At 51.9% G+C, this 68,829-nt stretch overlaps 4 protein-coding genes and 1 pseudogene across 11 annotated transcripts in view; 3 read left to right on the forward strand and 2 right to left on the reverse strand.

Moving 5' to 3' along the window:
- Positions 1–1,012: 1,012 nt before the first annotated feature.
- On the reverse strand, positions 1,013–1,662 carry LOC136121280 (small nuclear ribonucleoprotein E-like; annotated as a pseudogene).
- A 7,289-nt stretch (positions 1,663–8,951) lies between these two features.
- On the forward strand, positions 8,952–29,988 carry TPM4 (tropomyosin 4). 6 transcript variants are annotated; one of them, XM_065875686.1, is made up of 9 exons: positions 8,952–9,216; positions 14,221–14,346; positions 18,652–18,785; positions 21,377–21,494; positions 22,062–22,132; positions 23,279–23,354; positions 25,133–25,195; positions 25,285–25,354; positions 29,452–29,988. In XM_065875686.1, exons 1-9 carry the CDS (start codon positions 9,103–9,105, stop codon positions 29,532–29,534), a joined length of 855 nt encoding a protein of 284 aa, XP_065731758.1. In that variant the 5' UTR covers positions 8,952–9,102; the 3' UTR covers positions 29,535–29,988. The 6 variants fall into 6 exon arrangements, with proteins under 6 accessions (XP_065731758.1, XP_065731757.1, XP_065731759.1 ...); XM_065875685.1 differs by lacking the exon at positions 29,452–29,988 and adding an exon at positions 26,370–26,452 and having other exon boundaries at positions 9,103–9,216; XM_065875687.1 differs by lacking the exons at positions 8,952–9,216; positions 14,221–14,346 and adding an exon at positions 14,475–14,880.
- A 4,592-nt stretch (positions 29,989–34,580) lies between these two features.
- On the forward strand, positions 34,581–52,725 carry RAB8A (RAB8A, member RAS oncogene family). Its single transcript, XM_065873392.1, has 8 exons — positions 34,581–34,723; positions 39,370–39,430; positions 41,314–41,374; positions 45,425–45,502; positions 46,974–47,063; positions 47,642–47,707; positions 49,228–49,278; positions 51,744–52,725. Exons 1-8 carry the CDS (start codon positions 34,600–34,602, stop codon positions 51,834–51,836), a joined length of 624 nt encoding a protein of 207 aa, XP_065729464.1. The 5' UTR covers positions 34,581–34,599; the 3' UTR covers positions 51,837–52,725.
- Positions 52,726–58,693: 5,968 nt separating this feature from the next.
- HSH2D (hematopoietic SH2 domain containing) lies at positions 58,694–65,138 on the forward strand. 2 transcript variants are annotated; one of them, XM_065875150.1, is made up of 5 exons: positions 58,694–58,818; positions 60,557–60,646; positions 61,650–61,815; positions 62,347–62,481; positions 64,614–65,138. In XM_065875150.1, the coding sequence occupies exons 1-5, from the start codon at positions 58,694–58,696 to the stop codon at positions 65,136–65,138; spliced, it is 1,041 nt and encodes a 346-aa protein (XP_065731222.1). The 2 variants fall into 2 exon arrangements, with proteins under 2 accessions (XP_065731222.1, XP_065731224.1); XM_065875152.1 differs by having other exon boundaries at positions 58,694–58,743.
- A 1,983-nt stretch (positions 65,139–67,121) lies between these two features.
- The window catches only part of CIB3 (calcium and integrin binding family member 3), a 5,861-nt gene continuing 4,153 nt past the window's right edge, over positions 67,122–68,829 (reverse strand). The window contains exons 5-6 of one of the 2 annotated variants that reach the window (XM_065874347.1): positions 68,465–68,660; positions 67,122–67,245 (exon numbers count right to left, since the gene is read on the reverse strand). In XM_065874347.1, the coding sequence (XP_065730419.1) occupies positions 67,224–67,245; positions 68,465–68,660 (218 nt within the window). In that variant the 3' untranslated portion in view covers positions 67,122–67,223. The remainder of the gene's footprint in view (positions 67,246–68,464; positions 68,661–68,829) is intronic. The other variant, XM_065874348.1, reaches the window with a different exon arrangement.

A 68,829-nucleotide genomic window follows, 5' to 3' on the forward strand; every position in this document is an offset into this window, starting at 1 on the left:
CTCTTGCACTGTTGATGGGAATGTAAATTGATACAACCACTATGGAGAACAGTATGGAGGTTCCTTAAAAAACTAAAAATAAAACTACCATACGACCCAGCAATCCCACTACTGGGTATACACCCTGAGAAAACCATAATTCAAAAAAAGTCATGTACCACAATGTTCATTGCAGCTCTATTTACAATAGCCAGGACATGGAATCAACCTAAGTGTCCATCGACAGATGAATGGATAAAGAAGATGTGGCATATGTATACAATGGAATCTTACTCAGCCATAAAAAGAAATGATATTGAGTTATTTGTAGTGAGGTGGATGGACCTAGAGTCTGTCATACAGAGTGAAGTAAGTCAGAAAGAGGAAAACGAATACCGTATGCTCTCACATATATATGGAATTAAAAAAAAAATGGTTCTGAAGAACCTAGGGGCAGGACGGGAATAGAGACGCAGATGTAGAGAATGGACTTGAGGACATGGGGAGGGGGAAGGGTAAGCTGAGACGAAGTGAGAGAGTGGCATGGACATATACACACTACCAAATGTGAAATAGATAGTTAGTGGGAAGCAGCCGCATAGCACAGGGAGATCAGCTCCGTGCCTTGTGACCTCCTAGAGGGGTGGGATAAGGAGGGTGGGAGGCAGATGCAAGAGGGAGGGGATATGGGGATATATGTATATGTATAGCTGATTCACTTTGTTATAAAGAGAGACTAACACACTATTGTAAAGCAATTATACTCCAATAAAGATGTTTTTTAAAAAAAACCCTCCCAATCTATCCCTCGCCCATCTTCTTCCCCCTTGGCAACCACCAGTCTGTTCTCTACATCTGTGAGTCTGTTTCTGATAAGTTCATTTGTGTCATATTTTAGATTCCACATATAAGTGATATCATATGGTATTTGTCTTTCTCTTTTTGACTTACTTCACTTAGTATGATCATCTCTACGTCCACCCTTGTTGCTGCAAATGGCATTATTTAGCCTCCTTTATGGCTGAGTAATATTCTAGTTGGAGACACTTTGGAGCAGAGTAATATTATCTCCTTTGAGCATGATCCGCCCCAGGATCATGCTTGACTTTGTTTTAGAATGAATCCCTCAGCATCATCTGATATAAGGTTTCTGTACTCATTAAAACCAATGATACAGCACTCTATCTGCATACTGACTTGCTCATAAAGCTACAGTTGAGGGACTTCCCTGGTAGCACAGTTGTTAAGAATCCACCTGTCAATGCAGGTGACATGGGTTCAAGCCCTGGTCCGGGAAGATCCCACATGCCGCAGAGCAAATAAGCCCGTGCACCACAACTACAGAGCTCACACTCTAGAGCCCCCGAGCCACAACTACTGAGCCCACATGCCACAGCTACTGAAACCCGCGTGCCTAGAGCCCGTGCTCCGCAACAAGAGAAGCCACCGCAAAGAGAAGCCCATGCACCGCAATGAAGAGTAGCCCCGGCTCGCCACAACTAGAGAAACCCCATGCGCAGCAACGAAGACCCAATGCAGCCAAAAGTAAATAAATAAATATAAACTTATACTAAAAAATAAATAAAGCCGGACTTGAATCCGAGATCTCTTTTGCAAGTATCTGAAAATGATGGGGTGCACTGTCACCTTCTGCACTTTTTGGTTCTGACCATGGTACCCCATGGTGGATGCTCACAATGACTAACCCACCTGATTTTTTTTTTTTGCGGTACGCGGGCCTCTCACTGTTACGGCCTTTCCTGTTGTGGAGCACAGGCTCCGGACACGCAGGCTCAGCGGCCATGGCTCACAGGCCCAGCCGCTCCGTGGCATGTGGGATCTTCCCGGACCGGGGCACAAACCTGCATCCCCTGCATCGGCAGGCGGACTCAACCACTGCGCCACAAGGGAGGCCCCTGAGATTTTTTTAAATGATAGATTTAAAGAAAAAAAAATCAAGGAAATGATAGAACCTTTGGTACACAGACATGGCTTTAGCAGCCACTGTTGGTGACCTCTCCCCACATTCCTTCAAGACACCCGTAGTTCACCTACAGACAGTTCCCATCACATGCCAACAACTTCTGATACAGAGCGTTCTTGGCCCCGCGTGTGGCAGACCAGAAGCTGCAGGGTGTTAGTGCCCAGGGTGTAGCCATCAATCTCTGAGGGTCAAGAGTTGGTGGGCAAATACCCCCAGCCTCCTGACCTTTCAGTTGGATGACTCTAAGATGACTTCAGAGTAGACGTCAGAAGTGTTCAGAAGATCCCTAGTGGAACCAACCCCTGGTTGCCCGCAGCGGTAGCCACTCATGAACATACCTCCTCTCCCTGTCTCCTTTCCCCACTCTCTCACCAGGCTTCCAGGAACCACCTCCCACAAACTCTTGTTTGGGGGTCTACTTTTGGGGAAACCCAAAGTAAGACATGGTCAAAAGGGTAGAGGTGACATGTGGATAACTGAAGTTTGTAAACTCTGAGATAGTGCATCAAAAACACTCGGTGCCTCGTGCATAGTAAATACTCAACAGGTGCTATTGGTTGTGTTGTTACTTTTTAAAAATTGTGGTAAAATACACATAACATAAAATTTACCATCTTAATCTTTTTTCAGTGTATAGTTAAGTAGCATTTCATCTCGCAAAATGGGGACTCTGTCCCCATTAAACACTTACTCCCCATTTCCACCCCTCAGCCGCTTGCACCCACCTTTCTACTTTCTTCTGTCTCTGTGAATTTGACTACTCTAGGGACCTCATATAAGACGAATCATACAATATTTGTCTTTTTTGTGACTGGTGTATTTCATTTAGCATAATGTCCTCAAGTTTCACCCACATTGCAGCTTGTGTCAGAAGGTCCTTCCTTTTTAAGACTGAATAATATTCCATTGTGTGGATGAACCACATTTTGTTTATCCATTCGTCCACCAAAGGCCATTTGGTTTGCTTCCACCTTTTAGCTATTGTGAATAATGCTGCCATGAACATGGGTGTACGGTGGTGTTGTTACTTTTTATCATTTGCTTGTTAACTCATTCATTGGTCCAAAGTCACAAGACTTCCAATACGCCAGTGTTCATACTGAGAGTAATCTAGGAATCATTTCTATATATTGATAATTTGGGAGTGGAGAAGGATCTCTCTGAAAAATAGACTCCCTAAGACAAAGAAGCCAGCTTTTTTTGTTGCCTAAGCGGTTGGTCCTTCCTAAAAGGAGTGGTTCTCAACAAGGAGGATGATTTAGGCCACACACCAGGGGGCACTGACAATGTATGGAAACATTTTCCGTTGTCATGACTGGGGGTGGGGTGCTAATGGCATCTAGTGAGTAGTGTCCAGGGATGTCGCTCAACATCCTACAGTGCACAGGACAGCCTTATACTATAAAGAATGATCCAGTCCAAAATGTCAACAGTGCCAAGGTTGAGAAATCAACCTGAAAGAATGACATGCTTCACGTCATGTCATGCCTCACGTTCCACTCTGCACCAGGTCAGAAAGGCAGCAGCAGAGGTGTTCGGAACCTAAACAGGTTAAATCCAGGATCCCTGGTGAGACATCTTGGTGACAGGTAGCATCACGGAGCGAGCAAATAGCTATCTAGGACTGTGAAGGGTCTGAGACTTTACCTGTAAGCTGACAATTTAACCTGCCAGTTTCACGGATGCTGGCAGAAGATACGAGACTCCAGGGTCAGAGACAAAGGACTTTAGTACTCACAGCACAGCAGGCAGTATGAACTTCATGTTTTTGCTGGTTCCTCTCAAATGCCACGGGGACAATGCAGGTGCACGTTGGGTTTGCACCACAGCTGAGTAACTCTGAGCTCGGAAACTCCTGTCTTTTCTAGTGGACTGTGAACAAACATTTATCTCAGAGGGAAGCATTAACTTTGTTACATGGACAGCAAACAAACCTGCCCTCTGCCCCAGAGCAAGAAATTCTCTCTATCTTCCGGGGCTGCTTGCTGCACAAACATTCTTGAAAAGACAGCCAGAACGAAAGCTGTTCACATCCCTGCTTGTGAGCTGTATGGAAACACCCGGGACTCACAGAGAATCATCTCTCAGTAGTGGTAGCTCTGACACCCGATGGGAAGCGGCTGTCATCTGCAAAGGTAATTTGGGCTGGAGGTCAAGCAGATGAGGCTGTTCAGGGCATAGTACAGAGGTTCAGGGTGTTAACTCTGGAGTCAGACAGCCTGAGTTCAAATCTTGATTTTGCCATTTTCAGCTGTGTGGCCTTGAGCAAGTTTCTTGACCTCTCTGTGCTCCAGTTTCTCCTGCTGTAAAATGGGAATAATAATAGCCCCATCTCATAGGGTTACTGTGAAAATTAATATATGAGCTTATATATGTGAGGCATTTAGAACAGCGCAGGCAGATTGAGGGAAATGTCAGTGTTAACCATAATTATTATTAATTATTATGATGATGCCATAAAGCTTGTGGTCATGCCTCTTTTTCAGTATTTGTGGGCAAGGTCTGTAATCCACACAGTTCCCTTGGAGTCCGCCTCAGAGAATTTGGGGAGAACACGGGGCCCTTTGCTCCCTCCTCCCCACACTGGCTCCTTCCCTGGTGATACTTAATAAACAGGGCAGCAGGGCTGGAGCAGTGGTGGTTTCAGGGTCGGGGGAAATCAGACAGATTCAGGTTCAAATCTTAGCTTTGGCTAAGTGCCAGCTGTGTGACCTTGATAAGCAACTTTCCTGCTGAGGGTACTCCAAGTACACACTGCACAAGGTTCTCAGTGAAGGGTCGAGTTCCCCATCCCCACCCACCCCTTGCCCACATGCTGCACGTGACCGGCTCAGCACATCTGTTGATGCTCTGGGTCATCTTTAGCCAGTGCCATTTCGGTCATCATCCTTGTCATATTATTATTCAGTGAGTAAGACTCCATAGGATGCAAGCTGAGACCATCTTTGCTCTTTTCCTCCAGTACTCGGTAAATTCACTCTGGCCCCTCGGTCTCTCTGCATGCCTCAAACTCCAGGAGAGATTTGGAGGCGGGGGAGAGGCAACCCCCTTACAGTCCTCCTTCAGCCCTCACCTCAATTGCCACCTCCTCAGGGAAGCCTTCCCTGACTTCCACCCCAAATTAATCAGGTCCCCCTATACCAAGGGCTTTCTTCTTCCAGCACCTATGCATGGTGGGGTGCGGGGGTGTCTTTCTCCAGCTGCTGAAGCTGGTGGTGGCCCTATATCAACACCCCCCAGGATCAGCCTTCAACCGACAAGGATGGGAATTGGTAGATAAATACCACAGCTCCTTCACCCCTCAGGTCCTCAAACTCTGAAGGGCATGCTCTCTGCTGCCCCCCAGAGGTCCCTGGTGGCACTGTGCTCCAGACTTCCAGAGTGGTAACGCTTCTCACTTCCCCACCCGCTACCTGTGTCTCTTTGGGTAGCTTCCCAAATAAATTACCTGCTCTCGAATTTTTGTCTCATGGTCTGCTTCTGGGGGATCCCAACCTAAGACAGCAGTTTGCCTTATCCTAACAAATTCCACAGGGGTTTGCAGGTATTGGTTGTCTCTCCCCACTGGGCTGAGTCATGTCTAGCATCATGTCTCCGAAGCCTGCACAGTGCCTGGCATGTAGTAGGTGCTCAATAAGTGACCCTGAGTCTCAGGGCTGTGAGGTGGCCTGATGGCAACACAGAGCTCTTCCCCCACCCCAGTTCTCAGAAATCCCCAGTTGGAGAATGACGGTGCAGGAGGGCAGCCCACTCCTTCTGAGCTATAAATGGCAGGCTTCATCCACCTCATGCCCCAGGCCACGCAGCCTGGACAGCTGGACCAGAGTCCCCAGGGGCCAGGAACCCCAGATGACCCTTCCAGTCCTGGCCAGGAATTCTGGGGTGTCCCTGGGGCAGATACACAGAGAGAGCATAACTCCAGTGCTAAGGTTACAGGGCAGGGGGCACAGCTGGGCTCTAACACCATTCCTAGCTGCCTTCTCCCCTCCCCGGCATCAGATTCCACCTCTGGGAGCTCCCTGAGCAAGAGGCCATTCCAGGGACAAGGGTCTACCCTACAAGGCCATGGAGCGAGCCAGCATCTCCTAGGGGAGAGATTCCTTTTTGGAGCCGGTGGTGTCAGGCCTGGAATTAGCCACACCACCTGGCGATGAGGCTGGTTCCAGGGTCTCCTGGGGGGACATCAGGAGTGGAGAGAGCTGACCTCTGATGACTCAGCCTGAGATAGTCAGGGGATGGGAGTTGGGGAGCAGGAAAGCATGGTGGGAGGTAGGGTCTTAGGACTTCTCTCCAGCTCTGTTCTAGAGTCAGCTGGGTCGAGTGCCAGCTCTGTCACTCACAAGCTGGATGACCCCGTGCGGGTCACACTGGGCCTCAGGTTCCTTTTCTATAAAATGAGAATAAAAACAGTCCGCTACCTCCTAGGGTTCAGGGAGGCTTAAGTAAGATGCTGCGTGTCCAGTGCTCAGTGTGGTGTCCCTCATGTGGTACTCGATCAATGAACAGTATTCCATGATCTACCTAGTGTCCTTTAATCATCACTGACATTCTTCAAGATGCAATTATGATACCCTACTTTTATCATAAGAGGAAAGAGTCTGCACAGCCAGGACATGGGGCGGGGATGAGATGAGGAAGGCGGACGGAGAACTGAGTTGGGGAGGGGTCTAGTTTGAGCTTTCTTAGCTCCTGAACGTGGGGACAAACCAGTATCCTTGGAGCATGGGGCTGGGGGCGGGGTTGCAAGGGAGTTGTTCTCACCATGACAGAGAAAAGGAAGCTGGCTTAAGGGACAGTGAAGGAATCAGGAGGGGGCAGAGAGGTGCTGGGAACTCTAGATCTCACCCCTCACACTCTCCAGCAGTGCTGCCCACTGCCCAGTCCCTTTATCTCACTCCCTCTGCGGCCTCAGGCAGGAAACACAGAAGCCTCACTACCTGCACTCCATACCACATAGAAGTCTTTTTTTTTAAAATATAGGTCTGGGATTTTTAAATTAATTTTTATTGGCGTATAGTTGCTTTACAATGTTGTGTTAACTTCTACTGCACAGCAAAATGAATCCACCATACCTAAACATATAGCCCCTCCCTTTTGGATATCCCTCCCATTTAGAACACCACAGTGCATTAAGTAGAGTTCCCTGTGCTACACAGTATGTTCCCATCAGTTGTCTAATTTACACATAGTATCAATAATGTATATGTGTCAATCCCAATCTCCCAATTCCTCCCACGCCACCCCTTTCCCCCTTGGTGTCCATATGTTTGTTATCCATGTCTGTGTCTCTATTTCTGCTTTGCAAATAAAGTCATCTGTACCATTTTTCTAGATTCCACATATATGTGTTAATATACGATACTCGTTTTTGTCTTTCTGACTTACTTCACTCTATATGATACTCTCTAGGTCCATCCATGTCTCTACAAATGACCCAATGTCATTCCTTTCTATGGCTGAGTAATATTCCATCGTGTATACCACATAGAAGTCTTGATGCAGGACTAGGTCTGGGGCTCTGTCTAGGAGTCCAAGAGGGTTTCTTGGAGGAGGGAGGCATCTGATCTGAGCTTTGAAGGACGAACAGAAGTTTCCTAGTTAGAGAGATGGGTCTGTATGTGAATGTGTGTGAGAGAGTGTGTGAGTGTATAGAGCGAATTGTTCATTTTAATTAACAAGGACTTTCTGATCCTCTGGGGGGTGGGTGCATTCAGGGCACCACAGATAAGACCCAGGCACAGGCCTGCCCCAAAGCTGCTGACGGTCCAAAACAGATGATCAAATAATAACAATAATAGTAATGGCTCCCACATTCCAAGCCTGTGCTTCTGGGACTCAGCACGTGAGAGGTATTCTGTGTTTCTCAAGTGAGTGAATACATCTTTCTTTTTTTTTTTTTTTTTGCGGTACATGGACCTCTCTCATTGCGGAGCACAGGCTCCGGACGCGCAGGCCCAGAGGCCATGGCTCACGGGTCCAGCCGCTCCGCGGCACGTGGGATCCTCCCAGACAGGGGCATGAACCCGCGTCCCCTGCATCGGCAGGCGGACTCCCAACCACTGCACCACCAGGGAAGCCCTATTTTTTTTTTTTGAATACATCTTTCTGAAGGCAGTGAGTCCCTGCTCCAGTTGCTGGAGGGAAGGCAAAACAGGCAGAGGGGACCGAACATGCAAAGGCCTGGAGGAGGGGAAATGGCAGCCCTGCCTGGGAAGCAGTGGAAGGAGCTGAGCTGAGTGTGGGGAGAGCTGGGGGTGGGGGTGAACAGGAGTCTTGAGTGAGAAGCTAAGCCGCCTCCTGTTCCTGCCGGTGCTGGGGAGCCGTAGCCAGATTCGGAGTGGGAGAGGGAGGGGGCAAGATCTAAGGAAGGCATCAAGACAGGGGCAGGTGAGATGACAGAGAGAGATAGAGACATAGAGGAGGAGATAGAGAGAGAGGGAGAGATACAGAGAAAAGGATACAGAAAAAGTCTGAGAGAAAAAGACCATAAGAGACGGGGAGACAGAGAGGGAAATGGAGACAGACACAAAGAGACAGAGAGATGGAGAGAGACGCAGAAACAAAAAAGAGATGGAGAGAGACACAGAGACAAAAGAGATGGAGAGAGACAGAGACAGTCACTGAAAGAGAGACAGAGGGAGATGATGAGACAGACACTGGTCAGACAGGTGGGAGTAATCCAGGGAGTCCCCCAGGGGTGGTAGCAGATGGGATGGGGTCCTGACCCCCCAATACCTGGAGGGACCCAGAGGGGAGAAGAAGGGAGGACAGGAGCCCCGTCACCCCACCACACCCCTACTCTGTACCCACCCACAAACCCTCTTTAGCCCACGGAAGCACAGGTGGGGAAACAGACCAGCCGGCAGGGAGCTGTGTCACCAGGTTAAAAACGGAAACGGGTCGGGCCTTTTTTTTTTCCTTTGAGAAAATCCTAGACCCAAATAAGGCGAGGGCTGTGGGGAGGCCGGTGAGCTGGCCAAGTCCTCCTGAACAAGCAAGCGAGTGGTGGCTGGCCCAGCCGGCCTCGCCCCGAAGCAGGGCGGCGCACCCTGGGGAGCCTATAAGGGCCTCCCCACCGCCCTCGCCGCTCACTCGATCCCGCAGCCCTTCCTGCGCCTTCGCCCCCCGCCTGCCCAGCCATGGAGGCCATCAAGAAGAAGATGCAGTTGCTGAAGCTGGACAAGGAGAATGCCATCGACCGGGCCGAGCAGGCGGAGTCGGACAAGAAAGCTGCTGAGGAGAAGTGCAAGCAGGTGACGGACGTGCCTCTGCTGGGCTGTGCCGGGCAGCCCAGCACCCTCTCTGAGCTGGCGGGCTTCTGGGGCCGACGGTGGGGGTCTGGGAAATCTTGGTACTCGGAGGTTGGGGGAGACACAGGGGGTGATGCTCCGGCTGAGAAAGAGTGATGCTTCGTCTTCCCTGGAGGGGTCCCTGGGCTGGGAGAGAGGGGGCCAACTGGACCCACTCCCAACAAAGCCAGTGGGAGCAAAGCGAATGAGAGAGAGAGAGAGACTAAGAAAGCGTGTGAGAAAGAGAGGGGTGTTTGTGTGGGCTGGTTGTGTGTGTGCAAATGTGAGGGTGTGCGGATGTGTGTTGGGGTGAAGGCATCAGTGTTGGGGGGTATCCTAGAGGGGGTGGTTTGGGGATGCTGTGTGTGTGAAAGGTATTTGTGTGTGTGTGAGCATTTGTGTGTTCACATGTGTTGCGTGTGTGTTTCAGCTCTCTGGAGGGGTGAAGGTGACTAAGAATGTGTGTGCAGAGGGAAGCCTGCGCGTGCAATTGTTGGAAAGTGGGTGTGGAAGAGTATGGCTATGTTTGTGAGTCTGCGTGTGTTGATGGTGGTATCAGCAGGGGTTTGGGTGTATGGGGGAGAGGCTAGCTGTGTGTGTGCTTGCACAAAAGTTGACATGACATTAATGGAATGTGTGGGTGTCAGGGTGAGTGTGTGTGTGTGTGTGTGTGTGTGTGTGTGAAGGTGACTGTGTGTTTGGGCTGGCGTGCATGCGTGTGTGTCAGGGTATGTGTGTGCCTGTTGGGGTATCTGTGCCAGTGCGGGTGACCCGGTGCCCGTGTCAGAGCACACTCAGGTGTGACCGTGCGTGACAGTGGCCAAGTGTGGGTGCACGGTGGGGCCGGCTGTGACCGACTGCAGGGGCAGCTGAGTGAAGGGCTGGGGGCCAGGGTGGGTAGAGATTTGAGGGTGAACCTGAGAATCTCAATGTGTCTCTGTGTATCTGGGGAGCCCTTGCTGTGAGCCTGGCAGGGGAAGGCGGGGATACCTGTGGAAGACAGAGGCCCCAGACCCAGAGCTTTGGGGACAAGGTTCCCAGGAGGCCCAGGCAGCCGGGACACATCAGAGAGCTAATGGAAGTGTCCTGGGCTGGGCAGTCCCAAGGCCGTGGCTTGGGACAGAGCAGAAGTCAGCTGTCTGTGTCTGGGTGGCCAGAGCCGCCAGTGAGAGGAGGGAAGGGGGTCCTGAGCCCTCCCACAGTGCCCTGCCCCACACGGCTCATCTTCACCCTTGGGGCCAACTGCCAAGCCCTCAGGAGCATCAGGGTCTTGAATCAGCCCCAGGAGGCGCTTAGGACGGTGCCACCAAGTGCCCAGCCCTGCCCATCCCAGGCGTCAGGCCAGCTCAGCAGGTAAAAGTGCAGGCTCTGAACTCAGGCTGGCCTTGCTCATAGCTTAGTCACTGAGCACCCTGGAGCAAACACCTTCACCTCTCTGTGCCTCGGTGGCTACATGTGTGAAATGGGGAAGTGAAAGTGGTGCCTCCCTCACCACCATGGGAGGACGAGGGGTGACTAGGCAGGGGGAGCCCTTGGCCTGGGACCCGGCACAGTGGAAGCGCTCAATAAACTCAGGATTCTTTCCCGCCCTGCCCTACCTCCCCTTTGGGCCTCCCCACCCCCCAGTGTCCCGGGGCTGCCCTAGGCACCTGTGACACACCCGCACAGGACAGCCCCACCCCAGTTCTCCCAGCCACAAACTCTCCTCCTCCCTCCCTGGCAAACACAAACACCCATCCTGGGCTGGCCCTGAGCTGCCGGCTTCCATCCATCATTTAGCCCTTACCAAGAGGGGCTTAGCTAGGAATTCAGAAAAAAAAGCAATTCTAGGGCTCTAATTTTCACTAAGGTGTGAGTGAGTGATAAAGCACACTCTACCAAGGCGCACACAAGTCCGAAAGGGAAGGCTCCTCAAAGCCTCCAGCCAGCTGCACGGCCAAGGAGGCAGGGACAGGTTCTCTGGTCTCCAGCTGGATTTTCATTCTGTTCTCTTTTTTTCCACAAAGCTGCCCACTGGGGTGGACTTGCGCTCAAATCCAGGCCAGATCATCTTCTAGCTCTGTAACTCAGGGCACATTGCTGCCCCTCTCTGAGCCCTCAGTGCTCTCATCTGAGAAATGGGGGCAAACAATGCCTTCTGATGGCAGGGCACCCAAGATTCCAGAGGTCCAAAGCAGAAGCCTGAGTCCCAAAGTGCAGATGGCCAGTTCTGCCTGGGGCAAAGGCGGGAGGTGGTGAAAGACTCAATTTATCTGGACTGCCTTGTGCTTCAGGAGGCCAGAGAGCATGGGTCTTAGGCCAGCCTGACCCTCAGGGAACCTGCAGCAAAGTCCCAATTCCAAGCCCTCTCTCTCCAGTATGGGCATGGGACCAGGAGGCCCAGCCTGCCCACATCCTGCCCGCTCCCCTCCCAGGGCAGTGACATCCGCCCCAACTGGCCTTTGACCCCACATCCTGCCTCAGCCCTGCCCAAAGGCCCCATTTGCCGGGACTATGGTACGCAGCCCGTGACCCTCCTGGCCAAAGATTTACAGGCAGGGAAACTGAGGCCCCAAGAAGGAAGCAACTTGAGGGAGACCTTGCAGAGTCAGTGCAAGGCTCAGCCCCCCGCCGGCAAGGCACCACGCACCCGTACACACTTTGTGTGTGGAATTCGGACAGAGGGAAAGGAACCCGATCTGTGTCCACTTTATTTATTTTTCAGACCCAGCTCCAACCACTGAGGGGTTTGCAGTTGTGTCATTGATTCATTCTGCAAACTTCCCCCGGGGTTCTGTGGCAAACATCAGGCCCAGTCCCATACTGGGTGATGCTGGAGCCCAGACTGACCTCAGCCCCAGGCCTGTCTCGCAAGGAGCCCCAGGCTGGGGGAGACAGAACCAAACACAGAGGGACACCCCCTGCCTCAGGGGTCAGGGTTGGGCGAGAGGGTGGGACAGGGACTGAGGGCCCAGGGCAGCAGTGCAGGCCACCCAGGGGAGGGGGCTGGGTGTGGAGGGTCAGTGGGAGGAGGGCGTGATGGGCAGTGGGCACAGTATAGCCTACCATTTTTGGAATCAGTCTGACAAGGGTTCCAGTGCCCTATCCGTATGGCATTGGGCAGGTCCCTTTCTTGTTTAGGGACTCAGTTTACCCTTCTGTGACACGAGGCTTCAGTGGGACGGTATTTGTAATGTGTCTGGCACATTCTAACTGCTTCATAGGACTCTGCCTCCCTTATCACAGTCCCCACTCCTTGTTGTCCAAACATTGCCAGAAAAAGTTGTCAAAAACAATCTTGACACCCAAATGAGCCCGATGCTGCAGAACCTGCCCTCACTTTTTCATGTTAAAAGAGCATTGTGCCTGGCACACAGTTGGCACCTAGGAAATGCTCTACCACACAGATCTGGAAGGAAGTCAGGTGGATGCTGGGTCGGGCTGACCTGTCTTTAAGGAAACTGGCTCATTTTCTCAGTGAAAGTGGAAGTTCAAAAGCAGCTGCCAGGGCGCTCAGAGACCACCACGTCAAGGCTTCCATTTTGCAGATGAGGAAACTGAGGCCAGAAAAGGGGACGGGGTCATACAGCTGGGATTTGGAGTCAGGCTTCCGGGCTCCTTGCCTAGAGGTCAAGTCAGGGTCGGTGGACCCTGTCTTAGGCCAGAGCTGCAGCCACCCTCCTCCTCCTCTGATCCCCCACCCTCGTTTCCATTCCCCAGCTCAGCGGTAGGACACTCAGTAGCCCTGGAAATGGGAGGCTGGGTGGGAGGTTGGGATAGCAGCCCTTTTAAGAATTTGCACACACGCACGCATGCACGCGCACACACACACACACGCACACAGAGAACCTGGCACATTTTGCACATTGTCTCAGGAGTGAACATGAGCAAGTTAGGGAGGGATGCAGAAAAGCAGGTCTGTTATGAGGGCCTGTTCAGATGTGGGTTCAGATCCTGTTCTGTGTGATCCATGGAAAGGCACTCCACCTCTCTGGGCTTCCTGCTGTGAGGAGGAAGGAGGAGGAGGATGCAGGGCCCATGGGGGCTGCCTGCCCACCTTGGGAGCATGAACAGGACCAGGGGTCAAACCACCTGAGACATAAAGTCAGATCAAAGCCTGATCTGGACTGACCACCCCAGCCTAGAGTTACTGCAGGGGAGGGAGGCGCACAGAGGGAGGGAGGGAGGGTGCTGAGAAAGCTTTCTGAGCTGACCCTTGACTGGTGTGGTGGGGGGTGATGGAGAGGTGAAGGGGTCTGTGGTTTGTATCCCACAGACCTGACCTTCTCAAACTGGGGGTGCCAGGAGGCTGGCAAGACTCTTGGGATAAACAAAAGAGGACTGAAAATGTGGGGAATGCAGGGGACACTTTTATTAAAACGAACACAAGCCAGATTGCAAGAATTTAAAAGATTTAACCTGAGCCTTCCAGGAAAGTGATCTTTAAGGAGTAGCTCTCTTCTAGTAAGCCCTCAAAGTCCAGGAGTGGGGGGGGCGGGGGCGGGGATTGAGCCTGTCAACCCTTCAGGGTATTTTGTGAGAACCACTCTCTTGGGCAATAGGGAACCATGGCAGGTTCTAGACAGAGGGAGGGTAAACATACTTAGGAAGATCCTCTGCTTCCAGTGTTGGGAAGGCTGAGGGTAGAGGGATGGTCCAGGCCCAGAGTATGAGACTCCCCTGAGGAGGCTGCAAAATTGAACGCGTGTTTGTAGGAAACCTGTCGGGACTTGTTTCCCAAAAGCTGTGATCCATTCTGCAAGAGTATTGGGGGACTCCAAAAAAAAGATAAGCACAGCTGGTCCCAGGATAAGGAAAGGATGTGAAAGTCATATTAACAGGTACGAGTGGTGCGTTTATTGAGTGGTGCGTAACATTGTTATCCCTGTTTTACAGATGAGGAAACCTGGACTCCTATGAATGCGGGGGACGCCCCTGCGCCGCGGGGACGTGGCCCCCAGGCTGATGCGTCCCCCTATCTGTCCCCAGGTAGAGGAGGAGCTGACGCACCTCCAGAAGAAGCTGAAGGGGACGGAGGATGAGCTGGACAAATACTCCGAGGACCTGAAGGACGCGCAGGAGAAGCTGGAGCTGACGGAGAAGAAAGCCTCCGACGTACGTGCCCAGTAATGGGGGCGACCGCGGCAGGGCCGGACAGGAGCCCCGGGGCCGGGCGGGCGGGAAGCGCTGGAGGAAGAGGAGGAGGAGGAAGAGGAAGAGGAGAAGGCGGTGCCTCCCGGCGCTTTCTCCAAATAAGTCCCGAAAGAGGGCACTTTCCAGCAGCTGCGGCCAGCGGTGCCGACGTCAGGCCCTCCCCCAGCGGTGCTGACGTCGGCTGCCCGGCCGGGTGACCTCATCGCCCCGACAGCGGCCGGGCCGGGGGCGGGGAGAGGCGGGGGCGGCCCTGGCGCAGGCAAAGGCTCTGGGGCTGGGGCGCGGCTGCTGCAGCTCTCGCCGGAGCCGAGCCGAGACGAGCGCCCGCCGCTGCCCGCCGCCCGCTGCGTGCGCCTCCGCGCCATGGCTGGCCTCAACTCCCTGGAGGCGGTGAAACGCAAGATCCAGGCCCTGCAGCAGCAGGCGGATGAGGCGGAGGACCGCGCGCAGGGCCTGCAGCGGGAGCTGGACGGCGAGCGCGAGCGGCGAGAGAAAGTGAGAGCCTGCGCGCCGGCTCCTGCACCTCCGGCCCCGGCGCGCCCTCCTTTCTTCCCTTATTCCGGCGCCGCCCGCTTCCCGCGCTCCCTGCGCGCCCGCCGCTGTCGCCCCCCATCATCGCCCCCATTATCCCACCTTTGCACCCTCGGGCCCCGGCGCTCCCGATCGCGGACCCGCAACCTGGGACCCTCTGCTGAGACCCGTTCCTCCATCGCCATCCTCCTTCCCTAGCCTGGGACGGGGGAGGGGGCGCCGCATCCGGGTCGGGCGGGGCCGGCCGAGCGGGAAATGGGGGGATGGGGCGGAGCGGGGGGGTGTACGCGATCCTGGAGTAGGGAGAGGGGGTAGGGGGCACCCTGCTGCCTTCCGACTCGCCGCTGGCGCCGGGGTCCGGGCGGGGGAGGGCGGGGAGCTGCTACTCCACCTAGGAGCGGGAAGTGAGAGTGAAAACGTCGAGCTTCCATTGTCTAGGGTTGGACAGGCCGAAACCGGGAGTGGAGCTGGGGGCGTCGCACTTTCTCGCCTCTTCCGAGGCTTCCCGGTTCCTGCCGAACTTTCCCAGCTGTTCCCAGGGGCGCGGCGGCGACGTGTCTGCTCCAGACTGGGGGCGGAAGTTCAGTCCCGAGCCGCGGGCCTTTCCCTCCCAAGCTGGTCCCTGTGGGAACGCGGGCCGCGGAACCCGCCTTCCTCTAGAAGACCCTTGGAATGTTAGCATGGGGCCCCCGACCCAAGATCGTTTTGTGTGCGGCCGCTGCAAGTTGCGGGGCTTGAGGCAGATAATGGGGCTGAATGAGGAGGGGGCCTCACCGCCCTCTCTCCGTCCCCTGATTGCCCCTTGGGACGGGACAGGTGGTGGCCGCCAGTGGGGCTGGAGAGAGATCTGTATTGGTGTACTTAACTGCTAGGAGCGTGTCTCCATCTACAAAGTAGGGATGACAATAATGCTGACCCCAAGGATAGTTGGGAGGGTCTCAGGAGTAAAACCTCCCTACATGGCAACTGGCATATAGTACGAGCTCTATTACTGGACTTTTTTCTCCCCTCGTTCTACCCCTAGAGGAGCTCACAGCCTAGTGGGGGGAGGGGCAAGGGGAGTCAGACAAATAAGGCTGATTAACATTGTGGGCGGGGTGTGTCTGCGTACTGTTATGGGAGCATGACAGAAGTAGAGAACCAGTGGGGTAGGCTTCAAAATGGAGGTTGAACAGTCTTATAGAATAAATAAGAGTTTTCCGGGACAAGAGACTGTGCAAAGACTCAGAGGAAAGAAAGTTGGGGGAGAGGGTGGAAGCCCAGGGTCCCTGAAAGCTGGAGTGCTGGGACTCAGGGTGGGCACCCCAAAAGTGGAAAAAGTGCCCAACCAGATGGAACTACCATGTGTACTGACAGGTCTGGGGAAGAGCCCCCCAGACTGTTTCTCCGCTGGCCAGAGTCAAAGCATTTAATCCTGTAAGGGCTGCTCTGGCGTGAAGAGGCCTCAGAAACCTGGTGTAAGCCTCCAACAGTAGCCAGTTTGGCCTCTTTCGCACACGTAACCGGCATAACCCTCCCTCTGATCTCATCCCAAGTCATCTCTGGAGGACAATTACTTCTGCTTAAAAATGGCCCTCAGCTGTGAGCCAAGACTTAGGAGTGGGACAGTCCAATATGGGAGGAGAGATGTTTTTGGAAAGTTTCGAACTTCTTAAAAAGTTCACTTTTCAAGGCATGCTTCTCTTGATCAGGAAAGGGGAAAAGCCTTAAGAAGGTTCCTGGGCAAAAGGAATTGAGCCCGGGGGGAAGGGGGGGGCACTTTTTCAGTCTCTTGTAGAGAAAGCCAAGAGCCGGCGTGTGGCAGACTTCTGGGTCTGCCTCCCAACAGCTGGTTTCGTTTAGATTTTTGTGTGATTAACCGACATCTTCCTGTTCCTTTGCCACATGTATCTAGCAAGCCTCTTTTACCTTATAAGGGAAATCCTTTGTAGCATGTAGAAACTTTGATTGCAGGAAGGGGTGGAACCGAAAATGACTAGCAGTGACTAGCAGTTTTTCAAAAATACATATGTATGTATGTATGTATGTATGTACATATATGAATGTATCTCAGAACTGTCTCGATTCCAGATAGTTGAAAATGTGCCCAAAGCTTGGTTGTCAGGATTCAGAATCCCCCACGTAAAGAGGCAGTGTTTTTTTTGTTTTTTTTTTAAAGACTACTCGTGAATCAAGCACCTCTGTATGATCTAAAACGTCAGTTCCTTGACTACTAATGGGTATGAGGTTTCTTTTCGGGGTGACAAAACGTTTGGAATTAGATAATGGTGTTGGTTGCACAATTTTGTGAGTGTACTAAAAAACATGGGGTTGGGGGGAAGTCAATTCCTGCCCCAGTTGCTGAAGGAGTTAAGATTCATATGATTTAAAAAGAATAAAAAGCACCCACTCATTGGAATGAGTGGGTGACATTTCTTAAAATAGTTCATCAGTGGTTTAAATGGATTCCCCAAACTGATGTTTCAGAGGAAGTTGCGATCAAAAACACCTGTGGGAGCTTCTGCTCCCCCTGCTGCTAGGACTCCGGAGCTAAGAAAAGTTTCCTGACTCTGCGCTTTTCAGCAACGCTGGCCTTATTCTATTACTCCACTGATTTTTACAGCCTTCCCCAATTCGGAGATTCTTTATTTGTCTTGTTATGAAGAAGTCAGGGTAGCTTTATATTTCTCCCGTCGGTTGAGCTCCATATTACCAATTCTCAATATTCCTAAGTGTGTGGCCTCAAAGCCCCTGCAGGACTCAGAGCACAGGTTCGGCGAGGGAAGAATCCTGGGCTGGGGCTCAAGAAGCCGTTCCCTACCAGCTCTGTGACACTGAACCGATCTACTTCACCTCACTGGATCTCTCAATTTCCCCAGCTGTAAAATGGGTGAGATACGTGAGGATTAAATGAGGTGAAACCATGGCAGTAAGGACTGCACTTTGTGGGACTTCCCACATGCCAGGTGCAATGCCCTACCCTTCCTTTACAGTCCCCACAGAGGCATGAAGCAAGCAGGCCCTGGGATAGGGAGGCTCAGAGCAAGCCGTGAAACGACCTGCCCAATGCCACATGGCTATAAACTGGCAGAGCGGGGATTCTGACCCAGCACACTGTGATCCTGGAGTTCTTGCTTTTATGCACGCCACCATATTACCTTCTTTGTAGGTGAAAACACCTTGAAAAGCCACTAACAACATTCTGACTTCTCTCCCACGCCTGTAACCAAGTTTTCTTTCCTTTCCTTTCTTGTATCTTTTTGTCCCAACATTTCTCAGCCAGGCTTGGTTAAGGACAGCGTTCCAGCTGGGCCGCCCCCAGCCTCCCTCCCAACTGTATGGCCAACATGTAACTGAGGCGTCCAGATTCTTGCATTTGTCTTGCCATTCAGGTGGTTGGGAGCAGACCTTACGTGACAGGGTGAGCCGGTCACTGGTGGCCTTGCTCTCTAGAAATACCATGGAGAGGCCAGCACCGTCCTCTTGGAACATACAGCTTTCTTACCTCTCTCTCCTGTATTGACTTGACAGACTGTCCTATTGTGGATGTCTGCTGACATTTGGGGAAAAGATCATATGGAAAATTCACGTTCTCCAGATGAGACACAGTGTGAATTCCTGATCACCTGGATTCCCGGGTGGGCTTTGGCAGGGGAAGCGGGTTAGCTGGGGGAAAGGGCACTGTGTGAGTGGAGGGCTCCTGCTGCTAGCTGACCCGTTTCCTTCTTAACCTGGCTGCACCTCTGACCTCCCTAGGCTGAAGGTGATGTGGCAGCTCTCAATCGACGCATCCAGCTCGTTGAGGAGGAGTTGGACAGGGCTCAGGAACGACTGGCCACAGCCCTGCAGAAGCTGGAGGAGGCAGAAAAGGCTGCAGATGAGAGCGAGAGGTAAGGACGCTTTGAACCCAGTGGCATTAGCCTTTGCTTCTGGGAAACGGGGATCGTGTTGTAGAGCGGACCTGCCAGAGCTGGGGTGAGAGTAAGTGAGATCACACAGACCTGCACGTGTGCACATACGTACAAATGCGTATGGTTTGTACGTAGGTGCAACGCCTTGTAAACCATCATGCTGTTTGTAGGGGCATTTGATGTGGTGGTTCCAAAGGAAAACTAACAACAGGCAGAAGAAGGCAAAAAATGGACACATATAAGATTGCAACTGCAACTGTCATTGGCAATCAGTTTGCAGAACACTGCTTCTCACGTTCTCCCTGAAAGTCGCTGTGCATCTCGTCATCAGTGTTCTCAAGACATCAGTTTCCAGGGTGATGTGAGAAGGCGGGGGATGAAAATTTGGAATGGGCCATCTACATAGATGTTCGTTGGCAGTGCTTCAGGCTTTGGGCTACTGGACAGCTGTGTGTCAGGGACATGCACAAACCAGTCCCATTAATATATTTGCCACTGACAGAGCTACGCTGCCTCCAGAAGGGTACTGTGTCCTCCAGAGTGGGCAAGTTCTCTGGCACGCCTTGGTGCAGGCTCTGGAGGACTGAGGGCAGATTGTGTAATTCACAGAAGCAGCTGTCTCTGTGTGGTGGTAAATGGGTTCCTTGTGTGGTCATGGTGTGGGCTGGCCCATTGGTCCTCGTGTATCTGCCACATCTTCACAACAGAATTCTCACCGGACCCATCCACCATAGTTTCCTGGTATATACTCCTCCCAAGGGTTCATTCCCGATTGTGCCGTTGTGACCATACACTGGAGAAGCAGAACCAACCGGGGAATCTTGGAGATTGACTTTTCAAGTTGCCCAAGTGGGAAATTTCTTCCCATGCAGTGGAATAGTCCTACCCAGGGCACAGATCCCAGTGCAAGCACAGATCTCTGCTTCAGCCACTTAATAGAGGGAGAGGGTGGCAGCTCAGGGCAGTCACAAGGAAGTGTGAAGGATCCAGTCACAAGTTGCTCATGGCTGTGCCTGGGGCCTAGATTAGCTGCTACCGTTGTTCACAGTCAGACCAGCCTGACCAGATTGTCTCACTTCTGTGACCTCCCCAAGGCAAACCAAGAGAGCCTGGGAAAGCCCGTATCACCTTACCAGAGGCCTTTGATGGCACCCCTGTTAGACACTGCTGTTTAGGTAGAAAGAATCTTATACTTGGGAGATGGAGAATCTAGATTTAAGTTCTTCCAAAAAGCCACTGCCATTTACTATGTGGCCTTGGACAAGTCACTTTGATCTCTCCACTACTGCAGAGGGTTTTCCAAACTTGATGATCTTGAGGACTGGTACAGGCATGGAGAGTGTTTTGATAGTCAGCTGAGAATGGTAGTGATAGTCCGAATGAAAGTATTTATTAGAAGTATATGGTGGGGGTTGGGGTGGTGTGATGAATTGGGAGATTGGGATTGACACATGTACATTAATATGTATTAAATGGATAACCAATAAGAACCTGCTGTATAAAAAAATTAAATGATTCAAAAATTCAAAAATAAAGAAAAGAAGTATATGGTCCTCTGCTGTGGGCAGGCACAACACACATCGATACATTATCCAGCACTAGCCTCTTCTTTGGAAGTATCTGGTCTTACCTTGTCCACCCTAAGCAGTGCAGGCTAGAGTGTGCTCCATCTCATGGTCAAAAGTTGTAGGAGACTTCCAGCCATCCCCAGGACGCTGTCCCTTCCAAAGTGGACTTCAGTTCAGTATCCACTTCAGTTCAGGCCTTCTTCACCCATCACTTTGTGGGTACCTGCCTCTTACCTGGTCTTCCCACTGCAGTCCATCCATCATTCTGGTTTCTACTCACTCCTGCTTTTGAAACCCTCCTGTGGTTCCATGTCCCCTTGGCATAAAACACTTAGTGTGTCATTCAAGCAGCCTATGGTCCAGCCACCCTGACCTCCCTGCCATATTCTTTCATTCCTGTGGGGCTTTCTTGTACAGCTCTGTCTCACTGAAGAATACCTTTCCCCTCCTTGTTCATTTGTGGACTCTCTTCTGGGAAGTGCCTCGTCTCTCTCTCACACACACACACACACACACACACACACACACACCACTTCACTGCAGCAGAATTCATCATTCCAACAGCCAAGCTGGGCCCAGACCTCCGATCACATCATGGTAACTGCTGGCGTACAAGTCCCCCTTGTTACTAGTTAGTGAGAGACTCTATAGGATGGGAGCATGGACTCTGGAGCCACATCACCAGTTTGAATCCCAGCTCTGCCACTTACTGGCTGTGTAACCTTAAGCAAGTTATTTGCTTAACTGAGTCTCTCTATGCCTCAGGTTCTTCCTCCGTGAAATAGGGATAATGTACCTACCCTGGGGGCGGGGGTTGTGAAGTTTGAGGCACTTAGTGCCTGGCATTTGGCAAAGATGAAATGAATGTGAGCAGCTCTACAATTTCCTGTTCGGAGTATGGTTCTTGGTAGATGTCAGAGAAGTGTTTAGATGAGCAGATGCATGGAGGTGTGTGATGAGGCGGTAATGTATGGAAGTAATGACGAGGTTTGCTCCTTGCAGAGGAATGAAGGTGATAGAAAACCGGGCAATGAAAGATGAGGAGAAGATGGAGATTCAGGAGATGCAGCTCAAAGAGGCCAAGCACATTGCTGAGGAGGCTGACCGCAAATACGAGGAGGTGAGTTGGGGTGAGTGGGGCTGGTAGATGGCAGCAGCAGGAAGTGGGGAGGAAATGGATCTGTGATAGGGAGAACCCTGGGGCCGCCTAAAGGAAGTTCTTGGTCAGCTCAGCTGTCCTTCTGTGTCCACATCTGTTTTCCTAAGACAGCCACTTGGCTAGGAAACCGTATCTTCCACGACGCCAAAAGTCCTGGGAAATTCTGTGACACTCAGACAAGTGGGGACTTAGACTTAATGGGGAAACCAAGTGATCAGATCCCTTTTTTGTCCTGCAGCTTGGTGTTAGGCTAAAATGGGGAATTGTGGTCCCCAGTCGTGGGTCTTCAGGCCATGAAAGCTCAGTTGCTCCTTCTGCCTGCCCTCATGGTCCCATCTCTTCCTTCACTTCCCGGGGCCTGAGGGAGAGAACATAGATTTTCTCCGGGACTGTCTGAGTCGGAGAAGCAGGAGAAAGCCCCACGTTGCAGATGGTCTGGGCGTGGCCTTGCTGTCTGAACGGGGGAGGGCATTGAACTAGACGTGGCTCTCAGGGGTCAGTCTTGGTCGATCCTTCCTGTCTCTGCAGGTAGCTCGTAAGTTGGTCATCCTGGAGGGCGAGCTGGAGAGAGCAGAGGAGCGTGCCGAGGTGTCTGAACTGTGAGTGGCAGAGCAAGGCTGAGCGGCGCCCAGCTCAGCTCCGGGGCGGGGGTGGAGCTGGGAGGGAGTTGGTTGTGTTGGGAATGGATACCGACCAGGGCCTCTGGTCAAGTGGACGGGCATCTGAGACCCATTGCTCAGTGCCTCCTCTTTGCCTCCATGGCTGACAAAGAATGATGGGTAACTGTTTGTTCTTACTGCCCTGGGCAGTGCTGCCCACGTGTTGACTGTTCCCACAAAGGTATTGGGAAAGATGAGTGAGACAGGGAGAGCAGAGAAGCCCAGAAGTCCGTTTTCCCAGAGAGGATCACTCAGGAGGCTGTGCCTTCTTTTTTTTTTTTTTTTTTGTGGTACGCGGGCCTCTCACTGCTGTGGCCTCTCCTGTTGCGGAGCACAGGCTCCGGACGCACAGGCTCAGCGGCCATGGCTCACGGGCCCAGCCGCTCCGCGGCATGTGGGATCCTCCCGGACCGGGGCACGAACCCGTGTCCCCTGCATTGGCAGGTGGACTCCCAACCACTGCGCCACCAGGGAAGCCCTGTGCCTTCTTAAGGGAACACTGAGGGCAGGGTGCCATGTCAGTGTTTAAATGCCTTGTTCTTGATGTCATTGTTGGATTGGGACACATTCCTGGAGGGAAAGGTGAGAAGGTTGACCGGAATCCCCACAAGCTCCCCACCAGAAAACCAAAATGCCTCCCCCCTCGGACTTGGGTGAGGAATCCAGCTCCCCGGAGCATTCCTGCTGTGCTGAGAGAGATCTGGTTTCGAAAATCCGCTCCAACCTTGCTTCCTGGAGTGTCCGGTGTAAACTCCGATTGCTCCCAGCCTCCATCTCATTCTTAAACACCTTCCGGAGTCAACCACATCAGTCATAGATTTCACAAGTCCCTGTTGCCTCAGACTTGGCAGGAGCCCAGGAGTGCTTTACAAACCTTCCAAATACTCCTCGGCCTGCCGCGCCTTTGCCTGGCATGATAGGGTTTTGATAAACACACAGCGCTGTGTCTCAGAAAAAGCCATTAACATTTTTCCCCCCGCATTCCTTCTGGGGGCCCCTGGAAGTGCGATTCCTCCTTTTGAAAACTTCTTTTAGGGGAATTGCCTGATGTAAGATAAGACACAAAAATCCCTTGTCTTTGGGCAGAAAATGTGGTGACCTGGAAGAAGAACTCAAGAATGTCACTAACAACCTGAAGTCGCTAGAGGCTGCATCTGAAAAGGTTGGTTGTTGGCTTGAGCTGGAGGGTGATGTGCTGGACTTTCTTCTTTTCTTCCCCCAGCGTACGCAGGAGCGTGCTAGGGTATCAGGGATCTGACCTGTATTTGCTAACAGCAGCTTTGGTGCCCAGCAGCCAGGTTTTTCCCCTATAGAAAGAGGTGTCCAGTGGCTATATTTCCCCCTTTTAAGATGGGGTCTTAGCACCATCTTTTATCTCTACCTCCGGGAAGGTGGAGATGGAATGAGATTGGGACCTGGCCAGGCTCCTCTTAGGTAGATCTGAGCATCATCATATAGATACAGAGCCTACAGAGCCTCACTCTCAACTGAATCCCTGGGTTCCTCCAGAAATGCTTTCTAGAAGGTCGAGCGGCAATCAGAGGTGGAATTGGGCTTTATTAGCTGAAACAGTACCCAGCGCAGTCATTACAGGAGAGAGCATTAGAAGCAACGTACACGCTCTTCCATGGCCTTCTTCCCACCCCCCGCCAACCCCTGCATCCTCATCTCTTCCTCATTCTCCCTCCTCCTACTCCCCTCCAGTTGCATTGAACTTCAGTTTCACAAACATTCCATGTTGGTCACCTTCAATACCTTGAACCTGCTGTCCACTCAGCCTGGGGTGACCTTCCCTTTGCTCTCTGCTTGGCAACCCCCTATGCATCCTTTAGGCCCCTGCATGAGAGGCCCTCCCTGATTGCTCACCTAGGTTAGGTGTTTCTCAGCTGTGTAGCCCCACCTACTTCTTTTCCTATCATGATGGTTGATCACATTTATCATAATCGCATGCCTTCCTTGCTAGATTGTAGGTTTTAAGGACAGGGACTATGTCTCGTTTAGAGCTGTGTCATTAGTCCTAGCGTTGTGCCTGGCGTATATCTCATACTAGGATAGGTGGTGAATAAGTGCAGACCACATATGTATGCCAGATGCTGCCCTGGCCACGGGGAGAGATGCTACAGTGATGGTACGGCTTCTGTTCCTGAAGATCTTGAAGTCTAGCTGAGTAGAGGGGTTGATAAAGTAACAAAGTGCAGTGGGGCTTCAACAGAGGGACTTCACAAAATTGGGAAAGGTGTCACGAGGAGGTGACGTCAGAAAAGACCGTAGAGCGGGATGCTGGCCAGGAGCTCAAATTCCAGAGTCAGGTTCCAGTCACGGCTTGGTCACTTCGTAGCCATGTGACCCTAGACAAATTAGCTAACCTGTCTGTTACTCTTTACTCTTCTGTAAATCGGGATTGATGATATCTAGCAACATAGCAGGCAGTTAATGTAGGTTCGCGACTATTCATCTGAGTCGAGCCCTGAAAGACAAACATAACTTCTGACAGATAGTAATGAGGAATGGAACATTCCATGCTGGGCGGCCCAGTTGTAGTCAAGGGCTGGAGACCAGAGAACACTCAGAATAAGGCTAGGAAGTGGCCAGCACCTTGGGGAAGCTGATGGGAAGTGGGGTTGGAAACATAGGTTAGGCCAGCTGCTGTGGAGGGCCTTGAGTAGCCTATTTCCATGCGGTCATCGGCACCATATTCATCACATGTGTATCCTGAGTTATCAGCTCAGGTCTTGAGATCAATACCATCCCAGAGGGGTCTCTCCCAGATTCTCTGAGTTTTGCACAAATTTCTTCTGCCTGGGAAGGTGCCTGTCTCTACTTCTTAGGCAGGTTCATAGCTTCAAGCACACACTTTTCTCCGAGGAACAGGGAACATGCATTCTTCTGTGCTTTTATTCCTTCCCTTTTTTAAAAGCAGTGTTTTGGTCTCTCCCACAGTATTCTGAAAAGGAGGATAAATATGAAGAAGAAATTAAACTTCTGTCTGACAAACTGAAAGAGGTGCGTGTGATTTCCATCCAACTAGTCCAGGTTTCTCCTGCGGCTGGTCTTAAAGCACTCATAGTGACGACTCCTTTCTTCTGCCCTAGGCTGAGACCCGTGCCGAATTTGCAGAGAGAACAGTTGCAAAACTGGAAAAGACAATTGATGACCTGGAAGGTATGAAATTACCATATAATTATGTTTGTTCTGCCTCCCTCTACACGGCACATCCCCAGACAGTTGGGGGGAATCTGGAAAGGCTGATTTGGGCTTCGTCCACTTTAGGATAGCAAAGTGCAGAGTGATGTCACATGTGGAAGTCTGGAGCCCTGGAATGGAACAGTGCAAATCAAATTCAGACTAGGGTCGCCATTTTTCAAGAACTAAAATATTTCTGCTTAATTAGCTCCACATGTGAGTAAAGAGACCCAAATATGGCTGATTCTTTTCAAGTCTTTAGAATTTCCTTTAATTTGCTCATTTCTGACACGCCTTGCATTTTTTAAATGCCTTGCATTTTTACAGAAGCTCTCTCCCAGAGAGTGCAAAGCTTATCACAGTATGAGAAAATGGAAATTTAGAGACCGTGGAGACCTGAATTAAGACTCCAGTCTGCGAGTCTGCTGCCCACATATCCCAGAATTTCTTGAAGAGTTCCATCTTTAAAAAAATTCTGTCCCATGTTCTTCATGAAATAACCCAGAACTTCCAGAATCTTGGGGCTCAAACGAAATCTCCCAAACTGCCTGTCCCACCCAGAAAGGGTACAGAACTCATTCCTCAGACCATGTGTCCCAATGTTTGATTTAGGAAGTGAGGTTTCCATATAAGGGAAAATGCCCTATTCCAAAGTACAGCCTTTGGACTGGATGACATCATTGAAAGTCAGAAATAACCTGGGGTGGGAGATTGGTGGGGAGAAGCTCTAGCCATTTCTAGTCACCACTCTTTTTAAAGGTTCATTATGGCTAACCCCCTGCAGAACTTCACACCACTTAGAAATCACTCCATAGATCTTTTGTTTTCTCTTTTGTGTTACACAGGACACGACTTTCTCCTAGTTCATGCTTTGTTTTCTCACTTTTTTTTTCTTCCTCTCGTTGCTCATGTGTGACACTCCATTCCGACCCTCGCGTTCTGTACCCTGTACCTCTTCTTCTGAACTCTCTCCCTGGGGACCTCCGCCCTCTAGACGAGCTATATGCTCAGAAGCTCAAGTACAAAGCTATCAGCGAGGAGCTGGACCATGCTCTCAACGACATGACCTCTCTCTAAGAGGCGGCTGGGGTGCTGCTCTCTGTCCTAGCAATACTGAAGTCTGCTTCAATACTGTGGTGCCTATACTCCTGTGGGCTTCTAGAAGCTAGAAGCTCCAGTTTCCTGCCTCCTGGTTTGACCTTTCAAGCCTTCTTCTGCTGTGTCTGTGACTGTGTGACAGAAATAAAGTCAGGCAGTCCTCACCTTCATGCCCTCCCATTTTCATTTTCTCCACTTGCCGCTTTTGAGCCGTAGCTATGAGGCCCTTGACCATGATTGCAACCAAAAGTGAGGGGTTCAAATGAAGAGCTCGTTTCAAAAAGAAAATTATGCCCACATGATTCTTTTCTGACAATGTAAAAACAAAAGCCAACTTGGCCTGAGCTCTCAAATGTATTAGCTAACTGTATCTACATGCCAATAGCAGTTTTTCCTTAAATAGAAATTATGTTGAATGGAGACTCATCCAACCTCCTGAGCAGCTTAATAGAGTCAGCAGAACTTGCAAAAACCAGCAGGCTTATCGCTAAAAAGAGGCTACCTTTGGATGGGGCTTCATCTGTGGATTCAAATAGCGGCAATGGCATTTTGGTCTCCTTAGTCCTCCTTTTCTCATGTTTTCTCTGTGATATACTCGGAGAGTGGTGCCCGGGGTTCCCTATGTCTTCATTGTTCACTGAACACATCTCCAGCTCCCAGTCCTGGGAGGAAGCTCACCTCTATACCCTGCCCTTAGAAAACAACTATACGAGGAATTAAAGGGCATCCCATTAACAGGGCAAGGGAATGGAAGCTGCTGGAATGCCAAACAAAGGAAGTGAGGTGATTCTTTCCTGAGTTCCAAACGAAGTTGCCTGAGATGCTAACGTCTATCTCCCCTCATACTTGAGTTAACTAGAGCCAGGAACCTTGGTTTAGTGACAGCTCATAAAATTTGTGTGTGGGTGTTAAAAGCTCACACCTATGGTGACCAAAAGCTCATCAGTTTTCCCAAGAGAATCCAAATTTTAAATAGTCTGTCTGGCTCTCCCCTGCACCCCACCGCTGCCACCGCCTTAAATTGTCCCAGAAACACTGACATTTTGATGTCCAAGCCGTCTTCCAGACTGCCCCTTGAACCTGAAAATGGCATGAAAAGCTCCAGTGAGATCATTAATTTTTGGTCACTATAGCTTGTTATTCCTCATCCAGTAATTTTTTATTTAGGTGGGAACCTCTGTCACAATTCTTTATATTCAGTCCTCCAAAATACATCTTCCCTAAACTACCCATTCCCTTCCACCTCCAACCTTTCTCTGTTCCTAACTGCTGTCCACCCTGAACTTCTGCATAAACCACTCCCCTCACATATTGCTATACATATGCCCCTGGAAAGATGAAACTGTGTAGGGGTAGGTGTTTTTTTGTTTTCTCTCTCTGCATATTTGTTCCTGGGATTTTTCCAGCCATATGTAGCCTCCACCCTTGGAAATAACTGCAGCCCTGTCTATCTAGTCAGTCTGCATCACTAAGCACCTAGGTGGAACTTCATTTAGCCATTAGGGCTATGGAGATCTACTTCTACCTGTTGACAGCGTGGGGGCCTGTCACATTCTCAAGGGCAATTAACACTTTAGGGGAAAGTTAGTCTCAGACCTCATGATAAAGTAGATGCCAGGGAATCCAAGTGGCAAGGTGTGAAGTGAGGTCGAGGCTTGGAGTTGGGAAACCTGGGTTTACATCCCGGCTCTACCATTTTAGCTGCGCAACCCTGAACAAGCTGCGTAGCTCTTTTGCAGAAACAAAAGTGATAGCTCAGTTGTTGAGGATTAAATGAGGTAATGGAGAAATTGGTTCACACATAGTAGGCCCTCAGTTACTTCTGTTAATGCAGACTGGACAGGCCCAAGTAACTGTCCTCTGCGGGAATCCTCCCAGATCATAGTCACTAGATTAGATTTTTTTAAAGTGCCACATCAAATGAAAGGTTCAGTAGTTTTAGTTGAAAGGCTGCCACCTTTTGCAGTCATTTTTATTCTTTCTGAAAATTTCCAAGCTGATCATATCACACTTTAAGAGGCATTTTGCTTTCCTCTGGTATTTTAATAAGTCTTGGCCTAGTCCTTATCAGCCATCACTCATTGCAAACCAGTTCTCTCTCATGCTCTGTCATGCACAGCCCTAGATGGCATCTTAGATTTTTGGGTTTTGTTGGGTTTTTTTTATTTGTTTCATCAGCTCAATTACTTAATAATGTACCTATAGTCTGTCTTAAATTTCAATCATGTTGCATTTACCTGCAGTTTGACTACACTGCTATGGACACCTAGAAACAATTACACAATTATGCCTGGAATTTAAACAGCCATTCCCAGAAGCTCCAAAGGAAAGATGGGTTACAGGATTATCTTTCCCTACCATAAGCTCAAGGATTAATTAACCAGCACTAGGGAGAAAATGTATTAAGTCATCCATATCTTAGACTAAAATCTGTGTAGCATTTCATAAGTTCTGAAGCATTTCTCATTTGTTCCTCATAATAACCCCCATGCCGCACAATGGTATTATTATCCCCATTTGATAGATGGGGAAACTGAGACCTAGAAAGGTTAAATGGCTTACTTCATTGGCCCAACTGGGGCTTAAATCCAGGTGTTCTGACTCTAGGATTGCCAGATTTATCATATTAAAACATAGAACACCCAGTTAAATTTGAATATCAGATAGGCAATGAATAAATTTTTAGCATAAGTATATCTCAAGCAACATTTGGGATACACTTGTGTTAAAAAATGTATTCATTGTTTATCTGAAATTCAAATTTAACGGAGCACCTGTATTTTATTTTGCAACCCTATCTGGCTCCCAAACTTGGCATTTAGTGTCTACTAGTCCACGGTGTTCTGCTATAATTAAAATGTAGAGTACCTTCTCTGCTCTTTCACTCTGGCAATGTGGAGTTTAGAAACCTTTTTTTTTTTTTCCTTTAACAAAGATGCTTATTAATTTATTTTTCCCTCATTCTTAATTCTTACCAGAAAAGCTTGCCCAGGCCAAAGAAGAGAATGTGGGCTTACATCAGACACTGGATCAGACACTAAACGAACTAAACTGTATATAACCAAAACAGAAGAGTCTTGTTCCAAAAGAAACTCCAGAGCTCCGTGTCTTTCTCTTCTCTTGTAAGAAGTTTCTTTTGTTATTGCCTCTTCGCTTTGCTGGAAATGTCAAGCAAATTATGAACACATGACCAAATATTTTGTATCAGAGAAGCTTTGAGCACCAGTTAAATCTATTCCTTCCTTTTTTCAAATGGCACCAGCTTTTTCAGCTCTATTTTTATCCTTAAATTGCATTTATTCCTAAGGTAGGCAGGGTATTTCATATTGAGCATACTCTCTTAAGACTGAGGGCATTTGGTTCCTGGGAGAATAGACAACCTCACACTTTCGAAACACAGATTCTGATATCTAGTCATGGGTCAATTTAAAAGGTTGGAGAATATTCACCATCGGTCACACTATAGGAGGCCAGGGACCGTCACGTTAACATGGGTGGGGATTTTCCATCCAGAGCAAAAAAGGGGGGTGGGGGGGGAAGTCATAAACCAGAGAGGTTAACCTGATCATCCTGGCTCTTTTCCACCCTCCACCGTGCAGAACAAACATCCTCTGAGCAGCCAGCATGAGAATGCCTGGAAAAGGGTCATAATAATTACCCAGATGTTTTCGGAATAGATAATTGATATGCTCTTCTCTATGCTTCTTTCACTCTAAAGTTGTTCTCTGAGGAGCTAATGTTTTATTCCAATAACGACCCATGCTTATCTGCTCCGATATGAGGCCATCCACTCAGCCGGAATGAATGTTGTAGAATTCAGTCCTATTCAGAGAAGCCGTATCAAAAACACTGCTAGCATCAATAATTAAGACTCTTTTTCTATAAACAAATATTGGGCAGAATGGCCCTCTCTGACAGCAAAGTAAAGATGAAAAAGTAATTGGCCTAACTTCATCTCCTCTATACTCCAGGGACTGGCAAATTGGAGATTTACTTATCTGGAATTTTAATTCCTTCTTCAGGACAAAGTTAATCAAAGACCAAGAAACTCCTGATTAAACTGGATATGGAGTATTCTGTAGACAGGGCTGCACATTTTGTCTTTGTTAGATTTCTGCTTTCTCAGTTAACATCTCAGAGCTGAAACATTCCACATTCCCCAGCAGTGTGGGAGCCAACTCAAGTTTACAATTCTGACTAAAAATCACCCTGCTTCTAGCTTATCCAAATCCTCTGCCCCTCACTCCTATTTATTAAGCGTCACACTACCCAGGAGATACACTAGCAAATTGTGCAACTGAATAAAACCCACACTTTTCATTTAGATTCTTGCAACTGTATCATATGTAATAGTATCACTTTTTCTACATTTTGGTCAAATAAATTTTTACATAAACTACAATTTGTGTGAATTTTAGTGTGTGTGGGGACGTACACACCATTATGGTTTGACAAATGTAAATGGGATAGAAAGGAAAGATAACTGTACCAAGAACTCAGCAAATGTTATTTATTTGCTGTCTACCATGACTACCTGATATAAGGATTATGATCTCTATATTACAGGTGAGAGCTCTTTGCCTTAGTAACTCAGAGCTCCTGTCCTTTGTTATCCCCGATCCTGCCTGAGCCAGACTAAAAGAATGAGGAAGATTTTAATAGACAAGATAGGAGCAGGAAAGATGGTCCCTATCACTTGAGTCACGAAAGCACAAGGCCTAGCTGGGTAAGGATTTCTCTGTGTGACATATAAAAAAGAAAGAAGTAGGAAAGCTGGAAGATAGGCGGGGTCCACACTGATGAGAGCCTGAACTTAAGTTGGTCTGGAGTGGAGAGCCACTGATCAATAATCAATAAATAAAAGAAATAAATTAGGAAAATCCACTTAGCATGCATTGTCAGGAAGGACTAGAGTGGGGTAGACTAGAGGCAGGAAGATCAGTTAGAAAGGTATTTCAGTTAATCCAGGACAGTGCTTGCCAGACTGGACTAAGAAGGAAGAAGTGATCTGAAGGAAAGTAATCTTTAGACTTGGCTTACTGGATGGCAGGAACTTAAAAGAAGAAAGTGTCAAAGGTGACTGCAGTTTCACTACCTGAATTGCTTTGAGGTTTGCCTTAAGATCTGATCTTGGGGAAGGGGGTTAGGGAATCCAAAAGAAATGAAAGCCTTTTAAGACATGAATGCAGTATGCAAACAATTTTTTTTTGTTACCAAGTACAGTTAAAAACATTTCCTTCATTTTAATTCAACATTTAGCTGACACTGTGAGCTTGTTTAGGTGGTAGAGGCAGGGAATGTCGATGAATAAAGTATAATGCCCTCCTCTAAGTGCCCTACCACTGCTAGATTGAAGTTCCTCCTCTCCCTCCTCCTCACCCCCTTGGGCTGTAATCTAATCTCAGTATACTGCTTTAGTCATCCTGGTGCCTCAGCACCTATTATAAGTATTTAATGTTTGTTAAACTGACATGTCTCAGCTCTTGGGGAGTTCCCAATCCCATGAAGTGTGGGTGGGACAAAAGGTGAGGTTAAGACCAAACTGTGAGGAATTTATCCTGCCAATAGACCATGGACGGATATTGGATAAATGTTTTAGACTAAGCTCACTGCAGGGTTGAATCTGGATTAGAGAACGATCAGGGAGAGCAGTGGAGAGATGTGATGATCTGACGAGCAAAAGAAATAGAAGAGGGCTTCCCTAGTGGCGCAGTGGTTGAGAGTCCGCCTGCCGATGCAGGGGACACGGGTTCGTGCCCCGGTCTGGGAAGATTCCACATGCCGCGGAGCCGCTGGGCCCGTGAGCCATGACCGCTGAGCCTGCGTTTCCGGAGCCTGTGCTCCGCAACGGGAGAGACCACAACAGTGAGAGGCCCGCACACCGCAAAAAAAAAAAAAAAAAAAAAAAATAGAAGAGCAAGGGACTTCCCTGGTGGTGCAGTGCTTAAGAATCTGCCTGCCAAGGCAGGGGACATGGGTCCGATCCCTGGTCTGGGAAGATCTCACATGCCACAGAGCAACTAAGCCCATGTGCCACAACTACTGAGCCCACGTGCCACAACTACTGAGCCTGCGCTCTAGAGCCCACGAGCCACAACTACTGAAGCCCGCGTGCCTAGAGCCCGTGCTCCACAACAAGAGAAGCCACTGCAGTGAGAAGCCCATGCACCTCAAGGAAGAGTAGCCCCTGCTCGCTGCAACTAGAGAAAGCCCGTGCAGCAACAAAGACCCAGTACAGCCGAAAATAAAATTAATTAATTTAAAAAAAAATAGAAAAGCAAGGTTTAAGAGCTATTTAGAACATCCTTAAAAACCAGGCTGTGAGGGATGAAAGAAAAGTATGGTGGCTTAGGTCTCAGAAAAGTAATTCAAGACAAGCTAGTGTGAGTACAAGATGACAAGTTCAGTTGTGGACATGATGCGTTTGAAGTATCTTTTTCAGATCCAAAGGTAAATGCCCAGGTAGTTGGGACATGGAGGGATGGCTGGGCTATGGGTTCTCTAAGAACTGAGAATCAGCAGTATGGAGACAGTAGGAGCCAAGAAGTGAATGAGATCACCCAGGAAGCAAGAACAGACATAGAAAGAGGAACATCAAGCAACGCCCCCCACACACACACACACAAAAGACTGCAGTGGAATCTGGAGAAGCAGCACCCAGAGAAGGGGAGGTATAGGTAATAAAAGAAACAGGCAAATAAAATGGGAAGTGTACCAAGAAAAGGAGAACTGCCAGAGAAGGTAGTCAGGAGTATCAAATGCCACAGAGGCTGAAGCCAACCAAGTGGTCTATGGCTCTGGTTGAAGCTTTTCCTAACCGGAGCCAAAGAAGCAGAAGAACGTGCTGCAGTTGGAGGCAGGGGAGGCAGGGGCCATCTTTTGTAAGATCCTTGGGCAAATCTCCAGGACTGACCCCAGAGGGACACATAGCGGTGACGCCACGCAGGTGGTGTGTGGCCCGTCTCTACGATGCAAGAAACCAACATGATCAAGACCTCAGCCTCTGAAGATGGTCACTTTGAGTCAAAAACCAACTTGCCTGGGAAAGTCACTTAACCTATTTGGCCTCGGTTTTCTCACCATAAAACGGGGGGCGGGAGGGGGAGGACAACAATACCTACCTCAGCGGGTCGGGGTGGGAATAAACTATTTCATGTATTTTTTATAAGTGCTAACAACACCGGCAGGCACAGAACCAACGCTCGTAAGTATTCCCTATAATTCTCACTGTGCTAACTACCTCGGCAGGTTATAATTCTCACTGTGCTAACTACCTCGGCAGGTTCCGAGGCACCCGGGGCGCGCCTGAAAGGGCTGAGGCGGACGAGACTCTGGGGTAAGACCCGAACAACCTCTACATAGGTTCGAGGGCCCTCCAGGGGAGTCCTGCGAGCCTCAGTACATAGCTTGGTGGCTGGAGCCTGGCTATCTCTAGGTACGTCCCCTGGCCAGCGCCGAGGTCCCGCAGCACGTCTCGAGGGGACCTCGCTTCGACTATGACGGCGCCCCTATTCTCCTTTTCTCTTTGGTTCCCCCTGGCCGGACGCGGAGACCCCTAGACTACCAACACAGCCACGCCGCCTTCCCGCGCTCGTCCCGGTACCAACTGAGGCTGCGCGGGCCTTGAAGGGCGGGAGCCACAGACCCCACGCGCGTGCGCCCTCTGCTGGCGCCCAACGGTCTTCCCGGCGCGCTTGCGTACGCGCCACAGACCCCGCCCCCGGGTTGAGGGAGCGCGGAGCCGTTGGCCAAGCTCCCCGCCCTCCCCCTCCCATCGGGGGGCGGGGCCGCCCCAGAGTGGAGGGCAGAAGGAGGGGACACGGGCTGCCACGCCTCTGCCCTGTCCCCATTTGAAGCCCCTCGACTCCTCACCGCTGGCCAATCGCAGTCCGCCCTGTCCTGAGCGCCGGCCAATGAGCGGCACGCTCGGGCCGCTTCCGGCTCTGTGCCCAGCTCGCCCCTTCCCCACGTCTTCCCGAGACAGGCGGGGCGCGGGGGCGGGCGTCGGCCGCGGTGACGCGCGTCGGGCCGGGAGCCAATGGGGAGGTGGGATCGGCGCTGATGGACGGGCCCAGGGGCCAGTGGCGAGGCGCTGGCAGCACTTCCCGTCGGGGAGAGAGTGTAATATGGCGAAGACCTACGATTACCTGTTCAAGCTGCTGCTGATCGGGGACTCGGGGGTGGGGAAGACCTGTGTCCTGTTCCGCTTCTCCGAGGACGCCTTCAACTCCACTTTCATCTCCACCATAGGTAGCAGGGCTGGGGAGCGGCCGGGGGCGCGGGAGGCCCGGGCCGGGCGCGCCCCTGAGGGGCTGGGGCTGAGGGAGCGGCCGGGCCGGATGGGGAAAAGAGCAGAGGGTCGAGGGAACTGGAGGGGAAAAGAGCAGTCGCCTGCACCGCCGTTTGGCGGTTCCCGGGTCATGGGCGGGGTGGGCACCAGGTGCCCATTTCGCAGATGGGGAGACTGAGGCACCAACCCTCAGCCTGCTCAAGGAGTGTATGGCTTGGACGAGGTCTTGGCGCCCGTCATTTTGTTCTGTCCTCGCAGCATACCTTGAAGCAGTTCTTTGGGGTCCTTGTCTTACAGAAGTGGAAACTGAGGCACGGAGAGTTGTCCGTGGGGAAAGGACAGTGACAAGTGACATCTGATCTTACTGAGCATTTACTGTGTGCCAGGCGCTTTATGTGCATTACCACACTTTCCAGTCCTCTGTGTCAGGTGCTGTTATGAGTTCGTTTCACAGTGGAGGAATTTGAGGCTCAGGGAGGATACTGGACTTGCCCAAGGTCACTCGATCTACAGGTGGCAAGGATGGTATTTGTACCTGGGTGTGTCTGACCCAAAACTCAAGGCTCAACCATCCCAGAGAGATGTGAGCACAGCTGATCCACTTTGAAGCCAGGACTCCAACGCAGACCTCTCCTGCTCTTTCCTCTGGAATGTTCAGGGGTTGAGCCCCTCTCCCTGACCCTGTTTCCCCCATGAATGAATTTCTTCTGGAAGGAATGGTGAGAGGGAGTCCAGACACTTCCCCTGCACGGACTTCCATCTCACTCGAGGGTGACAGAAATGGCGAGTGACAGCCGCCTGCCCTGGGACCTGTCATCCGGAGGAGATGCCAGATAAAAGCTTCAGTGAGAAACCAAAATCAGCGGCTGCCACAGACAGCCCTGACTTCCCTATCGCTAGGCCCAGGACACCGGTTGTCACTTTGCAGAACAGCCTTTCCTGCAGGGCCAGCCCACATTGTGGTTGAGCAGAATTGGCTTGTCGCTTCCCGGTTCTGACATACACAAAAGTGGAGCAGACTTCTTCCCACACCACAAAAACAGCCATTGCCCACATGAAGAGTTTGACCTGGAAGTAACACCCATCAAGCAGAGTGGCCTGTAAGCTACGCAGTCTTGCTCTGGAGTGGGGAAGCAGGAGAATGGTCCCCAAGCCCAGGAACTGGAAAAAACCTGGAGAAAGGGCTTTGCTTTACCCCTGTGTACCTTATCTTCCTAAACCCCACAATTAGCTGCTGATTCCATCCTTGCCGTCCTCCAAGAGCTGCACTTTGGAAGACACTTAGCTGCCAGATGTAAAGAGAATTGGACTGGAAATGATCGTGCCTGGGTTCCAGCTGCTGTTTGCCCTTAAACAAGCACTTCGCCTCTCTGAGCCCTGTTTCTTCAGCTTAGGAGTGGTGTTCTTTGCTTTGGCTATCGCCTGGGTTGTGGAGGATCAGAACTGTACAATGAATAGGGGGTTGTCACCGCTGCTAGAGACCATGGAGAGGAAGCAGAATGTCTCTTGTAGTGACCGCATCCTTCCCCTAGGCACATGTCTTTCTGATTCCTCCCCTTCCCTAACTCCAAGGTCAAACTTTGGGATAGCCCATGCGTCCCCACCAATCAGGAAGTGATACTAACTCCTGGTAGACTGTGGCTTGCTCTCAACCCAGACCTCAGTTTCCCAGAGTCAGAACGTTCCCAGTGAGATCAATTCAGGGGTTGAGTGGTTTGTCTGTTTTTTAATTCTTGACCAGGAAACCCAGTCTAGTCCTTTAGGGCTCTGAGGAGGCCAGCCTCCACTTGCAGATGAGGACATAACTTGGGCAAGGTCGTCTAAGGAGGTGGGCGTGGCACTCGAACCCAGGTTCCCTCCCTTGACCCCGGGATTCTCATTACATTTGTAGCCTTCCTGCAGGCCTCTGTCTTCTAGGAAAGTTTAATTCCCCCTGGCCTTGAAGTTATGGCCTCATGACTAAGGCCTCGTAAAGTTTACACTTCCTAATTAAATTTGGTGTGTTAATAAAACCCAGGAGGAAGATAGAACAGAGTGATGCTTTGGGTTCTGTGGACTGAACAGTGCTTCTTGATTTCATAGGTCCTGTGCATCTGTGAGAGGAGCGGGGTATGTTTTAGGAAGAGTGAACACTGGGTGGCTTAGTCCTGAAATACATTCTGATGCATAGAGGTGATTCTGTATTGGCACTGAGTGTATCTCTGTATTTTCTGTATAGATCAGGGATTAAGTGGCTGTTCACTGTCTGCCCAGGTTACATTTTGCCGAAGCCTATTCTCATAGGCTCCATCAATCAGTCATTTGTGGTGTGAACTTGGCCCCGTGGCTCCTGGAATTGGCTCTCCCCAGCCTGGCTCAGCCCCCAGCTCCTCCTCAGGGCCCCATTCATTCATTCCTTCAGAGAAGTGGTTGATGTACATGAAAGTGCTTACTTGGTAAACTGTGCGGCACCACGTAGATCCCGTTGCGCTTTATGTTTTCATCCAGCCATCTTTCCCCGGTGCCTGCTGTGCACCAGGCATCCGCCTCAGTGCGGGGGCTGCAGAGATGACTGGGATGAATCAGAGGGAAGCAGAAATGTAACAAAGCCTGTAGTCAGAGTGTCTGTGCGGGACGAGGTGATCGGCTTCTAGTAAATACGTACTCAGGCCCTGCCATGCATTCATGGAGATGCAGCCATGAATAAGACGTGTGAGTCCCTGCCCTCCTGGAGCTTATGTTCTAGGAGACAAAACTCAAATACAGGCTTATATTCCCTGTGGTCCCCAGGACAGCTCCTGAGGTGGGCAGGGATGGAATTAGCATCCCCATGCCGTGTTCTGAGGGGGTCAGGCCAGGCCTCAGTCTCAAGGCTCCACAGGCGGAGATTTAGAACCAACTCCTGGGGGCAAAGGCTGGATTTGGCTGTTACCCCTCCACGCAGGCCATTCCAACTGGCAAGTTTTGCTCCCATGTGCATGGAGCAAATGAGTAAATATACGACGTCAGGGATAGTGCGTGAAGAAGATGCAGCAGGTGAGGGGAGCGAGGATGGTTAGGAAGGCTCCCCTGAGGAGGTGACTTGAACAGAGACCTGAGTGAAGGGAGAGGGGAGCCAGATGGCCATGGAATGAAAGAACATTCCAGGAGGGGAAGGAGCAAGCGTAAAAGCCTGAGGCTGGAACACGCTTGGGCATTGTGGCCGGAGAGGAGGGCAAGAGCCATGGATGCTGAGGTGACCAGGTTAGGAGCACTCAGGCAACTGTTTTCACTTTATTCTGGGGCCCAGGAGGCGGTGGAAAGGTTTTTAACCGTTAAACGGTTTTATTGTCGGGAATTCCCAGGTGCCTTGTGGTTAGGATTCCGGGCTTTCACTGCTGTGGCCCAGGTTCAATCCCTGGTTGGGGAACTAAGATCCCACGAGCCACGTGGCGCAGCCAAAAAAAAATGACAGAAAAACCCCCAAAGCAGTTTTATTGACGTATAATTCAACTCACCCGTTTAAAGGGTACAAGTCAGTGGCTTCAGGTATATTCACAGAGCTGTGCAACCGTCACCACAGTCAGTTCTAGAGCATTTTCATTATGACAAAAAGACACTCCACACCCCTTGGTCAATCTCATTAATCTCCTCACATCCACGCCCCAGCAACCACTAACCTCTTTTCTGTCTCTGGATTTGCCATTCTGGATATTTCTTATGAACAGAATTACATACTGTGTGACCTTTCACGTCTGGCTTCTCTCTCACTCAGCGTGATGTTTTCAAGATTCATCCACGTTGTCGCATATGTCGATGCTTCATCCCTTTTTATGGCTGAGTAATATTCCACTGTAGGGAAAGACCACGTTTTGTTTATTCATTCACCTGTTGGTGAACACACTGGAAGGTTTGGAGCAGAGCTTAGCTTGGTGACATGGTTGAGTGTGTGTTTTGGAAGCTGGGGAGGGGATTGAGGGGACAACGGTGGGAGCCTGGAGAGCAGCCGAGGAGGCTGAGAGCACCCTGGCCCTGGGGAAAGGGGACTAAAGCCAGAGGGCGGGAAAGAAGGAGGGCAGGGTCAGGAAGGCTTCTTGGGAGGTGACCTTCCAGCAGGTCTTAAAGGAGGAGAAGTTTGCCAGGCTGACAGGCGGGCAGGGTAGGGACCACCCACAGAGAAGGAACAGCACGTGTAAATGCTAGAGGCCCACCTGCATCAGGTACATCTCGGGGCCCAGCGTCCCGTGTGCTTGGAAGGCTGGGTGCATGTGGCTGGAAGCGTGGGGCTCTGGCCCGAAAAGGGCTGTGGAGCCTGCTTCACGAGGCTGCCTCCCGGGAAAGGGAGGAGAACACAGCTTTGGCACCTGAGCTACCTGGGTTTGCCCGCCAGCTCTGCCCCTCACCAGCTTCACTCTGAGCAGCTCCTTTCTGCCCTCTGAGCCTCAGCCTCCCCTTCTGTGAGAGGAGAAAGTTCGCCGGGTGCCTCCAGATTCGTTTGCGGGATTCAGAGATTCCCACGTGCCCGGCAGGTGCTCCAGAAACCATGGCAGCTGTTACCTGCACAGGTTGTCAGCATCCGTCCTAGACACAGCTTGGGAAATGGACTGACACTGATGTGCACTTCTTTTTTCCTTTTCTTTTCTTTCAGGAATTGACTTTAAAATTAGGACCATAGAGCTCGATGGCAAGAGAATTAAACTACAGATATGGTAAGAGTCGTTTCCTTCATTAGCCCCTCACCCAGCGAGTGCTTTGAGCCCAAAGCCCCTGGTGCCCCGTACCCTTCCCTATGACCACGGCCTCCATCTCTCTGTGCCCAGCCCGGACACATCGGGCATTCTTCAGAGGCCCCAGGAACGGTGCTCTGCTTTCTGCTGGGGCTTAGAGTCTGTGTCAGCCCCTTCTGAGGACACAGCTACCAGTCCCAGTTCTGATGTGGGCACAGTCTGGGCCTGGGCTTCAGAGCCACCTGTTCCCATTGAACTTGGAGAGAGCCCTCCTGGTGGTGGTGAAGGCTGCCAGGATAGCAAGATAGCACAGCCCGGCATTTCCTTCTAAGCCTGTCAGCTCGCTGAAGAAGGCCTGACATCGCTTCCTCTTTTGTCTCCTGGGGACGCCCAGGCCTCACTTCCTAATACAGAGACCTGAAATCCCAGAACTGAAAATAAGCTGAGGCCAGGCCCAGCAGTGAGACCTGTTTCTGTTCTGCTCACCTGGGGCTGACTTCCCATGCTACATAAAATCAGGGAATTTGTGAGTCCCCGTCACGGATGGTGACTCTGGTCTGCAGCCCACTGCGCTAGGAAGGCTGGGCTCAGATGGTCAGAGGGTAGGAGAGTCCTACCCTGCAGCCACATCACTTGCAGGGAAGCACGAACCCTGAGCAAAAGAGAGAGAAGTCACATTTGGGAGAGTGGCTCAGTCGTTCCGGTCCAGGCACATGCCTGCGGGTGGGAGGGCTGCCGTGAGATGGACTGTGAAGCCTCCCTCCCAGCGGCTTGTCTCCCCAACTCAAGTCTCAGAGCCTGGACACAGCCCCGCCTGCCCAGCAGGTCCCCTTGACTTCAGTTGTATCCGCCTCTGAACCTGGCTTCAGAATCGAAATCTGGGTGTGGCCCAACCAATCATACTGAGCTCCGGCGGCAGCAGCCAGTCTCTGGCCGCCTCGTAAGTTACAGGGCCGTAGAAGTTCCTCTATTTACAACACGTTGGCTCCCCAGCAGTCTCAGTGCCCAAGTCCAAAGTGACACCATACCAGCAAGCAGAAGTTTTTATTTCTTTTCCTCCTGTCCTCGTGCTTCTGCTCTTAGCAGTCGCAGTGGGGTTAATGACTCTCTTAAAATTCTTCTAGAACAGTCATAAAGTAACTGATCATAACCGCTAACATCACCTGCTATTGGCGGCAGAAAGTCAACTTAGCCCCAAATAAGGTGTGTCTGTACAGTCCAGACGTGCAGAGCCCTGCAAAGGGGGAGGTGCAGGGTCAGAGGAGGAGCCCTGGGCCCAGAGACAGAAGACGTGGTCTTGCCCTGGCTCTGCCACTGACTAGTTGTCACCTTTAAACCAAACACTGAATACCCTCCATGCCAAGAGCTGGGCTAGGCATGGGTGCGTGTTACCCAGGTATCTCCACCGTACCCACGAGGAAGGACTTTCCCCCGACCTCCACCAGGATGGCGAGTGTGGAAGTGCTTCCTAAGCCCCGCTGAGCTCGACCAGCTCAGCCCACCAGCAAGGGCTGTGTTCCCGTGCCATGTGACCAGCCTCTTCCACATACAAGGCTCCAGATTTTCACAAATAATAACATCCAACCTTGGCTCTTCTGTGGCCCAGAAACTCTGGGGAAAATCCCCAGGACGACAAGATGTAGCAGAGGAGTCACTGCCACATCCCCAGCCAGGAGACATCAGACACCTGCCGAAGCCAGTTTCCTTCTCTGTAATAATGGGGGGCTGCCTCACAGCGGGATGATAAATCAGGAGATGACCCGTGAGAAAGCTGGGCGTCCATACTGGGTAAATGCCCCTCATTCTCACTGTGACGATTGTTCTCTTTCTGTGTCGCTAATATCCCTTTTTCTCCTCATCGTTAGGGACACAGCTGGTCAGGAACGGTTTCGGACGATCACAACGGCCTACTACAGAGGCGCCATGGTATGGATTATTTTGGCGCGGGGGGGTTGTCTTTTTTTTTTTTTACGTCAAAATGAACATCAGTGCCTTAGATACCAAAATCTGGATGTTTCTGAGGAGCCCGTGCTCTGGCTTCTCAGGGGTCCTTGGTCCCAGGTTAGTTTTAGGAAAAGGCTGTGTGCCCCACCTCTGCCCCCTCGTCCTCCATACCTCCCCTTCTGGCTCCAGAAACAATGCAGGGTTCAAGGAAACCTAATTCTCCGGGAATGAAGAAAGACACAGGAAGCCGGTTCTTCCAGGTGAGGTCAGAGAAATCAGAGCCAGCATGCCCCAACACTTCAGAGCGCTCACGTGGCCCGTGTCAGCCTCTGTGGAACTTGCTACTGAAAACATAAAGATCATCCAGGAGCTGACTTGCTAAGGGCTGTTGGCTGTTAACATCTGTTGCCTGCCCCTGAGGTGGGGTCATGTGATAGGAAGACTCATTCATCATCCCTCAAATTATTTTTTTTTATAAATTTATTTATTTAATTAATTTATTTATTTTTGGCTATGTTGGATCTTTGTTGCTGCGCATGGGCTTTCTCTAGTTGTGGCGAGCAGGGGCTACTCTTTGTTGTGGTATGCAGGCTTCTCACTGTGGTGGCTTCTCTTGCTGAGCACAGGCTCTAGGTGCGCGGGCTTCAGTAGTTGTGGCTCATGGGCTCAGTAGTTGTGGCTCTTGGGCTCTAGAGCGCAGGCTCAGTAGTTGTGGCACACAGGCTTAGTTGCTCCGCAACATGTGGGATCTTCCCAGACCGGAGCATGAACCCGTGTCCCCTGCATCGGCAGGCGGACTCTCAACCACTGCGCCACCAGGGAAGCCCATCCCTCAAATATTTCTACCGAGCACCTTCTCCGGGCCAGGCCAGAACTAGATGCAGAGGGCAACCTGGATTGGGCCAGGGTCCTGTCCTCGAGAGCCCTGAGCTGGTCATGCGCCTGCAAGGGGTAGACAGAGCAGGGTGCTTGGGGGCCGTGGGGAGTGGGAGGCAGATCCTCAGGACCTTGTTCAGCCCCCTGGGTCACGCTCTGAGCTTGGTCTCCTTACTTGGAAAGTGGAACAGAGAACAGGAGTATGCTCCAGGCAGCTGTGAGGATAGATGCCCAGCTCCCCATTTCCAGCTCCCACTGCACTCCATCCTTTCCATGATGCACCCCATCAATCAGCTATAGACCCGTTTCCTCTACTAGGCCATGAGCTCCAGGAGGGCTGGGCCACCTCTTGGTCCCTGCCACATGCACGGTGCCTGGGGCCATGCTGAATATGCGGTAGGAGCTCAGGAAATACTGATGGACAGCAGAAATGAATAGAGGCATTAAGTATTTAGAGCATCCCGCACAGCATCTGAACATAATAGAAACTCAATCATGTGGGTTGCAACCTTAGTGCTCCTCATTAAAATTAATTTACTAATTTTCCCCTCACCTTGCTTTGCTCTGGTGGGGCGGGGGCCTTGGGGCACTGGGGTCCTGGGGGAGCTTCTGCTGTATGGCCTCAGGTAGGCCCCATCCCTCTCTGGGTTGAAATAGCACCCCCTGCCCCATTCACCAAGCCCTTCCCTCCAGCAGGCAGTGGCCCCAGGTCTTGGCCATAAAGCCCTGAGTGTGGGTGCCATATCATCCCCATTTTACAGATGAGGAGGCTGAGGCTTGGCACCATTCCAGGCCCTGCTTAAATTCACACAGAGGGTAAATGTCTGGGCTGGTAGTGGCTGGCCCTTTCCAGCCCCCACATCTCAGCCAGACCCTGACGAGGCTGGACTGAGCCATCTGTAAGACCTTGTCCAGCCCCAAGATGATTGTATCCTCCTAGACCTGCGCTAACCTGCACAGAAGCCTCTGGCTGTGTGTGGCTATTTGAATCTAAACCAGTAAAAGTAGGACACTCAGCCCCCCGGCCGCACTGGCTGCATTTCAGGTACCCCGGAGCCATGTGCAGCCAGTGGAGACCATATAGGACAGCACAGAGAACATTGGCAATGTTGCAGCCCCGTCATCATCTTCGTCCTTGTGGCAGTGGACCCTTGGGTCCCAGATTTGGGGAGCATCGGGTATCTGGTGTCTTGTTGTGAGCTTGCAAACAGATATGGGGAGCTGTGCCCAGACTGGGGCCAGGAAAATGGTCACTTGGAGCCCCGAGGGGAGCTTCACGGAGAACCTGGAATAGGGTGACACTGTTTTCCAGGGACTTCTGCTCTTTCCTGATAGAGAGCTCTGTTCACTGCCCCCGACACCGCATAGGTAAAAATCTGGGACCTTGGAATCTTGCATACCTGGTGCCAGCCTAGTGGCGGTGGTGGCAGAATCCTGGGCCATCAAAAGGGCCGGTCCCTGGATAAAGGGGCAAAAAGCCCTCAGAGCCCTGTGGCATTTCTTGCCCCTGACAGTGGGAGGCCAGCTGCTGCGCAGAGGCCCCAGTGATGCTCGACTCACAGAGTCCATCCACCAGTGTCTTTATTCACTCTGGCTTTGGCTGGAGCATGTCACACATCACGGCCACTAAAACTCCTCCAGGTCCTCCCGTCAGCAGTCTCTATTCAGTCTCCCCAAGAGACCACTGAATGAGGGTTCCCAGATGGCATTTTTGAGGGGTTGTGGCTGTAGCAGGCTCTAAGGCCGCTGTGCATATCCCCAAGGTCACAGCGGGGATTTGGAATTACAGCGACTCGCTTGCGCTGTCTGTGTGGTTTTGTCACACACCCTCGCCCCTGCGGTTATCTGCCCAGCACACAGGGCCCGGGTTCTTACTCTGCAAATTCAGGCAGCCTCAGAGACGTCTTGGCCAGCACCAGAGCTTGTGGATGGAGGGCTAGGCCCTTGGAGCGGGTAGAGTGAAGGAATGGAGTGAGCCGGGCCTGGGCAGGACAGCTGGGACCTTGGAACCCCGGGGCTGAGCCGCACCGGGGCTGGCGATAGTATTGCTGCAGGCTGGCTCACCACGCGTGCCCTGCGAGGATGTCCAGGGCAACACGGGGACTGTCGCAGGGTGACCCTGAGCGTTGCTTGATCCTGATGAGGACCCAGGGAGATTCCTAACGGGAGCCAGTGTCATCAGCTCCTTTAGAGCTGGGCTAGAATCTTAAAGGTCACCTCTTTCTGCACCTCAGTTTCCCCTTTTATCAAGTGGGGATATTTGCCTTTCTCCTCGGCAGTGGCGAGATTGTGGGCTCAAGCAGAGACGGGTTCACTTTGCAGCTATTTCAGAACCCATGGACCGTCTCCCAGCTGCTCACGCATTGGTTATGGAATCACAGAGGCCTCAGCATTGCCTGCCCCAGTGCTTGAAGCCAGCCCCGACTCCGATGGGGTTGTTGGAAGGCACATGGGCATTAGGGTCTGTCCCCCCGGGCTTAGACCCCAGTTGTGTCCTTTACTCTCTGTCGTGTGACTGGGGACGGGGACCTAGCCCCCCACCCCCCAGCCTCAGGTTCCCCATTTTCACAGTGCAGACAGTGGGACCACCCGACCCAAGCCTGTGAGACTCAGGGAGACCCAGTTGCAGTACCTGGCTCATGGTAGGCACCAGATGAGGGGTGAAGCTGGGGTGACCAGTGGAGGCGGCCCTGGCTGAGCCCAGGAGATGACTCAGGGCAGGGTGGGGGGCGAGTGAGGGTGTGGAAGAGGCTGAGCATAGCCAAGGGTTGGCAAGAGGGGGAGCCCGGTGGGCATCAGGGCCATGGAATATAGCCTGCAGAGCAGGGGGCTGCAGGATGCGAGGCTGAGAGGTTGGCCACTGGGACCTCGCTGGCTGCTGAGACACACGGGCCGTACTTACCCTGCCAGTAGTGGGGAAACAGCAGGGCTCCTTTGTAAGCACAGGTATGGTAGGGTCTGGTCTGCGGCGTGAAGGGTCACATCAGTGGCTGAGGAGCCTGGGACACCAGAGAGAGGCTAGTGGTGGAGCCCAGCAGAAGGAAGGGCCCCGGGGATGGTGTCCTGTCAGGGTCCCTGCTGAACACCTTGCTGGGCCCTCCCCCTCAGAGGGCTCGCGGCTTGTCCAGAGCGTGTGTCTCTGTCTCTGCTTATTAGGGCATCATGCTGGTCTATGACATCACCAACGAGAAGTCCTTCGACAACATCCGGAACTGGATTCGGAACATTGAGGAGGTAAGGCTTGGGGACCCCTCCCATGTACAGGAACCTCCCACGCATCCTCTCCTCAGCCCTCACCCCGGAGCTTCCTGGTTTACACATGAGATCACTGAGCCCAGAGGCACCTAGAAGTAACTCGCTGGGAACAGAGTCAGGGAGACGGGAACCCACGCAGTCAACCCTGGAGAACACGCTGGCCCGGCCTCATCACAGAGCAACCCTGAGAGCCCATTTCCCCAGCCGGGCTGTCGGGTTTGGGCAACATCGAGGTGAAGGAAGAAGGATATCCAGTCACTGTGAGCATTTGGTGCTTTCTAGAGAAGGAAGGTCCTAGAGTCGGCATGACCTTTGTATCTGGTGGGTGTGGTGAGGGCATGTGTCAGGTTGGACTTTGAACTGCAGCAGAGCAGGGTTTGAGCTGGTATGAGCTCTCTGTGCCCATGCTCAGGCCAGCAGCGGCAGCTGCCTGTGGAAGGAGACCTTGAACCCTGAGGGAAGAGAAGGCGGCCAGCGCCGCCTCCCTGTCCCAAAGCCAGTGTCGTCACCTCCCCGCTCTCTACAGAGCTTACCCTCACCCTCAGAGCCTCCCTGGACAAGGTGCTTGTGGCTTGTGATGACTCACCAGGTGGGGTTCGGGTCTGAGAAGGTCACATCACAGCCAGCACCTGTGAGCAGTTGCACTGGGCCATCTCCCGATGACCCCGTTATTTCCTGGCAGGAGGCTGCACCTGGCCTGAGGAGGGGGTCCTCACACTGGCTTCTGTTCCGGCCGGTAGGCGAGAGAGCTTTCCAGTTAGTAGAAAGTTAGGGAGCAGAGAGGAGCGCGTTTCCCTGAGACCAGATCTGAGCTGCAGCAAGAAGGGCCTTTCTGATGGTCCAGTCCTTCAGGAAGCAAGGCCCACTGGGTTGGAATGTGGGGGCAGGTTGGAGGAAGGGACCGTTTTCAGGCGTGAAGGCAGAGTTAAGGGAACGCCAGGGGATGGCAAAGCACAAAGGGCTGGTGGCGGCCGAGGTCTGCGCCCACCCCCGGCACAGCCTGTTTCTGGAGCCCAGAACAGGGGCGCTGGAGCAGGGCAGAAGGTCCCAGGACAGCAGCTGGGGTCTCCAGCAGAGGAGCCGGGGAAGGAGGGAGGCGAGCAGAGGTCAATACCCCAGCCCCACTTGCCTCCCATAGGCCAGACCTGGCCGGGAGTCCGAGGACAGCCATGGTAGCCTAGTTGGCGTGGCCCATAGAGAAGCTGTCCTTGGCAGCCAGAAGGCGTGCGCTTGGTCAGGGTAGCAGCCAGAACCCTGAACTCTGTCCTGGCACTGGCTCAGTGACATAGGACAGGCCTCTCAGCCTCTCTGAGCTTCAGTTTGTCGTCTGTGCAGGGTGTGCCTAGCAGTCTTGACACCATCACTCTGATCTTGGGGGGTGGGCTACCAGTTGGTTGGTAGTCCGGTCTGACCTTACCTCTCACCTCCACCATCTGCCCCTCCCCTCCAGCACGCCTCTGCAGATGTCGAAAAGATGATACTTGGGAACAAGTGCGACGTGAACGACAAGAGACAAGTTTCCAAGGAACGGGGAGAAAAGGTAGGCATGGTGGCCGGCTTGGGCCTGGCACTGCCAGACACCTCAGGGCAGAGGGACCTCAGCGTCTGGGGTTCACTGCATGGAGGCCAGCCCTGCCCTGCCCCAGAGGGCCCCCCGATTGCTCACTGATGGTGAGGCTGGGCTTTTGGGGAGACTCCCTTAACAATCTTTTTGAGCATAAGATGACCCATCTCCTGGGATGCAGGGCTTGACTGGGCATGCAGATGAGTCGGTTGTCCAAGTGGGGCACATGCCATGGGAAGCGAAGGTGGAAAGCACACGCCCAGCCGGGTTCAGGCTAAAGACTGAAAGCAGCGAGGGCTTCTGGGTGTGCTCTGCTTACTTCCGCACAGCGTCTCGTGGGACCCGTCGAGGCCACAGCGGGCGGAGAACAGAGCCATGGTTTGAGCCAGGCCCTCCTCCACCCTCCTGCCACGGACATTCACCACCTGCTCTCCACTGGTGGCTTGAGGGAGCAGGCCCCACTCTGTCTGTCTGTCTCGGCCCCCCTCAGGGCGCTGTGCAGAGGTCTGGGTACCTGGTGGCTGATGTTGCATGTTTATCTCCCTCCCTCGCAGCTGGCCCTGGACTATGGAATCAAGTTTATGGAGACCAGCGCAAAGGCCAACATCAACGTGGAGAACGTGAGTCCCGGGCCCACAGCGCCGGCCCATTAGGGCTAAGGATCGGGCCGCACCCTCCAGGGAGGCTCTGTCACAGGGACTGGTCACAGCTTCGGCTGCCTCTTGGACAGACGGCTGAGAGGCACTTCTTGGGCAGCACCGTGTGCCAGGCCTCTTGCAAGGCCCAGGGGGCCTGGGGGAACCGCCCCCATGTCCTGACATCAGCAGGTGCCAGCCCCAGCTGGGCACCTAGGACATGATCTCACTGGCTCTCACGCAGCCCTGGGGAGCAGGCGCAGTTTTGCAGGTGGGGAAACCGAGGCTCAGAGAGTCTCTGCGCTGGCTGGCGCCCAGGCCTGCCTCCGGGTTTGTGCTTTCGTTCACACCACCCGCACAGACAGGGTCACGAGCCCATACAGAGTAGGGCACCCTGACCAAGCCTTGGCCCAGGCCTCCTCCTACTGTCCACCAGCAGTGCCAGCCCTGCAGCTCACCTGCCTTCTCCTCCTTACCGCCACTCCCGTGATCTTTCCAAAATGGATCTTCCACGCCACTCCCAACCTCAGCCCCTGCGCGAGGCACAGAAGGCCCTCGCTAGCTGGCCCCAGCCAGTGTGTGCCGCCCACAGCTCAGGCCTCGCCCACCACTCTCCGTCCCTGGCCGCCTGTGCCTCACCTTCCTCCAGGCCTTTGCCACAGTCCCTACACCCCCACCTTCCCATCAGGGACCAGCCCGTGTGGCCCCTTCCCGAGGAGGCCTCTGCCGTTCCCCAGGCCCTGAGGCCCCCTTTAGGCGTCCGCAGCACCCCAAGGTACCCTCCGCGACAGAACTTTCCACGTCACCTGGGTGTTTGCTGAGACTCTGCTTCTTGCCGAACCAGGAGCCCCTCGACTGCAAGTGCTGAGGCCAGCTCATCTCTGTATGAGGCCCGGAGTAGGGTTGGTGCCAGAGTGGGGTTTATAAGTGTTGTCCAGGTGGGGGAAGGGAAGAAACGGTCAGGAGCCTGTGACAGAGGCAGCAGCCTGGGGTCAGGCCTTCGCCAACCCTTGAAAGATGAACCTTTCACCCTACCTACCAGGCCTTCTTACTGGGCGAGGACCCAGAATGAAGCTCGTTTGGCCAAGGAGCCACTTGTCTTTCTGCCCTGCCCCTGACTGTTAGAAGCGTGGCAAAGTGGGCAGATAGAGCACAGGGGTCAGGGATGGAGAGCTCAATCAGTCAGTTAGCCACTGAGTGCCTTGAGACAAGTCACTTGGGCACCCCCTCTCCAAGCCTCAGCTTCCTCTCTGACCAGCCAAGGGTGATCCCACCTTTCAGAGTCATTGGTTTAGGGGAAGTGGTCCAGGTGGGTGGGGGTATCCCTGTAGGGGCAGGAGATGGGACTGAACAGGTGAGACCCATGCCCAGGTCTCTGTCCTAACACTGTTCCCCACACTGGCCCTGCTGTTGAGCCGCACCCTCTGTGTGGCAGTGTCTAGGAACCAGCAGGCCCCCCACCTGCTTCCCATTCCTGGGCTACTAACTACGTGCTTATTCCACAGGCATTTTTCACTCTCGCCAGAGACATCAAAGCAAAAATGGATAAAAAATTGGTGAGTGTGTGTCCTCCCCGGATCCCCACATGCACCCCTGTTGGAGCTGGCTGGCATCGCTCTCAGTGGTGTGATGCACCCCCAGGCAGATCCTGCTTCTTAGGGCCCAGGTGCACCTAGTAGGGCATCTCTAGGAAGGGGGGTAGAGTTATCGGGTGTGGTGGGGCCATCCACCCTGAACATGCCTCTCAACTACATCTTTCCTCCGTGGCCCAGAGCTGCTCAGTACCAGGCGCTGCTCACTAAGCACACAAGCTAGCTGGGGACACCGGACCCTTTCCGTCCCTCTTGGGAGCCAAGCATGCACGAAGGTAGAGGGCCTCCTGCAGGAAAGCCCCCCAGGCAGGCCCAGAACCACGGTCCACCCCGTAACAAGGCCCCCAAGCCGGGCTCGTGTCTGACAGCTGCCGGCTTTCCATCCTGATGAGTCCAGCAGGTCGATAGCCTTTTTCTTCCTTCCAGCCCGAAATTCTGCAGGTTGTGACAACCTTCAGTGGGTGCCGGGGCCCTGAGGCCTCCAGGAGGTCCTGCCTGAATCCCTCCGCATCCACCCTTTCATTCCTTTCTAGCTTTTCTGTTTACCACATGAGCAGTTTCACAGTCCCCAGCATTCAGCATAACTAGTGCTTTCTTGGTAGGGTCTGAACGCTGAACTATATTTTGGGCATGTTAGCGGCTAAACGCTGTCGTGAGTCTTACTCCAAAGCCTCTGTTCCAGTGACCACTCTTCCCGCCAAGTGATGCTCCCTGTTGTCTGATACGAGAGCATAAAGCACTCTATTTGTGACCTGTTCTATGTCTGTGCATATAGGACTGCTCACACCATACAAAACGCCATTCAGGTAGTTCACATCTGACTTAAAATGAGTGTCATTTTCATAATTCTAAGATGCTGTGGATTGAATTGCAAGGCACACAATCAATTTAGTAGCAGCTGCTTAGCCAGAACAGAGGAGTCTGTGTGAAACCACTGTGCTTGTAGGAAGCTTTTCTTACAGTTGTGATTTTCTCAGAATTCTGTGTAAAACCACTGTGCTTGTAGAAAGCTTTTCTTACAGTTGTGATTTTCTCAGAATTCTGTGTAAAACCACTGTGCTTGTAGAAAGCTTTTCTTACAGTTGTGATTTTCTCAGAATTCTGTGTAAAACCACTGTGCTTGTAGAAGCTTTTCTTACAGTTGTGATTTTCTCAGAATTCTGTGTAAAACCACTGTGCTTGTAGAAAGCTTTTCTTACAATTGTGATTTTCTTAGAATTCTTTCCTCTTCAATATAACAGTAAAATTTTGATTTTTAACGATCCTGCTGACTCACTCATGCCCGCCGGGAGTTACACGGAGCCTCACGGCAACACTTTGCCTGTGTTATTGATACCGGCCTGTTGATGGCCTCCAGAACGTGCCGTATCCTTCCAAGGCATAGATTGTGATGTTCACCATAATCCTTGCAGTTTCTCTTTTTTTCTTAACTAAGTTGCAAATCACCAACAGTTAAATTCTGTTCATTTCCTACCACCTTTGTTTATGTTCAGAGTTGCAACCCCACATCACTTCTATCAGGCGTCTTTTTTTTTTTTTTAATGTAATTGACATAGGACATTGTGTAAATTTGGCACCGTGTAGGCATTCAGCAGTTACTGTTGAATAAATCCAGGTTTTATCTGAGAGCTGAAAGATGAGAAGGAATTAGTCAAAGAAACAGGGCTGAACCTTTCCAAACATGGTGATGTGAGAGAAAATAGGATTTCAGTTCCCAGGGTAGGCAGGGATCAGAACAGAGGCTTCAGATGCCAGGCGACAGCACTGATGGATTTTCAACAGGGCTTGAGTTTAGGGCTTACCTCACCTGCAGCAGGGTGGAGGGTGAACTGTGGGGAAAGGTGGGGAGCCAGAGCCTTGGCACAGGGGCAGGGAGACCAGCCGGGTGAGTGAGTGGCACTGGGACCTTGAACCCAGCCACTCCAAATCCCAGGAGAGAGTACCTTTCTGCTGCCCTCAGCTGCCTCACTGATAGGTGCTCAGTACAGATGGGTAGATGGATGGGAAGGAGGCAGGGGTGGGTGAATGGAAAGAAGGAAATAGGGAAAGAAGAGAGTGAGATGGGTAAATAAGTGGTTGGAAAGATGTTGAGAGGGTGAATGGAAAGGGGTGGTTAGGTACGTGAATGAGTGATTAAAGGTATGAATTGTTGGAAGGAGTGATGGGTAGTAGATAAAAAGCAGATCTATGGGTTTGTGAAAGATGAATCGTTAGTTGGAGGGAACAGTTGGATGAATGGGTGGATGGTTGGTTGGAAGGGGATGGATGGGTGATGGATGGGAGGGGATGGATGGATGGTTGGAAGGTGACAGATGGATACATAGGCTGGCGGTTGGTTGGTTAGTTCATTAGTTGACTGGCTGGTTGGTTAAGAGACATAGAGCTCACGTTGCTCAGCCGTAACCTCAGAAAACCTCTTGTGATTTCAGGAAGGCAACAGCCCCCAGGGGAGCAACCAGGGAGTCAAAATCACACCGGACCAGCAGAAGAGGAGCAGCTTTTTCCGATGTGTTCTTCTGTGAGGAACGCCGCCTTACCCTGAGCCTCGCTCAGCCGAGCTGACTGTGCCTGTCCTGAGTGAGCCCCTCACTCAGCCGGGGCCCTCCCCCCTCACCACTCCCCGCCACGCCGCGGCCCCCGGGCCCGTGGCCACCGGAACACAATCGAGAAATTGTTTATTTTGGTAACTGATCTTTTTCAACTCTGGAGATGGAAGAAGTTAAGAATCTGCTACCTTTCCTGCGACATCCACTGAACGGGTCCACGCACCGTGTAAAGCTAGAGAGAGAGGTGGAGCCGCGGCACGGCCGTCAGTAGCAGCCCACACGGCAGGCCTCCATCTCTGGGCCTCGACATAGCTAGAGCCCCGCCGGAAAGCCCGTGCATGTCCCCCGCGGCAGAAGCGAGGCCCCCAAAGGCCAGTGATAGCTCCAGGGGAGCCCGTCTCTGCACCCTGAGCGAGGCAACTCACATCAGGCCCGGGAAGTGTCTGCCCAACAAATCCAACACCCGCTTTCACCTCTTCTCTCAGTTTTTGGACAAGTGACAGAAACCGTTCTCTACTCCCCGCCCCCCCCCCCCGGCTCCACCCCTTCACCCCCATGTTAACTGTCAAACCAAAGGGAAGCACAAATTAAGGAAATCTGAGGAAAGAAGCATAGAGTGGCCTTTCCTGTTTACAGCCAGGTTTGGTCCCGTGGTCCAGCCAGGCCTTGGGCATGGCCAGTAGGTCCCTCCACAGTCCCCACCTGAGCACTGAGGGGTCTCCGTGCGTGCCACGGTGACCCCAAAATGCAGTCACATACGGCCCACCCTCGATCGGGGCACCTACTCCTCTTCGTCCTCCCGCTGTCTCCAAATCGGACGTTCTTTTCTAGAGATTTTTATTTTTCCAGATCTGTAGTGTCAGGAGGTGATTCTCTCCTTGATTTCCATCAGCAGACCCAGGTGATCGGGAACACACGCATTCCCCGCCCCGCAACCTCTCGGACGTGGCTGAGTGTGGGGTGGCCTGCGGGGCCCGACTGCAGAGCAGTCTGGGTGGGTTTTTAACTGCCATTGCTCAGTTCTGTTTTGACATCTCTACCGTCCCATAGACTGCGGTCGGGACCAGGTAACCAGGCCAGGGGGGTGTCACCAGGGAGCCTTTCCTTTTCTTTTTTTTTGAATTAAAACCAACATACCAGCAATTGTCTGCTCTCCCCTTGGTATCTCTTAACATGCTCTGTTTACATCGATAAATGCACTTAAGGAAAACAAATTAAAGCTCATTTTAAAGTTAACGGATTTTTACGTCCACATTCTCTGTAGGTACACAGATGTGGCCAGATGTTGGGTTCACAGGATGCCTGCTATTTAAAACACAGCCCAGGTCAGCAGGGGCCTCAGGTCTGGACAAGATCAAAGTAGAGGTGGCAGGTTACCCCAAGCTGGAGGAGAAGGTCACCCCAAGCTCTGAGGAGGTGACGCATTATCAAAAGACTGACGGGGGAGAATAAGCTTCCCAACCTGCCCCCTTCCCCAAACACACGCAGCACAGAAAAGCAAGGAGGTGTCCCTCCCTGCAGCACCACTTCATACACCACACCCCCTGCTTAACCCGCTCGGTCCACCTCAGTCCCCGTCATGCCACCGAGTTTCTCTCGTCTTGGTCCCTACTGCACCCATTTTGCCAAGTTGAGTGATCCACTCTGAGCGCCCCCCTCACCTCTCAGGAAGTCTCCTCCCCATGGTCCTGCTTCAGACCCACGGCACAACCAGGGGCTGAGCCTCAGTTGGGCATGATCATAGTTCCCACCTCATAGGATGGCTATGAAGCTCCCGTGAGGGCGCATCCCAAGCTAACTGCTATCACATTGTGTCATCATATTCATATCCATCATCATTAGCATCATTATTCGTCTTGTGCCCCAAGAGAAAAGCTCACCTCTCTTTTCACACCTTGTCTCTAATGGGGAACAAGTCATCCAAGTAGCTTACAGCTTTGAGCTGTAAGTATTTGCCCCATAATGCCCTAAAATTCCACCAGTGGCCCCCCGCAACCAGGTCAGGTGGCATCCTTGAACTCCTCAGTCCGACCTTGTACCAGCCTCTTGCTCAGAGAGTCATTACTATTCCTTGTGTCTGAAGACTTTGAGGGGGTGGCAGGTGGGGAAGCAGCTCCTCAGCTACCATCCTCTTGTACCGAGACAGATGACACATCGGCTCTTTTTCTAATTACAGCTTTATTGAGATGTAATTCACACACCATACAGTTCACCCACGGAAGTGTGCGATTCAGTAGTCTTTACTGTGTTCACAGCATTGTGCGACCATCACCAGAGTCCGTTTTAGAACATTTTTATCACTCAGTACCCATTAGCGGTCACTCCCCATTCTCCCTCCCTCAGTCCCTGGCAACCACTAATCTACTCTCTGTCTATGGGTTTGCCTGTTCTGGATGTTCCGTATAAATAGAATCGCACGCGATGTGGCCTTTTGCATCTGGCCTCTTTCACTCAGCATGAAGTTTTTGAGATCAGTCATGAGCTTCATCCCTTTTATGACTGCTTAGTATTCCACTGTGTGGATGGACCACATCTTTTATGCGTTCATCCGCTGATGGATGTTTGGGTTGTCTCCACCTTTTGGACACTTTGCCTATTGTCTGTTTCTCAAGTGTGCCAAGTTTGTTCCTATCCCAGGGCCTTTGCCCCTGCTGTCTCCTCTTCTGCCAGCCTCTCCTGCATGTGGACTTCTGTGGCATCAGTCTCCCCGTGGAGTATGAGCTCCAGCATGACACGGACAGGGCCTGTTTTGTCTTCTGCTTCATCCCCGGCATCTAACATGGTGCCCACACTTGGGGCTCAGTCAGTTTTTGTGGAATGAATGAATAGAATGGAGGCATCGGAGAATGAGAGAACTGTGAAATTGCGTAAAGCCCAGAGTTGACAGAGTCTAAGGGCTTCCCCACCCCTGACATCGACAGCCCCAGCATATCCCTGGGCGGAGACACCACTGTGGCCTCCTACCCCGAGAGCCACCCCACATAGGGGCCATTGAATGTCCCAGTCACCAACTGGGGCCTCCAGTGAGAAGCCCAGACCTGACGTTGGAAGGGTAAGGGGCTGACTTCAGAGGGGCAGGGGCCTTGGAGTCTCCCAGCCCCACCATCTCCCTGCTGGTCCCCTTCTGGAATGTTCCTCTGAGGGCCCTGTTCAAAGACTGTTGGCCACCAAGAGATGGGGGATGATTCAGTTGTGACAGTCTCAGGGGAGGACATTAGTTTGGGAAAGACCACATCCCCCCTAGGCAGGTCAGGCTAATCAGGGTGGTGCCCTCTGTGGTTGGACCTCAGGGGGACATGCTGGAAGTGAACTGAAACACCCCATGTTTCTGGAGACTGCACTCTATGTAAAGGAGATCCCCGATGGCCAGACTTTCTAAGTGACAAGGGTCTCTTGGACAATTCTGATCCCCTGCCCAAAGAATTGCTCTTCTCCTCGAGGTTGGGACCTTGTCCATTGGGCCGTGGAAGGCATGGAGGATCAGAGAGGTGAAATGTGTTGCCCAAGGCAGCCCAGCTTGTGAGATCAGGAGGCCAAACTTGCATCTACCCCAGCCAGGCACAAAGGCATCAGCTTAAGTCACAGGGAAGAGTCCTGATATTTCTCTTAACTGAGCCCCATGCTGCATGCTTGAAGGTTGTCTTGCCTAATCGTCGTCACGTGACTAAGGAGAGCTATCTTCGTGCCCACTTCACAGATGAGGAAACTGAGGCCCAGAAGAGTTTGAGTGACTCACCCAAAGCCGCACAGCGAGTAAGTGAGAAACCAGGTTCCATGTGTCTCCTGTTTGAGCCTTACTGACCCACAGGCTCCAGAGAAGGCCAGCACCACCACCCCCAACCCCCGTCAACAACCCCAGGAGCAGGGGATGGTGATGACATCCATCTTGAGCCTGCAATGGGGGGGCTATCTATACCAGCTGCACCAGGGTGATAGGTCCACAGGGAGGCCCCCAGCTCAGCCACAGGATCTGGGCCGTTTCTCTCTGAAAAAGGAGGAGGAAGTGGTTTTGCCTGTGTGCCGGGGACGGGTGAGGCAGCCAGCGCGCATCTGGGGCTAGCTGATGTGTTAGGCAGGGGTTCCCACACTCAGGGCCCACAATGTGTATAGGGGCCCCCAAAATGTTTTAGTGTTTTAAAATCAGGAGAAAAAAATGGATACAATAATAATGAATATATAAAATAAATCCAGCCCAGGATACGTTAGTCTTGATATCAAGGAGTTTATAAAAAATAATTTTAAATGGGTGTGTTCTTTTTTTTGTTTGTTTTCTTACAGAGGAGGTCATAATGTAGCCCTGTGGCACGCAGTGAGGCCTCAGCCTGTCCAGGCTCAATCCTGCCTCAGGGATTTTGCTTGTGCTGTTCCCTCCCCCTAGAGCACTCTTTCTGTGCAACAACCCGGCAATCAAGTTGACTCCTACCTGCCCCCCTAGCAAGCCCTTTCCTCCAGATCAGTTAGGCCCCCCTCTGCGGGGTTCTTGCAACTCCAGTTCCCCCTTCCTGACAGGCTGTCCACTGTGAAACAATGACATTAATCATTTCTCACTTCTCTTCGTTTCTCACCAGGTTATAGATGCTGGGAGGGCAGGACCTATGCCTGTCTTGGGGTCACCTCTTTTGTTCCCTGAGGATCTGGCACACAGTAGGTGCTCAATAAAGGCTTGTCGAGGTCTGGATGGAGCAAGGGTGTCTATCCACCTGCATGCAGCTCAGCAGCTCCGTCAGACTGCAGATGGGGCGGGGGGGTGGGGGGGGACAGCAGTGTCCTAGTCCCCGCCCAGAGCTCACCTACTTAAGGAAACAGGAACCACTTGGGGCAACGCCCCACCCCGCTGACGTGCAGTCCCTGAACAGAAACCCAGGCTCCTGCAGGTGCCGGGGCACAGCCAGAGTGAGGGCCTCGGGCCCCCCCACAGGGTTCTCCCAGGTACGTGCCTATTTCTGTACCCACCCCATGCTGAGACCGGGGCCCCAAGACCCTGAGCTTCATCTCCACCCTTGAGAAGATAGCACATGGGGGCCAGGCTGGGCCTGAAGGAGGGACAGGGCTGGTGGGGTCCAGAGAGGCAGGAGGAATTTTCTGGGGGCACCGGTAGGTGACCATTGGAAAATAGAGCTGGAATTAGGGAAAGAACGTTCCTGGCAGGGGCACAGCATGGGCAAAGACGTGGAGAGGAGAGACAGCTTGATCAGTATGGGGTAGAGTAAGGATGTGGGGATGAAGGGGTGAGGGAGGCCTCAATGCCAGGGTCATAAGCTTAAAACAGTATGACTTCATTCATCAACCAACAGCCCTGCACCCTCCTCTGTGCCCACCCAGTGCCAGGTGATGCTGGGGACCAAGAAAAATCCAAAAGAACCTAGCCCTGGACCCAGTCCTCAAGAGCTCCTAAAATGGGGGAGACAGAGCCAGACAGAGACACTCCAGCTCCATGAGGCAAGGCTAGACCAGAATGGTGGGGAAGGTGAGGGACAGAGAGGGATGCCCAGGGCTTTGTCTTAGAGAAGAGGCAAGAAAGCTGCCTGGAGGGGGGATATTTTTGCTGACTCTTGAAGGATAAGTAAGAGTTCTTCCTGGTAGAAAAAAAGAACAAGCTTGTAAACATTACCTCATGCTAGGTCACTACTGGATTCATGAATGTTCATTATATACATACAGTGCTTACTGCTGTGCCAACTGTACCCTCTCAGGTAATTACCATCATTAACCCCAAATTGCAGATGAAAATTCAGGCACAGAGAGGTTAAGTGACTTGCTCAAGGTCACACAGCAGCTAAGTGAGGGAGCTGGGGTTTGAACCCAGGTTGCCTGGCTCTGATTGGGCTCAACTGATTTGTCACGCTGCTTCATTTAACATTTTTTAATGGATCTATTTAATTTCACTTGCCGCAGAATTCCTTTGGGTCCTTCCCCAGAGGGTGTGCTTGGTGTCTGTCTTCTGGCAGGAGAAAGTCAATATTGACTGGGTTGATAAACACATCCCCTCCCTGTGGAAACAGCTTGGTAACAAAGACCTTCTGAGATATTGAAAAGTTAGACCAGTGGGTGGGAGGAGAAGGGGCGAGCTGCAGTTTGGGGACAGAATTAAGGGTAAAAGTGAGGGGTCATGTGTAGACAACCCAGCAGGGCACAACCCTTTTGCTGGTTTTTCGCTGACTTAATACTGTTCTGCAAATCGCTGCTGTTTTCTTTCTGTTTTCCAGCTCTGTTTTCTCTGTCTTGGCTCACGAAGTCCTGTGGTACCTGAGCTTAAAACTGCTGAGAAAGAGTGTGAATTAGCCATGCACCTGACAAGTTATAGGTGTGCCATCTGTAGCCACCACTTATGGTGACGATGGTGGCAGAAGCAACTGTTTGGGGCCACATCTCTGTAGTGTTTAATGAAACCATGGCAACCTTTTATGGCACCCACTGTGTACCTGCTGTTTCATTCATTCACTTATCATTTTGCCATCTCCACGTCCCTCCCAGGACAGTGATAGTTACTTAATATTTAAATAAACTCAGTTCTTAAATACATATATTTTTAAAAGGGACTTTCTAATACTTGTAGTAACGACATAATAAGAATAAAAGGAAAAGGAAAAATCCTTGGGGGGGCGGGCGCGGTTTGGGACAAGTCGATGAGTGAATGTGCATAAAGTGCCAGCACATAGTAGGTGCTCAAGAAACTCAAGCCGACTTCAATCCTGTTGTTCTGTCCAGCCTGGAGGACTTCTTAAAGGAGGAAACACCATGAGCTGCGTGAATAGAGCAAAGTTGCGAGGTGGTCCAGGCTTGACTCTCTTTCCTCCCTCCCATTCCCAGGTCACCCCTCACCCCTGGAAGCCATGACGGAGGCCAGAAAGCTGCCCCCACCACTGCCTCCAAGACTGGACTGGTTCGTGCAGACTCAGGTGGACCAGCTGACCTGTGGAGGGGTCCCTGAGTGGTTCCATGGTGCCATCTCAAGAGAGTAAGGACACACCCACACCTTCCACCCTGCCCTTCACCCTCTTCCCTTGTCTTCCCCGACTCTAGGCAGGTTTTTACTGCAGAATTCTGGGCTTAGCTCAGCTAAGTGTGTTAAGAGGGTGGGTGAAAAGAGCTCTGGAGTCCCAGACTTGAATCTTGCCTCCTCCATGGACTCACTATGTGACCTTGAGCAAGTTACGGGTCCTCAGCTTTCTCTATACAAGTGGCCACCAGACCAGCACTGCCAGGGACCTGACAGGCCCCTGCCCCCCACCTCACCCAGGTGGGGATGCAACCTCACCAGTCAATGATGGCAGAATGCAGCCTCAGAATCTTTCTTAACACAGTGCCCCAAACAGCTGCTCTCAGTCCATCAGGGATATAACCAACATGCACTTCCTACATCAGACTGAGCTCTGAGGACATGAACAAATCCACCTAGTCACCCCTAGGGTCTGGCTCTAAATAAATGGCGAATAGAACATTTATTGCCACATTCTGCACGCAGGAAGTCGAGGAAACTGTGAAAGCCACAGAGAGGAGGAACTGGGCATGGTTTCTGAGTTCTGGGGTGCACCAAAAGAAATACAATGTGAGCCACACATTACAATTTTAAATCTTTTTAGTAGTTTCGTTAAAAGAGTGAAAAGAAACAGGTGGAATTAATTTTTATCATATTTTTTATTTAACCCAGTATATCCAAGATATTCTCATTTCAACATGTAATCGGCGCTAGGTCCTCAAAATCCAGCACGTATTATATGCTAAAATCACGTCTCAATTCCCACCAGTCATATTTCAAGGGCTCAGCAGCCACACGTGGCCAGTGGCCTCTGTATTCGACAGCTTGGGTCCAAAATCCCCATTCGGTCTCCTAGAAGGCCACATTGCTCTTTGTGAACCCGGGATAAGAGTAACAATAATACACTAAGTCCCCTACATACGAATGAGTTCCATTCTGATAGCGTGTTCGGAAGTCCAATTTGTTCGTAAGTCCAACAAAGTTAGCCTAGGTACCCAGCTAACACAATTGGCAATGTATTGAGTTGGCTAAAAAGTACGTTCGGGTTTTTCCATACGCTCTTACGGAAAACCTGAACCAACTTTTTGGCCAGCCCAACAGTACTGTACTGTAAGCAGTTTATAATACATTCGCATCTTTGAAAGTTCGCATCTTGAAGGTTCATGTGTAGGGGAGTTACTGTAGTCAGCATCTTTGTGGGTTCTTACCAGCTGGCAGTAAGCCAGCTGCACACTCGCGCTGGATGCACGTCATCTGTCCTCAAGTGGGCCCTGAGAGTAAGAGTTTACTTTCACCTTAAGGAAGCTGAAGGTCACCAAGGGACCGACCCTCACCAGAGGTCACACAGCTAATGAAAAGCATGCTGGATTTTAAAACCAAATGCATCTAAGAGCAGCTCCTGCTTTATTACCTGTGACACCTTGATCTACCCAAAGGTGCCTCTGGGGGGTGCCTTCCAGGCATTGGGAAGGCAAGCAGGGGCTCTGAGAGATGGTCAAGGTCATCAGAGGCTTCCTGCCAAGTCTGGGAGAACACCCCTGTCCCTGAATATCTCAAGATCTGAAATAACCAAGAAAAGAAGGGGTTTTAGGCTGTTTGTTTGAAAACAGAAAAGTACAGGCCTCTCTGACTCAGGGGCACCAGTACTGGGATGACTGGTATACCAGACATCTGGCCAGTATGCTTAGCCATCTCTCTCCTGTATTTGCCCTTCCAGGGATGCCGAGAACTTGCTGGAGTCACAGCCACTGGGATCCTTCCTCATCAGGGTCAGTCACAGCCACGTGGGCTACACGCTCTCTTACAAGTAAGGCCTGGGCTAGGGGCCAGGGCAGGGACAGGAGGGCTCTGGGGCTTCCTTGGAGGAGCAAGTGGTGCTTCATACAACAACTTCTCAGTGAGCAACCAGTGCGAGGGTCTGGCCAGATATAACTGAAGAGTAGGCAGTTGCAGGTCTGGCTGTAACCAGCAGACTTGGGCCTGGTGGTAACTGAGACTGTGTGTCTGAGAACAGGAACTGCTGAGGACTCAAGAGTGGCAACTGCATTTCCCCTTACTACCCCTCTCCCCTACCATTTAAATGTCAACTCCCTGACTTCACTCAGGGGGACATGTTAGGGGAAACCAGGGCAGCCCAACTCCTTAATTTCTCGATGCCCGATCCAGCATCTCAGTTAGGGGATTCAGCAGCACAAACTACTTTTCAAAAGGATTCCAGGCCAAAGGAATTTTTTAAATGGACCTATTACAGAGTTACCCATAGAGGGGAAAGCTTAGGCTTTTAGTCACGCAGTCCAAGGCTTGGCTGTGCCACTTAAGACGCTGTGTGATCTTGGACAAGTTACTCACCCTTTCTGTTCCCCCCTCAAAGTCCTCATCTCGAACATAAGAATGCTAAAATTAATTCAGAGTCATAATGGGAGGATTAAATGAGACGTAGTAAGCACATAGTGGTCCATTAATAAATGCATCCGTTCATTAATAATGGAGCATTTATTCAGTACCTGTACCAGTTTTCATTGTTGTCATTTCTATTGATCATTTACCCCTTGCCAGGCACGGAGCTAAGCTTTTACCTGCAGTAGCTTGTTCCATCTTCACAAGAAGTCCTGAGGTCAGCCTTAGTAGCCCCATGTGATAAAGGGGGAAACTGAGGCACAGTGCAGTCACCTGCCAAGTGTCACATGGCTAGTGAGTGGAGGAGACTACAAGGGAATCTAGGCAGATGGGCTGTAGCCATGATGCTACCAGGTCAAGGGCTCGGGGATGGGGACAGAACGATGGGGAATGAGATGGCAGTGTCTCCGCAGAGCTCAGAACTGCTGCCGCCACTTCATGGTGAAACTTTTGGACGATGGGAGCTTCATCATCCCTGGGGAAGAGAGAGCCCATGCCTCTCTAGTTGCCTTGGTCACCTTCCATCAGCAGCAGCCGTTGCGGCCACACGGGGATCTGCTGACGCAGCCCAGCCAGCAGGTGAGGGTTGGGACCCTCAAGGGCCATAGCGCTCTCCCAAGGGCCAAGCCCCCCAGACTCTTTTGCTCCCTCAGTCCCCTCAGCCTCTTGTGATTCTGTCATTCTTGCGGTCCCCATTTCTCTTGTGGCCCCGCCCCTCCTGGTCCTTGTTCCCTGGCCCGCAGGCTGATTTTTTTTACAGGAATTCATGTGCCAGGTATAACCTTGGCTGATCTACAGGAGTAGCATATTTCCTTATAAGACTCAGTGGGTGGGGCCCAGCCCTCACAAGCTGCTGTGGGAGGGGCATATCTCCTTATAAGGATTGATGGGCGTGGCCTAGGCCCTCAGAAGGGGCTGTGAGTGTGGCATATTCCTTATAAGGCCCAGAGGGCAGGGCCTAGCCCTCAGTAGCTGCTGAGGGAGGGGCATTCTTCCTTACAAGGTTTGTGGATGGGGCAACCTCTGAGGCCCCATTTCCAGGATCTGGGACCACAGCCCCATCCCTGTACCCTCCTTGGGACTAAGCTGCATGTCCCCTCTGCCCCGCAGAAGGATCCAGCAAATGCGGATTATAAGGATCTCTTCCTTTTCTCCAACGCATTGGCTGAGGAAGCCACCAGCTCTGCTCTTGGCCTCAGCAAATATCAGAATCCCTCCTCTTGTCCCATGGCCCCACTTGAAGAGGTATGTGACAGAAAACTGGCACCTTCAATCTGGAAGGCGGGAGGTGAGGCAGGGGGATGCAGGAGCAGAGGTGGCCAACAGCTGCCAGAGGAGATGTTCTAGAATGAAGATTAGATCCCGTAGCTCCGAGCTCAAAACTTTTCAGGGAGACTTCCCTGGCAGTCCAGTGGTCGAGACTCTGTACTTCCAATGCCACGTGGGGTGTGGCCAAAAAAACCCCCAAAAAACCAAAAACAAACAAACAAACAAAAAACTTTTCAGTGATTTCCCAAGGCACTGAGATTAAAATCCCAACTATGATCTCAGGTCCCGCTACCCATCATCAGCCCAACTTCAGCCCCTCTGCCAACCCTTCTGCTGTTCTGACACATCAAGCTAACCTCAGGGCCTTTGCATGTGCTGTGTGCTCTGCCCCCAGATTTCCCGTGCCTGGCTTCGTTCATCACTTCTTCTTCAAGTATCTCTCTGCCCAGTCACCAGACCTAAAGTAGCCCCTCTGCCGTCTCCATCACATCACCCTGTTCATTTGCAGCAGAGCAGTCTGTAAAATTTGAAAAGTCTTGTTTATTTATGAGTTTTCATGTTTCCTGCCTGCCTCTCCCATCAGACTGTGAGCTTTGGGAGGCCTGGGAATCTGACTTGTTCACCACTGCTTCTCCTGTCCCTCAGAGGACCTGGCACATCGGTGGGTTTGCAGGTGAGGGTGGGGGAACAGTCAGGGAAGGCTTCCTGGAGTAGGTGGCATAGAGCTGGGACATTCAGGATGAAGAGGAGCCAACCACACATAGAGATGCAGGGAGGGCATTCCAAACAGAGGAAACAGCACATGCAAATGTCCTGAGGCTCAGGGTGAAAAACAGGAACCACAATAGCCAATGTGTGGACAGAGTGGAGTGAGCAAAAGGGAGATTGTTGGGAGGTGAGGGGCCAGAGTCGGCAGGGGTCATTCATGCCGGGTCTTGGGGCCAGGGTGAGGTGCTGGGATCTATTCCAGGTGTGCTGGGGAGCCATGAGAGAGCTTGAGCATGGTGGGACTGATGGTGTTCCCTGTGGCTGCCAGCTGCAAGAAGGGGCTGTCTGGGGGCGGGAAGGAGGCAGGGACAGTATCCATGTGGGAGAAACTAGAAAGGGAGCCCTAAAGGTGGATCTTGCTGATGGCTTGGAGGTGGAGGGTGAGGGGAAGAGGGACAGTATCATGGTCTGAGTCCCCCAGTCATCCATTATTTGGGAAGTGATCCCAGGAGGTGCCATGAGGGGAGCAGGAAAGTGGGTCAGGAGAGAGAGGGCCACCAAAGGAGGCTGCTGTAGTGAGCAGGTTACCCCTGTGGACTCTGTGGAACACGCACGTCAGTTATCCCACCTTAGGGACAAGGAGCTGTGGTACTGGTCTTCCCTTCCATCAGTCATTAGTCAAGCGCTGTCTCTGGGAGGTTTTAATTCTCTGGTACCTCTGGTCTGCAAAGTGGCCAAAGAAGTCCCCAAGGCAGAGTCCCCACTGCTGGCACTTGGGAGTGGAGCTGGAGGCACCAAAATGCTCAAGACAAAGGGATGTGGATGGGGCATTGACAGCATCTGCCACAAATGACACCCAAGTTTGGGGCCTGAACAACCTGGTAGATCAGGGGTTGGCAAACTACTGCCCAAGGGCCACATCTGGCCCACTGCCTCCTTCTGTATGGCCCATGAGCTAAGCATGACTTTTATGTTTTTGAATGGCTGAAAGAAATCAAAAGAAAAGTCGTATTTCATGACCCTTGAAAGTCAGATGAAACCCACATTTCCGTGTCCATAAAGTATTAGAGGAACACAGGCACGCTCGCTCACTGACGTATGATCTCTGGCTGCTTTGGCCCTACAACAGCAGAGGTGAGTAATGAAACATAGACTGATCTGCAAAGCTGAAAACATTTCCTCTCTGACCCCTTACAGAAAAAGTTTGCCAACCACTGAGGGAGACAGTGAAGCCCTTTACTGAGACAGGAAGTGTGGGTCGTGGGATCAGGCTTGGGGGTTCTCTTTGGGACTTTCTTGGCCCCAGGACATCTGGGTGGAACCCAGATCCCAGTTTCTGGGGCAGATTCAGAGCTGTGGTAGGCGGGGTAGCCCCAGGTCTCACCTGCTCTCCGTTTCAGGCCTTCACAAACCCAGTCCCGCTCCATCGGCGAAAAGAAGGGAAGCCATTGGCAGAGCCGGACGGGGCATCCACGGAGAAAGCTACTTCCTCCTGCCCCCCGAAAGCTCCTCTTGAGGAGGTCCGCCAGAAAATCTGGAGGAATCTCAAGATACTCCCCCAGACGGGCAAGAAGGTCCAGCAGGAGCTGAAATCCCAGCTGGTGGCTGCGAGCTCACCACTCTGGGACGCCAAGCCATTGGTGGTGGCCCATGGCTCTGGAGCTGGAGCAGGGGACTCAGCCTGGAAAAATAACGTCTACACAGACCCCCAAGCTCCAAGAGACAGAGATGAGCCCTCCAGGAAAGCCTCAAGGTCAGCCAGCTGGAGCGAGACAACCTCGAGGGTCAGGGACTGGCACCAGGCAGTGGTGAGGGCCCTGTCCTCACATGTGTCCAAACCGGAGCCGAGGGGCTCGAAAGAACCACAGGACTGTCTCCCCGAGGAGTACCGCTCACCGCCACCCTTCGCCCCTGGGTACTGCTAGGTTCGCCCCGGCTCTGGGACCCTCTCTGCCGGGGGCCGTTCATACCTGGACCTTTTGCTCTCTGCCGTGACCCACTAGCCCTCAGGGACCTGAGGAATGTAATAAAGACATTGCTTGGGTCTGGTCCTGCGATTGCCAGTAAGGTGACCTGGTCATTTTAATAATAATTAGTAATAATAATAATGTTACCGCAGTGGCGTCTAGGACACCTACTCTGTGCCTAGCCTCACACCAGACCCTCCATGTTCATTATTTCTTTTATGCCTCTGAGCAGGCCCATCAGGTAGGTTCATTCTGCACATTTTGTGTGTGTGTGTGTGGTACACGGGCCTCTCACTGTTATGGCCTCTCCCGTTGCGGAGCACAGGCTCCGGACGCGCAGGCTCAGTGGCCATGACTCACAGGCCCAGCTGCTCCGCGGCATATGGGATCTTCCCGGACCGGGGCACGAACCCGCGTCCCCTGCATCGGCAGGCGGACTCTCAACCACTGCGCCACCAGGTAAGCCCCCATTCTGCACATTTTAAAGAAGAGACAGGAATTTCCCTGGCGGTCCAGTGGTTAGGGCTCCATGCTCTCATTGTCAAGGGCCTGGGTTCGATCCCTTGTCGGGGAACTAAGATCCCACAAGCTGCGTGACACAGCCAAAACAATTAAATTATATTAAATTAAAATTAAAAAAATAAAGAAGATCCAGGTTCAGAGAGGAGAAGAGGTGTGGCCAAGGTCACATGGCTGGGGTGTCAGCACCAGGATTTGAAGCCAGGTCAGTTTGAGCCCTTTCCCCGCGTAACCTAGGCACACCTCATAGAGTACATCCTTGTCTGTAACAGGGCTGTTCATGCCTTCCTCTCAGGGTTCTTGTGCAAATGGAGATGAAACTTGTGGAGGGCTTGGCACACAGTAAGCACTCCTGACATCAACGGCAACTTTAGGAGAAGCATAAGAGGCCCTTTCCTTTAAAAAGGGAGAGGCAGCCTAGGGCTATGGATGGGGATGGGCTCTGGAGGGAATCTTGGGTTGGGTTGTGGGGCTGTGTGACCTTTGGTGAGTCACTAGACATCTCTGGGCCCGTTTCCTCATCTGGAAAATGGGGAGAAGAGCAGTCCCTCTTTCTCAGGATGAACCAGCAGAATTCAAATAAAACCTAGGGCTTTAGCACACAGTAGGTGCTTAATAAATGGGGGTTAGGGCAAGAGTGGACACCCTAGAAATAATACACAGTGGAGGTGTCTGGGAGGGTCCCTGGGGGGCTTGTCTCTCTTGCAGGAATGACCACTCCTTGGATTGACTGGGGACATGGAATGGGCCCCCAGGCTGACTATAGGTGGACTGCGTATGGGGGTTCCCAAATCTGCAAGATGTAGAGGTCTGGGATGTGCAGTGAAGTGGGCCTGGGTTCAAGTCCACCTCTGCAGATGACTTCAGGTGTGGCCTTGGGCAAGTCACCCCGTTGCCTCTGAACGAAGTGTGAGTTATCCTCAGCCAACCCTGCTGGGATGTCACAGGCAGCCAATGTGATGAAAGAATGGCAGGTGTTTCCTGAACTGTAAAGCACTGTGCCAGCCTCAGTGAATAACATTCCTGCCACCACACCCTCTCCAGAGGCCTCCTCTGGCGATTCTAATGAATCAGTGAGGCGGTGAAGCTTTAGTCCCCTTGAGGAATTCAGGGATCGAGGGGGGAAAAGGCAACTTGAGTAGTCGAGGGTTGGGCTTTGGGGGGCCCTGAGCTGGGACAGCATGGGCCTGATCTCCACACCTCGCCTCTGCCCACCAAGACCCACAGTGAGGCACTTCCAGCCCTCTCGGTGGAGAGACATCCAGAAGTCACCCCTTTCCTTGTACAAATGGGGAGATTGTGGCCCAGAGAGGGTGCAGCCACACCCAGGATCACATAGTGAGGACAGAGGTTAGATTCTTGGCTGCCTCCCTCTTGTCTGCCAGGTTAAAGTTGGGAAACACGTTTTCGGAGCAGCTGTGACTCAGTGATGTGTGTTTATTCCTGGAGCCCAGGGAGACCAGATTCTACATTGAGATGAGGGGTCGCCCTGCCTTCCTCTGGCCCGGCTCCTCTGCAGTACCCTCAGATGCGGATGTGGAAGGTGCTGGGTGCAAAGAGAAAAGGAGTCTGTCAGCAGGCAGAGGGTACCCTTCCTTTGTCCTTCTCCCCAACACTCCCACCAGGAGTCCCCGAGGCATGCAAGGAGCCACAGTGGGTGGGGGAGAGATAGACCCCCTCAATAAACCCCAGGCCGTGGCCTTCCTGACCCCCACAGGGGTTGAGAGCACATCACTTTGGATCAGAGTGTACATCCTGGCTCTGCCCCAGACTCTAAGTGCGCGGCTACCCCTCTCTGGGCCTCAGTTTACTCCCCTGTAAAATGGGGATAAGCTGTCCCTCCTTCACTGTGCTGTAATAAGGGCTAAAAAGAGGCCAATGTACAGGGCGGGACATACAGTAGGTGCTCAATTAGTAGCAAGGGATTCATCCTGGTGTCATTATTTGTGTCTCTGTGGCGGGAGACCAGCCTTGCTTATCCAGGGTAGAGGAAGGAGGCCCTCTGGTCATGAAAGGATACCACCAATGATAACAGCCACAACAGCAACCATAAGCAGTTACTGAGCACCTACTGTATACCAGGCACTGCTCTAAATTCTTTCCGTGTACTAGCTCAGAGGTCACTCAACTTTTCTCTGCAAAGGGCCAAATAGTTGATATTTCCAACTTTGCACAATGACTCAGCACCACCATGTAGCTCAAAAGCAGCCGTAGACACTATGTACACAAACAGGCATGGCTGTGTGCCAATAAAACTAGCAATAGACACGGAAATTTGAATTTCATACGGCTTTCATGTGTCGTGGAGTATGATTATTCTTTTATTTTCTCCCCCAACCATTTAAAAATGTAAAAACCATTCTTAGCTCACGGGAGGTACAAAAAAACAGGTGGTGGGCCAACCCCTGTATTAACTCATTTAACCCATGCTATCCACCCTACAGTGGAAGCACTGATTCTCCCCAGGGCTGCCAAGTGCTATGGTACAGTCTGTTCACTACAAAATGTTCAAGCAACTGAGGGCTGAAGTCCAACCATATTCCATTCACCCAAAGAGCTGTGTCCACCCAGAGGAGGTGTTCACAAGGTCTCTAATTATCCCCATTTTAAAGACACAGGGACTGAGGCTAGGGAGGTCAGGAAAGTTCCCCAAGGTCACAAATGAATGAACAGAGGGATTTTCACAAAGGGAGTCTATGAACCCTTTCCATAAGAGCCTCTCTCATACATGGGAACGGATTGTGCAGGGTGGAGAGGAATGTCACCTGAGGAAGTCCGGCGCCCGCAGGATCATGTTCTGGAAGTCTTCCAGGGACAGTCGCCCGTCGTGGTCCCCGTCGGCCTCATCCAGCACCTTCTCACACACCAGGCTCACCTCCTCAGCGCTCAGCTCTCCCCGCGTTAGCTTGGTCACCGTCTGCTCCAGGTCCCACACACAGATGTAGTCATCGTTGTTAAAGTCTGCACAGCAGAACAGGTGGGGCTGTGGTGGTGAGGGGACACAGGGGCAGGCAGACTGGGCCAGTCATGGGCACATCTTTTCCCTGTCTTACAGAGGAGGAAACTGAGCCACTGGAGGGAACCCAAGACCCTAGGGTAATATCTGGATCTTGCTTTGGAATTGGGCAGG

Source organism: Phocoena phocoena, chromosome 3 (assembly GCF_963924675.1).
Source record: "Phocoena phocoena chromosome 3, mPhoPho1.1, whole genome shotgun sequence".
NCBI lineage: Eukaryota > Metazoa > Chordata > Mammalia > Artiodactyla > Phocoenidae > Phocoena > Phocoena phocoena.

Bases quoted from the DNA above. Each gene is read 5' to 3' on its own strand.
- TPM4 (XM_065875686.1), top strand. From the start codon at position 9,103: ATGGAGGCCATCAAGAAGAAGATGCAGTTGCTGAAGCTGGACAAGGAG. The intron at 9,217-14,220 runs GTGACGGACGTG...ATCTGTCCCCAG, and splicing joins CTGAGGAGAAGTGCAAGCAG to GTAGAGGAGGAGCTGACGCA. The intron at 23,355-25,132 runs GTTGGTTGTTGG...TCTCTCCCACAG, and splicing joins TAGAGGCTGCATCTGAAAAG to TATTCTGAAAAGGAGGATAA.
- RAB8A (XM_065873392.1), top strand. From the start codon at position 34,600: ATGGCGAAGACCTACGATTACCTGTTCAAGCTGCTGCTGATCGGGGAC. The intron at 34,724-39,369 runs GTAGCAGGGCTG...CTTTTCTTTCAG, and splicing joins CACTTTCATCTCCACCATAG to GAATTGACTTTAAAATTAGG. The intron at 47,708-49,227 runs GTGAGTCCCGGG...CTTATTCCACAG, and splicing joins CCAACATCAACGTGGAGAAC to GCATTTTTCACTCTCGCCAG.
- HSH2D (XM_065875150.1), top strand. From the start codon at position 58,694: ATGACGGAGGCCAGAAAGCTGCCCCCACCACTGCCTCCAAGACTGGAC. The intron at 58,819-60,556 runs GTAAGGACACAC...TTGCCCTTCCAG, and splicing joins CATGGTGCCATCTCAAGAGA to GGATGCCGAGAACTTGCTGG. The intron at 61,816-62,346 runs GTGAGGGTTGGG...TCTGCCCCGCAG, and splicing joins TGACGCAGCCCAGCCAGCAG to AAGGATCCAGCAAATGCGGA.